The following is a 60,948-nucleotide window of genomic DNA, read 5'->3' as shown; positions in this document are numbered from 1 at the left end:
TTGTGAAGCCAAGTTAACCCAGTCAGGATCCTAGCCGGGCTATAGCATTACATCTTAGTATGCTGACTTATTCTGGGTTTACCCACGTGCCCTTTAAATAGCTGGCCTTGGACTCAGATGGTTGGTGGTACTTGGTAGCTCAACTACTGTGTCTACTGTCAATTAAAAAGAGCTGGCTTGAAAATAAGTATAAGCTCTATTCGTATCTGATGGGATAGCTGTTCCTAACAGACACCGGTAGGTCTCAATGCTGGGTTTTGGGACATTATCCAGATTTTATTTGATTGGTTAGATTGGGCAGTAGAAAGGTGGAGCAAGAGACATATGAACTGCTAATGTCTGTTTCCCCTCTTCCTGTTTCAAACTGCACAAAATATCAATTAGCGATGAAAGGAGCCTTGAGGTCAGTCCCCGCATGAGTGTCAATGAAACAATAAAGTCTTTAAGAAAGTCCTACCTTTAAGAACTTAAGAGATTTGGGTGGGGGGGAAGGGGGGATGCAAAAAGCTCCTTTCCATTCCCTAATTCAATAGGCTGCTTGTTTTAGATTCACTTTTTCTTTGCACAGTGCTGTTCTGTGGATCGGGTCACTGTGCATCAGAGGTAGGTGCCAGAGCCTGGCTAATGTCTTGTCAGCAACGCCCACTTACTCTTAGGTTAAGATCTTGCCCACAGAAATCGCTTTGACACATTTTAAAGCTCACTGTTCAGAGCAGAATAGGCACCCAGTCATTTGTCCAGTGGTCAACTCTTTGGTGGGGCACATGTCATCTCAGGGTTTTCCATGCACAACGTGTGCATGTGATTCACCTGCAGAACTCTAAGAAATACAGATGCCCTGACTCCACTCCTTAGATGGGTTCTGGTGAAAGTATTTTTTAAAAAAAGCTTCCCAGGTGATTCTGATACATCCTCTGGGTTGGTAATGTGGATAGCGAATGTTGCCCCCCATTCCACTTACTCAAGGATCAAGCCATCATCAGCCACCGGAGCCCCAGACACACACACCTCCTCTCCTGGGTGTGCCCCGAGGGGAATTCAGGATGGAGAAAAACAGGAAGACTTCTGTGCTCTGGATACTGGTCCTAGTTAGTTAAGGTGCATTTCTGAGGAATAATTTCAACGAACCCAGAACCTTGCATCTTCCCATACCTAGAAAGGCACTAAAATCATTAACTTGAGATGTCTGCTCTTTGTGATTAGCAGTGATCCTTTTATGTTCGACTACATGTTTTTTTTTTTCCCCACCAAAAAAACTCCTGTACAACCTGGCTCCTCCCTTACATTTTTGCAGCAGTTCCTCAGAGCTGAGAGGTGTCTCCCGGCAACAGTTCTCAGTGACCAGTGGCTGAGCATCTTCTCTTAGAGGGCAGAACCGCTCTGTTTTACTCACTGCTGTATCCCAAAGCTCAACTGCAGTGTTTGGCACAAAACCGACATGCAGTTCTTATTTTCTGAATCTTAAAGAGATGAGGCACCTGAGGCTCAGAGAACTTAAGATCACACAGGTGGTGGCGCTGGTCGTCTCCCTATTACATTTCGCTAGGAAAACTTCAGGTTGCTGAGCAATGGCCGAAGGTCGTTTATTGAGGCTGCGGTGAACAGTTACAAAGGTCAAAGTTTGCTCTACGCCCGCCAAGCCCAGCTTCTCAGGAGCAATTCCTGCTTTGCCTGCCTGGGGCGAGCCGCAGTCAACCCTAGACTCCGCCCCATGGGCGGGGCCAGGGGCGGTCCGCGTGTCGGGAGCCGCTGCGTCGACAGCCGCCTAGAGCTTCTGCGCCTGCGCGCGGCGCCCAGGAGCCTGGGTCGGACTCAGAAATGGCGGCCTCCATGTTCTACAGCCGGCTCTTGGCTGCCGCCACCCTTAGGAGCAACCGGTCCCGGACGGCGCTGCGGGCCGCTGCCCAGGTATTGCGGCCCAGCCCGCCCTCGCTTTGAGGGTCGGCAGGAGAAAGGGCGAGGTGGGGGACTGGCTCCTGTGGGCGAGGTGTGAGGGGATCCGGGGCCCGGCTCGGGGTCACTCCGCAGTCGGTGACATTGGGCATCAGGGGGTGCCCCGCCGGGCCGGCGGGCGGCTTGCCCGGGAGTGCTGCCCGCCAGGACTGCGAGCGGGCTCTTGTTTGCGCTTTTCTGTTCCAGGCTTAAGTTTGCGAGGAGCTCCAGCATTCTGGCGAGGGCTGCTCACCCAGTTACTGAGGGGGCGGCGGGGAGCCAGGGTGGGCTCCGTGTGGAGAGGTGGCGGCCGGACGCTTTCTCCTGCTGCTCCGGCGTCCGGCGCGGTGGGCCGAGGTTTCCGCGGCCCCTCTTTGGGGAGGGGGAAAATGCCCTTCAGATGTACTTTTGTGTCTCTTGGAAGCTGTCACACGTAGGAGTGGCTTCACAGAACCAGCCGTGCTTGCTGACTGGCCTTTTCTGGGACGAGGCCGGGAAGTTTCCCATCTCCGCCAAGTAGTGGTGTACTGTTCTGTTCAATAGCGGTAATGACATGATGTTTACCAGCTTACCAACTGGGGAAATAAGATAGTCTTTTGGGTCACTTCATTTTTGCATGGAATATAGTATAATAGACGCAGGGTGTGTGCGTGTGTGTGTGTATAAGAGACGCAGGATATGTGTGTGTGTGTTTATGATAGACGCAGGGTGTGTGTGTGTGTAAGTGTGTAAGTAACGGAGCAAGGGCTTGTGTGCCCGTGGCACAGAAAACCAAACTGTCAGGGGTTGTTTGCAGCAAAGTAAGCGTTTATTTGCAGCGCGCCAAGCAAAGGAGTGTGAGACAAGACACAAATCCACTACAACTTGGTCTTTGAGTTAGGAGTTGTTTTTAAAGGGGAAGAACAAAGAAGCTGGGATTAATCATTGGCTTGTGTAACTTCTGTGACATTTCTTAATTCTAGTTTCAGAGGGTCAGGTTGTCTCCTGTTTATGGTTCTCTGGCCAGATGGTCCATGGCTTGGGGGCCTATTAGCTCATCTTGCCCTGGAGAAACAACCTGAGTTTGTACTTTAATGATGGTATCTGCAATAGCAATTTTAGTGCATTAATGATGTTATCAACACAGCAGTTTTAGTCATCTGACTCTGGTTGATTAGTGTTCAGTTAGCACAGGATTGAAGTTGGAGGGGACAAGAAAGGGAATAAGCTTTTGGGTAGAGGGATTAATCAGTTCAGTAAGGGAACTTGGTTGTAGGAGGGCTCAGTTGGAGCATTTATTGTAGGCCAGGGACTGTGCCAAGCATTTTACATGTAAGCTCTCAGTAGGCTTTTCAGCAACACTGTAAGTCAGTCATTAATTTCCACATCATTGATGGAGAAACCTTGGCTAAGAGAACGAGTAATTTGGTCTAGGTCACCAAGCAGGTGAGGTCATAGCTGAGGCTTAATTCCAGAAGTGTCTGGCTCTAAAACCTGTGTGCTTGAATCTGCTCTATGGTTTTTCCTAGAGCATAAGAATTAATTGTTTCCAACATTGACACTGATAAACTTGTGGAAGGGCATGATTAGCTTCCTAAGTCAATTCCAGAATTTTAGGTTGTGTTCTGAAGTAACCTCAGACATGTCATAAATGAATTGATTTAGACTTTTTTTTTTCTTTTTAAAGCTATTCATACTTTCAACCTAGTGAATTCTGTGAGTTTGCTTCCTAATAGGAGAAGTGATACTTTTTTGGCCTTGAACTTCCCTCTTATGGGTCTTAAAGGGGGCTGTCTAGTTTTTAGAAAATGAGACTTTGGTGAACAAATATGTTTCCATTCTTAACATTGTTTTTATACTTTTGGAAATTTACCTTTAAAAGTCTTTATCTCTCCATATAGAGATGCCTAATATATTGTCTTAAACACCTTCTCTTCCACCCTCACATTAAGTAATATAGCTTTAGAGTTTGGAATCACCTTAGTCTAACCCCTTCCTTTTTTTTTAATTTAATTTTTGTCTTATATTGGAGTATAGTTAATTTACAGTGTTGTGTTAGATTCAGGTGTACGGCTAAGTGATTCAGTTATACATATATCCATTCTTTTTCAAACTCTCTTCCCATACAAGTTATTACAGAATATTAAGTAGAGTTCCCTGTGCTATACAGTAGGTCCTTATTGATTATCTATTTTATATATAGTAGTGTGTATATGTCAATCCCAATCTCCTAATTTATGGCTCCACCTCCCCCACCCCCCCCAACGTTTCGCCTTTGGTAACCATAAGTTTGTTTTCTGTGTCTTGTGAGTCTGTTTCTATTTTGTAAATAAGTTCATTTGTAGCAATTTTTTTTTTTTTTTAGATTCCGCATGTAAGTGATATGATATGGTATTTGTCTCTGTCTGACAGACTTCACTTAGTATGATAATCTTTAGGTCCATCCATGTTGCTGCAAATGGCATTATTTCATTCTTTTTTATGGCTGAGTAGTATTTCATTGTATATGTGTACCACATCTTCTTTATCCATTCGTCTTTCGATGGACATTTAGGTTGCTTCCACGTCTTGGCTATTGTAAATGGTGCTGCAGTGAAAATTGGGTCTAACCTCTTGCTTTTGTACATGGGGACATAGAGGTGCAGGGCCTAAGGAATCTTGTTCAAGGTCACCCACTGAGTTTAGCAAATTCTCTTAAACATTTTGTTTAGTTCTCTGACCCTTTTCTAGTTTCTCTGTATCTTTTGTCCAGTGTATATTTGGTAAAAATAGTTCAGGTTAAATAATTTAAGGTATCGTCTTGTTTGTTGTGAATCATACTCCCCAGTAACTACATTTTTCCACTTTTGACTAAGTATTATTTAAACTAGGTATGTGATTGGATAGGTGGTGGGGTAGGAATTTGGCCAGGAATTTGTGGCCTTTTGGCAGTAGGAGTCTTCTAAGTGATAATATCAGGAAAGAAAAATACTTAAATGTGGGAATCTTTGTGATTATGCAGTGATTTGTATTACCAACATAATTCACAGCTGATGATATTTCAAGTTACAACTTCTAGTGGTGCAAGGAAAGGATTATCAAAATACTTCAGATATTTAAAAAAAACTTTAAAGTGGTATAAAAAGCTATCAGCAATACCTTATGAGTACTACTAATTCTTTGTAAATAAAGATATTTGAAAATACATATAGATATCTGAAAGAAACCATAAAAATATACTTAGAGTTTTTTCTTTTTTTTTTTTTGCGGTACGCGGGCCTCTCACTGTCGTGGCCTCTCCCGTTGTGGAGCACAGGCTCCGGACGCGCAGGCTCAGCGGCCATGGCTCACGGGCCCAGCCGCTCTGCGGCATGTGGGATCTTCCCGGACTGGGGCACGAACCCGTGTCCCCTGCATCAGCAGGCGGACTCTCAACCACTGCACCACCTGGGAAGCTCTATACTTAGAGTTTTGCATCATGGATTTATCCTCAGCCTTTTTTGGAAAAATTTCAAACTGATAGGTATGTTCCAGCCAGTACATTGAACACCCATATTGCCTTCACCTGCATTTAACTTTATGCCACATTTGCTTTATCTTTAAAAAAATTATATGATATGCAGTCATATAATTTATATACATATGTATGTATGTATAAATTATATTCATTTATTTTTGCTGAACCGTTTGAAAGTAAGTTGCAGGTATCATGGCACTTCTTCACCCTTAGATGTTTCAGTGTATGTCTCTTAAGAATAAGGACATTCTCCTAAATAACCACAATATAGTTATCGTACTTAGGAAATTTAAAATTGCTGAAATACTTATATCTAGTGTATAAGTCAGATTCACATTTCCCCAGTTGTCCCCAAAGTGTCCTCTATAAATGTTAGATTTTTTTTTTTTTAACTAGGATCAGGCCTCTATGGTATTTTTTTCTGTTCTGTCCAGCTAATTAGGTGCCACTTAGTGACTGTGATTGCTCTTATATGTGTTGCAGCTGTTTATACATCTGTGAACTCTGGTTGGCCTCATTCTTTATGTGTTCCTGGTAGTGTCTGGTATATAGGCATTCAAAAATGTTTCAGTGTATGACTATTTTCGTCAAGCTTATGCTAGGTACTCCCCCTTTCCCCCTTGTTTTTATTATTTTGAGGTATAGTTTATGTACAGCAAAGTGCATAATTTATTTACAACTTCAGTGGATAGCTAGATTAATTTTTATGTCGGTGTCCATGTACATAATGGTGTAGCCACCATTCAGATCAAGATATACATACAGTGTTTTTAGCCCTCAGAAGGCACTCTCTTTACCAATACTCACCAACAGAAGGTAACCACTTATTCTGACTTCTATCACTGTATGTTAATTCTGACTGGGTCCGAACTATATAAAAAGAAATCATATAAGTATGTATTCTTGTGTCTGTCTTCTTTCCCTTAAAATTATATTTGTGAGATTAATCCATTGTTTTGTGAGCAGTAGGTTTTTTCTTTTTTGCTCTGTAGTATTCTATTATATTAATATACTACAATTTACCCATTCTTCTATTGATGGGCAATTGAGTCATTTCCATTGTTTTGTCTATATGAATAAGCCTGCTATGAGCATTCTTATATATGCCTTTTGGCAGACTAAGCACTCATTTCTGTTGAGTATATACCCAGGAATGAGATTTCACAAGGTAGATGTATACTGAAGTTTGGGAAGTTGTTGGTTTTTAATGTTAAAGTGAAACTAAATCAGGGAATTGAGCTACCCAAGAGAAATGTTATCCAGGATTTTAGCTTACCAGATGAATCAGAAATAGCTTGCTATTCTGTGTGATTGATTTGTTAGACTAGTGGTTCTCAAACTGTAGCGTGCTTAAGAATCAACTGAATAACTGTTTACAAGTGCAGATTTCTTGTGGCCCAGTCCAGAGGCTCTGATTTTGTAGATGAAAGGGGGACCCTGGAATCTGCATTTTTAGAGGCATTCCCAGGTAATTTTGATGCAGACTTTTCTCTTTAAGAATCAGACTGTTTTGTATAAGATTTCTTTGAATTCAGTTTTTATGATACTGTTTCGTATGTACAACGTTTCAGTATTCTGTATTCTGTGTGGAGATAATGGGAATGTATGGGTGGATAACACTTAAATGTGTGATTCCAGTGCAGTTTTACAAGGCTTTCATAGCACTTAATTTGTTCTACATATTGCCATATAAAGTTGATAGGATTGAGGAGTTTGAAAAAAGGGAGGGAGGTGTTTCTGTGTGTTGTTAATGATGGGCTAAGACTAGGCTCTGACTTAGTGGAGCTTTGGGACCATAGATGCTAGAGATCTTCCTGATTGCATCCTTCCTTCAATAGTTCTCATTGTTGTGGCCTTGCCACCGGTGGCTGACAGCTCTCATACTCATTTGTCTTTCATCAGTGACTTATTCAGCTGGTAGAGGGACACCTTATTTGTTTCCTACTTATTTCTTTCTGAAAAAATAATTCTTACTCAGCTCTACTGAGGGATATTTTAGTGGAGAAAACTCCTCCAGCTGTATGAAATAGCACTTCTTATTTTTTTATTTTCTATCTCCTTACTCTTATTACTACTGTTTGATGTATTTTGTTTATTGTCTGTGCCTCCTCCTCCCCCCGACACACAAATACACACTAGATTGTAAGCTTTAGGTGCAAGGGTTTTGTTGGGTTCACCTCACTATTAACAGTGTCTAGGTGCTCAGTAAGTTTTTGAATGAATGAATGTTCTATGTAGATTGAAAAAGGGAAGTTTGTAGGGCATTTCTTTCTTGGAAGCTTTCGCAGTCCAGTTGTGAAGGACATACACCTGAACTGGGTTTGTAAAGGAGACACCAGTTAAAGGAATCATTTAGAAGGAATGCATTAAAGATGATGTTGCAGATTGGTTCTCTGAGCTGTAATTTGCAGACTATTAGATGGAGAGTTTCATGGAGGAAGTTTACTAGAAAGTGATCTCTGGATCAACAACTGCGGAGAGTGAAGGAAGGAGGACTGAATAGAGGGAGTCATAGAACTGTGGTGCAGTGCACTGGGGACCTCTGCTCTTCCTATGGAAGGTCTGCAGCTAGGACGGTCCTGAATTGTCCCAAATTGGGGTGAGGTGCCAGGTCTTTCCATCCTTCCCTTAACCCTCATTGGCCAGTAATTGGCTGCAGGCTGACAGTGGGAAAGGAGGTATGACTTAAGGCAGGGAGGCTCCAGTGAGGGGACTCAGCTGAGACCTGTCAGCTGCCAACACTCCCAGCAGCTGGGCTATGAATGCCTTGGTCCCAAGGGAGGATCTGGGCAGCACACCACAATGTGCACTACAGATGAAGTAGGGGTTTGAGCTTTGAATGCACGAAAGCTTAATGCTACCAAATCATTCAGTTATCTCTAGTGTCAGGCAATTTGTTAGGTGCCGGAGGAATGGTGGAGAGAAGAAAGATGGGAAGGATTTTTGATTTGGTGGAAATAGGAGATTGGTTTTAGATCTGCGAAATTTGGCATTGAGGTAGAAATGCTCTGTAGATCATTAGAGATACGGTAGTAAAGCTCAAATAAAAGATAAGGACTGGAGGTGATGAGGAAATAGTTAAAGCTACAAGGGTAACATTTGATATTAGCTAGTAGATTAGCTCTTAGTTTTGTGTTGTAATTTACTCTGAATATTATATTTTGATGTCTTAATATAACAATTTTGTTATAGTTTTGAAGAACAGAGTACTCTAAAGTATTTTGAGAAGGTGTTTTTAACAAGAATTACTGCTAAATCACTCTCTGTATAAATATGTCCCCAATTTCTCTAGGTTCTGGGAAGTTCTGGATTGTTTAACAACCATGGACTCCAAATACAGCAGCAACAGCAAAGGAATCTCTCACTACATGAATACATGAGTATGGAATTGTTGCAAGAAGCTGGCGTCTCCATTCCCAAAGGACACGTGGCTAAGTCACCAGATGAGGCTTATGCAATTGCCAAAAAATTAGGTACTAAATTAAGAAAAACTTATGCCATCTCGACATGGGATCTTTGATAAGATATGAACTTTACTTCTGGTTTAATAACAAGTTTTGGCTTTTATTTTATATTTAAAAAATAAGTTTTATTAACGTAAAAGAGAAGGTGGAACTTATGATTTTTGGCATCCTAAAATTATTATGAGATTATTCTGCGCCCCGTAGTGCTGATAACTTAAGAATCAAAGCTTCAGGAAGCTGAAGTCCTGTTTTTTTTTTTACATCTTTATTGGAGTATAATTGCTTTACAATGGTGTGTTACTTTCTGCTTTATAACAAAGTGAATCAGTGATACATATACATATGTTCCCATATCTCTTCCCTCTTGTGTCTCCCTCCCTCCCATCCTCCCTATCCCACCCCTCCAGGCGGTCACAAAGCTCTGAGCTGATCTCCGCTATGCGGCTGCTTCCCACTAGCTATCTGCCTTACGTTTGGTAGTGCATATATGTCCATGCCTCTCTCTCGCTTTGTCACAGCTTACCCTTCCCCCTCCCCATATCCTCAAGTCCATTCTCTAGTAGGTCTGTGTCTTTATTCCTGTCTTACCCCTAGGTTCTTCATGACATTTTTTTTTCTTAAATTCCATATGTGTGTGTTAGCATACGGTATTTGTCTTTCTCTTTCTGACTTATGAAGTCCTGTTTTTAGTTACAACTATGGGGAAGAAAATTCTGGCTGTGATGATTCTTCAGGGAAATGGTGACAGAAAATCTTACCTGTTTATGCGATTGTAAAGAGAGGTCCAGTATTTCTCCTGTCTTTTTTTTTGGACATGAAAAATAGAGAGCCAGAAGGGCGAAAAAAGAAGTTGAGCATTAGAATGTAAGCTCTATAAGAGGAGGGTTTCTTTGTCTTATTTTGTTCACTGATATATCCCAACCTCTTAGAAGAGGGCCTGACACTTAGGTAATCAATAAATGTTAATATCGTTGAATGAATTAAATAGTTGCCTATGTTTATTAGATTATTTTATTGATAACAGAAACAATAGGTTTTGTTAATTTGAATTTATATTAATCTTTTAATTAAATAAATTTTGAGTTTGGAAAGTATGCTTCACTTTATATTTTTAAGGATTTAATAAGAGAACATGATAATGAGTAATGTAATAGCTATACACTGCATTTTATTCGTAGTAGTATTTAAAATCCCACCAATTTTATGTAGATTACCAAAATTAATCTCTTTTGTATGTACATTTGATTAATATGGTTTTAAATGTGCTTTGGTGGAGACTTTTATTAGTTTTTCAAGAAAGATGTGGAACATTTTAAACTGTTTAAAATTGTAAAAGTCTTCATCTCTATTTGTACTTATTTGTTTCTAGAATGGGTTTTTCTTTCAAAAGTGAGAGCATGTAGAAGATCAGAAAGTTGTCATATATTATATGATATGTTTTTGAATGAGGTAGCCTTGATTTCCTTGACTTGGAAGCATGATTTTTTTTTAAAACATCTTTATTGGAGTATAATTGCTTTACAATGTTGTGTTAGTTTCTGCTGTATAACAAAGTGAACCAGCTATATGTATACATATATCCCCATATCCCCTCCCTCTTGCGTCTCTCTCCCACCCTCCCTATCCCACCACTCTAGGTGGTCACAAAGCACTGAGCTGTTCTCCCTGTGTGATGCAGCTGCTTCCCACTAGCTATCTGTTTTACATTTGGTAGTGTAAATATGTCAAGGAAGCATGATTTTTAATTTACAGTTTTGTTTATTGTTAATCAGAGAAACAATTTTTTTTTTTAAGGACTGATGGTTTTATTTATTTAGTACAGAATCCCAGGAGTGAAACTGCTGGCTTGAAGGGCATATGCATACTTACTTACTTACTTAATTTATTTATTTAACATCTTTATTGGAGTATAATTGCTTTACAATGGTATGTTAGTTTCTGCTTTATAACAAAGTGAATCAGCTATACATATACATATGTCCCCATATCTCCTCCCTCTTGTGTCTCCCTCCCATTCTCCCTATCCCACCCCTGTAGGTGGTCACAAAGCACCGAGCTGATCCCCCTGTGCTATATGGCCACTTCCCAGTACCTATCTGTTTTACATTTGGTAGTGTATATATGTCCATGCCACTATCTCACTTCGTCCCAGCTTACCCTTCCCCCTCCCCGTGTCCTCAAGTCCATTCTCTATGTCTGTATCTTTATTCCTGTCCTGCCCCTAGGTTCTTCAGAACCATTTTTTTTTTTTAAGATTCCATATATATGTGTTAGCATATGGGATTTGTTTTTCTCTTTCTGACGTAATTCACTCTGTATGACAGTCTCTAGGTCCATCCACCTCACTACAAATAACTCAGTTTCGTTTCTTTTTATGGCTGAGTAGTATTCCATTGTATATATGTGCTACATCTTCTTTATCCATTCATCTGTCGATGGACACTTAGGTTGCTTCCATGTCCTGGCTGTTTAAGTAGTACTGCAATGAACATTGTGGTACATGACTCTTTTTGAATTATGGTTTTCTCAGGGTATATGCCCAGTAGTGGGATTGCTGGGTCGTATGGTAGTTCTGTTTTTACTTTTCTAAGGAACCTCCATACTGTTCTCCATAGTGGCTGTATCAATTTACATTCCCACCAACAGTGCAAGAGGGTTCCATTTTCTCCACACCCTCGCCAGCATTTATTGTTTGTAGATTTTTTGATGATGACCATTCTGACTGGTGTGAGTTGATACCTCATTGTAGTTTTGATTTGCATTTCTCTAGTGATTAGTGATGTTGAGCATCCTTTCATGTGTTTGTTGGCAATCTGTATATCTTCTTTGGAGAAATGTCTATTTAGGTCTTCTGCCCATTTTTGGATTGGGTTGTTTGTTTTTTTGATATTGAGCTGCATGAGCTTCTTGTAAATTTTGGAGATTAATCCTTTGTCAGTTGATTCATTTGCAAATATTTTCTCCCATTTTGAGGGTTGTCTTTTCGTCTTGTTTATGTTTTCCTTTGCTGTGTAAAAGCTTTTAAGTTTCATTAGGTCCCATTTGTTTATTTTTGTTTTCATTTCCATTACTCTAGGAGGTGGGTCAAAATGATCTTGCTGTGATTTATGTCATAGAGTGTTCTGCCTATGTTTTCCTCAAAGAGTTTTATAGCATCTGGCCTTACATTTAGGTCTTTAATCCATTTTGAGTTTATTTTTGTGTATGGTGTTAGGGAGTGTTCTAATTTCATTCTTTTACTCGTAGCTGTCAAGTTTTCCCAGCACCACTTATTGAAGAGGCTGTCTTTTCTCCATTGTATATTCTTGCCTCCTTTATCAAAGATAAGGTGACTGTGTGTGTGTGTGTGTGTGTGTGTGTGTGTGTGTGTGTGTGTGTGTGTGTGGGTTTATCTCTGGGCTTTCTATCCTGTTCCATTGATCTGTATTTCTGTTTTTGTGCCAGTACCATACTATCTTGATTACTGTAGCTTTGTATTATAGTCTGAAGTCTGGGAGCCTGATTCCTCCAGCTCTGTTTTTCTTTCTCAAGATTGCTTTGGCTATTCGGGGTCTTTTGTGTTTCCATACAAATTGTGAAATTTTTTGTTCTAGTTCTGTGAAAAATGCCATTGGTGGTTTGATAGGGATTGCATTGAATCTGTAGATTGCTTGGGTAATATAGTCATTTTCATAATGTTGATTCTTCCAATCCAAGAACATGGTATATCTCTCCATCTATTTGTATCATCTTTAATTTCTTTCATCAGTGTCTTATAGTTCTCTGCATACAGGTCTTTTGTCTCCTTAGGTAGGTTTATTCCTTGGTATTTTATTCTTTTTGTTGCAGTGGTAAATGGGAGTGTTCCTTAATTTCACTTTCACATTATTCATCATTAGTGTATAGGAATGCAAGAGATTTCTGGGCATTAATTTTGTATCCTGCTGCTTTACCAAATTCATTGATTAGCTCTAGTAGTTTTCTGGTAGCATCTTTAGGGTTCTCTATGTATGGTACCATGTCATCTGCACACAGTGACAGCTTTACTTCTCCTTTTCCGATTTGGATTCCTTTTATTTGTTTTTCTTCTTTGACTGCTGTGGCTAAAACTTCCAAAGCTATGTTGAACAATAGTTGTGGGAGTGGACAACCTTGTCTTGTTCCTGATCTTAGAGGAAATGGTTTCAGTTTTTCACCATTGAGAATGATGTTGGCTGTGGGTTTGTCATATATGGCCCTTACTATGTTGAGGTAAGTTCCCTCTCTGCCTACTTTCTGGAGGGTTTTTTTCATAAATGGGTGTTGAATTTTGTCGAAAGCTTAGAAAAACAATTCTTTTTATTCAGATTACAAGCAAGCTTCTTTTTATTCAGCAAAAGCCTTATGTAAATTCATACTACTTTTGCTGAAATTTTTGTTAATTAATGGTGTCTTGTAGTTTGAACCTGTCCATGGTAAAAGATGTACCTCATTTTAACCTTTAAAATTCTATGTATGTTAGAGGCTCTTAAGGGTCAAGACTTTAAGAAAACTCATGATTGTATTTCTGTAGTATTTCTTGCAAAGGCACTTTATTAACTACCTTCTTGAGATTCAATCTTATATATATGACCTAAATGTTAATTTCTAAAGAAGACCCAGCTAAGTAAGAAGGAAAATTTGGAAATGTAATTGAGAAAGTATAAGGTTTTCTTATCCTACCCTTCTGTCCTTAAGGATGAATTTCAGACCCTTGACTTTGTTCTTTTATTTTGTTAGTTTAATCTCTTGAGTGATGCATATTTTGTTTACCAGTTCTTTCCTTCTTAATAATGCTGAAGGCATAAACTGTTTTTCATACCACTGATTAAAGGGCCTGATTTAATGAAGTCAGTGAAAGCTAGTATTTCTTTTTTTATTTCCAAATTATTATAATTGGTTTTCTTAATTAGTTTTCCATGTTTTCTCATTTAGTCAAATTTCACTATTTTGTCAGAAAAAAATAATTTGTGTACAAACTTTTTCATAAAACGAGTAGGATTTATTCAGATGCCAGTTTCTTGATTTCTTTACTCATTGTAAAAATCTTTAATGATTTTTAGCTGTAGAAAAAGGAATAGTTAATATATATAGGATATACTGTAACTGTGAGTATTTCTGGCAAGTTCTCTGGAACCAGGACTTACAAGTAGTAAGGAGCAGGTAGGCAGCTCTGATTTTCAGCTCCTTGGAACAGAATGTATCTTGTTTATCTAGAAAGTGTGTCTTTGTCAAAGAAGGCTGCAAATGATGATTGTAGTATGGGAGTGGGATTAGTGACTAATAAGGACCTTTAAATCTAGAGGAGCAGAAATACTACTTTTTAAAAGATGTATTTCCTAGCTACTTTGAGGATGTTGAGACAGTTGTTTTTTTTTTTGTGGTGAGTCATTAATATCAGAAGATATTGATTATGGGATATAATTGCACAGGGTGTGATATGAGGTGCCCTAGAAATATACCTGGTTTTTTCCATCTAGCTAGCAATTCCCAGTGCTGACTTTGGCTAATTTTTGCTTCTCAGTTACTGCAAAATTCATAAAATGTTAATTCCCATTTATTTAAAAAGTCTTATCAAGCAATATACTAGGGCATAAATGCATTACAGGTGTGACAAACTATTGCTTGTCATTGTGGGTGGCAAGAGAAGCTGAGTTAACATGGAGACTGGGGCCACTGAACCCTATAGCTGGTAATTCCTCCCAAAATAGCTCTGACCTCTTTCCCCAGTATTCCCTACAAATTCTGTCATTTTCTCTGTGTGTCATAATGTGACAAAAGTTGGAAAACACTGTCCTGGAGGCAAGTTTCACCTGTTGTGAATAACTGAAGTTAGGGATGGAAGAATGGTTAGAAAGAAATCTAATTCCAATATTTTAAAAGACTATATGAGTCCACAAATGAAGGTTGATGAGCTGGAAGATCATGGAGAAGTTTCTGGAATGGATTATCAAAGGGATGGTTGTTACGCACAGAGAAATGAAGTAGTTATAATTTGGGGTCAGTTCTAAGAGCAGATTCCCACCTCCTTCTTGTAGTTACAAGAAAATATGATTTCAGTAAGGCATTTGGCAGAGTTCTTATGATTTCCCTATTGACTGTGGAAATACAGTTTGGATTCTAGTATAGTTAACATAGAATTTCTCTCTGGGTGAATAAACATGCAGAGGGTGTCAATTAATGAATGTCAGCCCAGAGGGAGATTTCTAATGGCATACAGTAGGACTTTGCCTTCTTTTTCCTTTTTCCAGTGTTTTATTAGATGACTGTAAATGAGGAATACTTACAACATTTGTGAATGACTAAAGCTAGGAGAGATGGTGAATATATTTTAAAGACAATCTTGGGATCCATAAACGATCTTGTCTGGCTGGAGCAAAGGGCGAAATCTAGCAAGAGTGATTTGCTCATCGTTGTATCTACAACTCCAGTGCAGTGTCTGGTATGTAGATGTAACTGTTGACTGAATTAATGGAATTGAATAAAATCTTTGTTTTAGTCAGTTGTCCTCAGATTTATCTTCTAATTCTTCTCCCTGTCTTGATAGTTGATGAGATTGTATGTCATTACTTTTTTTTGTTTTTCTTTTGTTGTGAAGGTCTTTTTTATTTTATTTTTTAAAAATTTATTTATTTATTTATTTAGGCTGTGTCAGGTCTTAGTTGAAGCACACGGACTTCTTAGTTATGGCATGTGAACTCTTAGTTGCGGCATGCATGCGGGATCTGCTTCCCTGGCCAGGGTGGACCACCAGGGAAGTCCCCGTGAAGGGCTTTTTTAGAAGGAATTTTTGAAGAATCATCTGTGCCCTTACGGAGTTTATTTTCTTAAAAAAAGAAAATTGACACTTTAGGGAAGAGCCTTCTTCTTATAAAATGTTTTTGAAAAAATAGAGATTCATTACTCTTACTTAATAGCTGAGTATGTTAAGTTCCTAGCTTAATTAATAGGAATGTTTGAATTTAGCCCAGCAGAGCACCAGTTTAACTGTTGTCCATTTTTACATTACATTTACACTGTTTGGATTATAGGTATCCTTTTTGGAGATAAATGAATATTGCTGAAGTACTAGAAAACTGACTTGACAGGTAACCAGAAACAGGTAGAATGACTAGTGGCTGCTCCTTTTAGTTCGGGCATGAACTCTCTAATTTGCCATAGTCCCTGAGACTACCTGTTGTCTTCTCAGTAAGAAAATTATTGTTACTTTTAAGGAAATTTCTAAACTTTCTCTAATCTTCATCTGATATTGGTTGTGGCACTTGGGAATGGTGGGGACTGTGGCAAATTGAAATGATGTCTTGTGTAAACAAGGCACTTGCGGTCAGTTCCATTTACAGGGCCCAGGATTTCCAGTTCTGTGTTTCTCAAGAGCAGTGGAAGATCTAGATTCATAAGAATTCTCTTGATTTCTAAATGTTCTTTTATTTATCATTCAGAAAATATTATGTGCTAGGAACCCTCCCAGGACCTTGCAAACATCAATGAACATAACAAAGATTCTGCCCTCCTGGAGTCTGTGTTTTAGTGGGGGAGCAAAACAAAAATGATAAACATGGGAAGATTATATGTTATGATTCGAAGGTGATGACTTCTATGGAAAAAAATGAGCGGGCTAAGGGGGATTGGTCATGGGTGGGCAGTTGGTAGTGTTAAGTAGGGTGATCAGGGTAAGTCTCATGGACAATTTAGACTTAAAGAAAAACTGAAAGGGAATGAGGACCTTTCCCAAACAGATACCTGGATGAAGAGTATTCAGGGAGAGAGGGAGCATCAGTGCCAAGTCCTAAAGGAATGGAGGGACATGCCCAGGAACAGGAAGATTAGAGTTGCTGGTGTGGGGTGAACAATGAAGAGGTCATGATACAAAGGGCAAGGGTGCTGGGGGATTACACAGGGCCTTGAGGCCATTGTAGGGACTGTGGCTTTAACTCTGAGTGAAGTGGGCATTCAGTGCAAGGTTTTAAGTAGAGGAGTTATATGCGCACTTTGGCTGCTGCTTTGAGAATATTCTTTTGGGGACAAGGGTAATCTAGGTGAGATGTAATGGTGGCTGGGACCAGGGCCTAAAATGGAGGTGATGAAGAGTGGTCAAGGTTCTAGATACATTTTGAAGGTGGAACCACTATGATTTCCTGACTGAATGGATGTGGAGTATGAGAAAGAGGGTTTTTTTTTAAAAAGAAACTGCCTGGACTGATTCACAGGGCTGTCTTCTGACTTAAGTGTACACTTCCAGTGTGGACACATTTATATCATTAATTTTCTAAACGTTTTGTAGTAATTGTTTGTTAACTTTTGGTCATTTCTTATTTGTTTGATCACAAGCTATTTGTTACCTCCTTGATCAGCTCTCGTTCAGCTTGGTATATGTGCGTTAGAGAGTGGCCTTTCCCCAGTAGTAGAATTCCCATCTTTAGCCTATTCAGATACACATTTATGGAGTGGTGGTTATATCCCAGGAACTGCTTTGTGCTAGGGATACAACGAATAAGACAATGTCCTTAACCCTGACCTCAAAGGTTAATTGTTTTTCATAATGTAATATTGGTGTTACACTGCTAGTATGGGCAAAATACCATGAGAAGTGACATGAGGAGGCTTTGAAATTCTGCCTGTCTCGGGAGACAGAATGCCCCTCTAAGATGTATTGCTCTGGGTCATGAAGAGTAGTACCTAGGCTTAAACAGCTAGTTTGGTAATTTTCTTCAGCATGTTAGAAAGGGGAAGAAAAGAGACAGACCAGTTTACCTGTTAAAGAAGAAAAATTCAGAGTATTTCTTAAAAAATGTTTTAAAGACTTAGAAGTGTAACATTCTAGAATCTTTTGATAAACATACCTTAACTCCTGATAGTCCTCTTACAACAGTACAGCTCAAGAATGTATATTAACAGGACTTTCTGTTAGTGGGACAATGTGAATTGGTATCAATAGTGGCACTTTCCCTGAAAGTCATGGTATAGTTCTACTCAAAGCAGCATTTATAACTCAAATTGTCATAGTGTAGTAAGTTTACATATCAATAGAGGGAAGAAATTGTTAGGAAGACATTTGACCCTCAATTTTGTACTTTTAGTACCTTGCAAAGTACTAGATATTTAAAGTATCAGGGAAAGGTAAAATTATTTTCAGTATGCTTTAAGAAATGGCTTAATATGAGTGGCTCATTTTTTTAAGTTTGTGGGTCTTTAGGTGGTGAATGTTTTAGTGTTCTAATCTAGAAAATATATATACATGGAATGCCTCCTTTTTTGACATTGTGGGTAAATGAGACTTTACTACATTTAATAACACTGCTTAATATGTATTTTTAATAACAAAATATTCTGTTTTGCATGCTGCTCCATGCTTTGTATCTAATAGAAGTGTTTTTCTTCTAGGTTCAAAAGATGTTGTGATAAAGGCACAAGTTTTAGCTGGTGGTAGAGGAAAAGGAACATTTGAAAGTGGCCTCAAAGGGGGAGTGAAGATAGTTTTCTCGTAAGTTATGTTTTACACATACAGACACCATTATTAAAGAAAACAATGTAAATTTGTAAAAGATGCCCCTTATTATTGAATTGATAAAAATACTGAGATTTAAATATTAGATGAGGTAAGATTTTGACTGTCATGTGCTTTTATTTTTCTCAGTCGGAGGAGAAAAGAGTTTGAGTTCTTTTTCTTATTTTAGTCCAGAAGAAGCAAAAGCTGTTTCCTCACAGATGATTGGGAGAAAGTTGTTTACCAAGCAAACAGGAGAAAAGGGCAGAATATGCAATCAAGTATTGGTTTGTGAGCGAAGATATCCCAGGAGAGAATACTACTTTGCTATTACAATGGAAAGGTCATTTCAAGTGAGTAATTGTAGACATGATACATTTAGGATGATCTTATTACATTCAAGTTCAAAAGTTGATTATAGGAAGGGTTAAAAAGGTATGGTCCATAATCTATTTGTATATGTCATGGGAACAATATTTTTATGTCATTTTTAAAAACCAACATGATTAATGCCATCAGACTTAATACTATAATATTGTGGTAATAAAAACTGTAGGCAAAACCATGCTGAAATAAAATCCACAGAATTTCCGAATTGTTAATTTGCTAAGAGCAGCTTAAATCATTTCTGATTCACCTTTAGATTCCATAGACTGAGAAAATAATTTCTAGCACAGTAAGGTATTCTAACCAAAGAGAAAGTCTCTGGAACCACTAAGAGAATGTGTATCCCTGGCTTCATCTTTTTCTTTTTCAACCTCTTTGTATTTTTGATAGTTTGCGGTTTGTTTCACAAGAGGATTTGATACTTGGTAAGTTCAAGGATGGCATTCAATAGGAAACAGTATGCTTCTAAGGAGCATAACCTTATTCTGCTCTGCTCTCTTTATGGAACTTAGAATGCTAGCAATGAACTTAAGGCATCACATGAAGAGAAAATTCCTTCATAGACCTAGGGCTTGGAAAGGGCATTGACAGTGATTTTATGGTGTAATTATCTGGCTTTTTGAGTGCATTGGTTAACTTTTATGAGCTGAATCTGTGTAGTAACTAGCTTGTCTTTTGAAGCAGGCTGGGTACATATTTGGTAGCCCTAGTCAGGATTTGATGTAGAACATCACTAATTACGTAATTAGTAATGTAACAAAAATTTTAAGGGGTCATGAAAATGTTTTCTTATATAAAACAGCTCTTTTAAAAATAGCTATTTTCCATATTGTGATTTTTTTTTTACAGTTCATTAAGTTTTCTTGTAATGTTTGAGTGATATTATAAAATATCTTTTGTAACTTTGAATTTTTATAAGAAAGTATTTTTTAAGGTATAACACTAGATGGTAGTAAAAACCCGCTCAGAATATAAGATTAAAGAACATTGTTTTGTTCGTAAGTGATGTCTTTACCTCTGTAGGTTTCTTTATGTGATAGAATTTAGTTTTGTAAGTTACTTTAGAAATCCCATGACAATAACCTTATATATTACAAATATTTGCAAAAATTATGTTTTTACAAATTCATTTATTTTCACTACATTTTCTTTTCCTTTTCATTGATGTTATATATCAACATCTATCATTTTGTTAGTTATTAATGTTTTTACTTTCTGTTATAGCCAGGAACAAGGTGTATGTGCCTGGACAGTTTGAGATATGAGTCCTGTAATATTGCACAGAGTAGCTCATCTTGATTAGAATAAATGTAGCAAACTGAATATGTGTTATTAAAGATATGAATATAACACAGTGAATATATTGTATTAAAGATATGTTAAAGCATTAGGAAAAATGATCAAATTTGAATTCATTTTAAGAACTTGAATTTTTGGAGAACTCTGAGTCTTATTAAGGAAAAATGTTTTTATTTCATTTGCACAAGTAATATATAGTTGTAATAATTCATGCTAAAAATTCAGTAGTACTAGTTGAACTATCTGGCCAAAGACATTATAATGTGCTTTGATGCTATCATATTAGGCCAATGTGGAGTTGGTTGGTGTTACTTCTGGGGTAAAAAGAACTATTTTGGGATTCCCTCTGGACAGGTTCTTATTAAACGACAAAAAATAAGTCGGCTATTTAAAAAGAAAAGCTCATTTTGATTGAATTAAAGTCATATGCTTAGGACTTAACTGATCTTTTTTTTTTTAATATGTGGGCTTAAAAAAAAAAACTTTATTTATTTATTTTTGGCTGCGTTGGGTCTTGGTTGCTGTATGCAGGCTTTCTCTAGTTGCAGTGAGTGGGGGCTACTCTTTGTTGCCGTGTGTGGGCTTCTCATTGCGGTGGCTTCTCTTGTTGAAGAGCATGTATGGTACACGGGCTTAGTAGTTGTGGCGCACGGGCTTAGTTGCTCTGTGGCATGTGGGATCTTCCCGGACCAGGGCTTGAACCCGTGTCCCCTGAATTGGCAGGTGGATTCTTAACAACTGCGCCACCAGGGAAGTCGAGGACTTAACTGATCTTTAAAAATTGCTTTTGTTGCTTATCTGTTTTCAGAAGATGAATCATAAACTCTGCTGGTATTCTTTGTATGTATTGCATCAGGAAGCCTGGGCAGATATGTACCATGGGGTTGACATGCCAAAAAAAAAAAATCAATTTAAATTCCTATTCTGTGTTTTGGTACTTTTTAAAAATCAGATTTCTTAACATTTTCCCAGTGCCTGTTGGGAACTTCTGGACTGAGACAAATCTGATTTAACAAATCACATTTGCTGCTTTATTTTCCTAGTAAAACATTGCAATCTGCTGTAAATGAATGGTACGTTTAACTGTGTCAGTTTTTTACTTTGCTTGGATTAAATATAAAATGTGCTGTGAGAATTCCAAATTTTATTTTCCATACTTTTCTTAAAAAGAGATACTTATTTTAAGTGGCCTCTTTGTCATATGATTTTAAATTCAAATCCATTTTAAGGCAAAACCTTTTGTAAGACCAACAAGAAAAGAGGAATTTAGGTTAAGAAAGTGAAAATAGCATTATTAATTTATTTGAAATTACAGTTCTTTGCTAGAACTTAAATTGTTGTGAAAGCTTATTACTAAGATTTAAAAGTTAAAACCAAATCATTTAAACAGAAGCACCAGTTCATTCAGCAGTCATGATCATATGCAAAACTACAGTCATTGTTTTAACTGATCTCTATTTTATTTACCTATGTAAGCTTTCTTCTGACTAATTGGCTATAAATTTTGGGGTTTCTTTCTAGTTGGTCAGGGAATTAGTACAAAGAGAATTTGTTCACTTTCTTTTATATATTTATTATTTCATATGTATTTTTTTTTAGACTTTTCTCTAACTTACAGCGAACTCTTGGAGATCTAATCATTGCTTTAGTGAGAAACGTTTTTCCCCCAGTAGTGCTGCCTTTTATGTGGCTCTTCACTTCTCTTATCAGTAGATATGAAAAGAAAAGGACAGTAAAACTAGAATAAAATGTTCAAATACTTTAAAAGTTTGTTGATTCTACCTTTTCAGTTGAATAAAATTGTATTTGGGGGTTATCTGTAGATTAATTTACTTATATTTTACTTCAATAGCATGACAGTAGATTCATTTATCTGTATTTTACTTTAATAGCATGATAGTAGTTGATAGATTCTTCTTAAATCTGAGTTTTTTCCTCTCTCTTTAGATCTCTTTAAAAGCTTATAATTTTGAATTGCCTTTCATGGGGAAAATGAAGAATACCTTTTCATTTGAAGTTTATAGAGAAAGTAAAAATTAGACTTTAATTTCAAACATTTCCCTTGACTTAAGCTTGCCATTGTTCTCTTCTTTAGTCTCATAAACGCACAACGAATTCTTCTATTAAATATTTTTTGTGTTTGTTGCGGTGAGCTCTGACACCAAGTAACCAGAATTGAGCCAGACTTCACAGGTTAAGGGCACAGTCCTCCACATGACTGCCCTCACTTCAGACATCAGCCTCAAGTTTGGGGGTCCCCAGGTCACCCTCACTTCTGACGAGCTGGCAACAAGTTTGGGAATTCCTAGTACCCCTCAGGTTTCATAATTTGCTAGAATGACTCACAGAACTTAGGAAAATACTACACTTGTGATTACAGTTTTACTATTGCCAAAGGATACAAATCAGAACCAGCAAAATGGACAGATGATGCATAGGGCAAGGTCTGGGAGAGTCCCAAGCATAAAGTTTCCATTTGCTTCAGGGATGTGTCACCCTCCTGACATATTGATATGTGACAATACACAGAATATTGGCAACCACAAAAGCCCACTGAGTTTCTAGTCGAGTTGTTTTTATTTTTTAAGTTGTGGTCAAAACATAGAATATGAAATTTACTATCTTTAACAGCTTTTATGTGTACAGTACAATAATGTTAACTTTGTGCATATTGTTTTACAACAGATCAAGGACATTTTCCATCTTGTGAAACTGAAACTCTGTATCCATTGAAAAACACCTTCCCCTTTATCCCTTCCTTCAACTCCTGGCAACCACCATTCTTTCTGTTTGTAAGATTTTGATTATTTTAGATACCTCATATCAGTGGAATCATGCAGTATTTGTCTTTTTGCGATTGGTTTATTTTGCTTATCATAATGTCCTCAAGGTTCATCTATGTTGTAGCATATGTCAAGATTTCTTTACTTTTAAAGAATGAATAATATTCCACTGTATGTGTGTACATTATTTTCTTTATCTTTCATCTGTTGGTGGACATCCAGGTTTCTTCTGTCTCTTGGCTATTATGAATAATGTTGCAGTTAACATGGGCATGGAAGTATCTATTTGAGGTTCTGTTTTCAGTTTTTTTGGATATATACCCAGAAGTACGATTGCTGGATCGTATATTGAAGTTTTTGAGGAACCTCCATACTGTTCTCTACAGTGAGTCCACTATTTTACATTTCTGCCAACAGGGTACAAGAGTTCCATTTTCTCCACTTTCTCACAAACACTATTATTATTATTGACAGAAATTATCCTGATGGGTATGAGGTTATATTGTGGTTTTGATATGCATTTCCCCAATGATTAATAATATTGAGTACCCTTTCACATGCTTGTTGGCCATTTGTATGTTGTTATGGACTGAATGTTTATGTCTCCCCCCAAATTCATATATTGAAGCCCTAACTGCCAATGTCATGGAACTGTGTAACTGGAAGAGTTTTGAGGTGCATGCTAGAAAAAGCTGAGATTGCCATGAAAGGACTTTTAAAGTTGATTCTGGTGAGGACTCAGAAAGAAAAAAGTAGAGATACAGAGAAAGCTTCCATCTTCTTAGAGATTATATAAATAATCATGAACAGAATGTTGGTAGAAGTATGGATGGTAAAGACCATTCTGGTGAGGTCTCAGAAATGAAGAACATGTCTTCAGATGATGCAAAAAAGATGATCCTTGTTGTAAAGTGGCAAAGAATTTGACTGAATTGTATTCATGTTCCAGTGTTTTGTGGAAGGTAGAACTTGGGAGTGATGATATTAAATATTTAGCTGAGGAGATTTTTTTAACAAATTTATTAATTTTAAAATTTTTGGCTGCTTTCGGTCTTCGTTGCTGTGCATGGGCTTTCTCTAGTTGCGGCGAGTGGGGGCTACTCTTCATTGCGGTGCACAGGCTTCTCATTGCGGTGGCTCCTCTTATTGCAGAGCACTGGCTCTAGGGGCGCAGGCTTCAGTAGTTGTGGTGTGCAGGCTCAGTAGTTGTGGCTCGCGGGGTCTGGAGTGTGGGCTTAGTTGCGCTGCAGCACGTGGGATCTTCCTGGACCAGGGCTCGAACCCATATCCCCTGCATTGGCAGGTGAATTCTTAACCACTGTGCCACAAGGGAAGTCCCAGCTGAGGAGATTTCTAAGCAAAGTATTGAAGGGGTGGCTTCATTTCTCCTTACTGCTTATAGTAAAACTTGAGAAGAGAGAAATGAATTGAAGAAGGAATTATTAAGCAAAAAGGAATCAGAATTTAAACGTTTGGAAAATTCTCACCCTGCCTATATTGCAAAAAACTAGAAAGCTATTTGGAATATAATTATGAAGGGTGTGGCTGAAGAACCATTTGATAAGGAGAGTAGTATGGGTGTGAACCATGAATTGTGAGAAATAAATGTCTGTTGTTTAAGCCACCCAGTCTGGTATTTTGTTATAGCATCCTAAGCTAAGATGTGTATTTCCTTTGGAGAAATGTCTGTTCAAGTCTTTTGCCGATTTTTAAATTGGGTTGTTTGGTTTTCTGGTTGAGTTGTAGTTCTTTATATATTCTGAATATTAATCTCTCACATACAGTTTGCATATATTTTCTCCCACTCTCTAGGTTGCCTTTTTGTTGATTGTTTCTTCTGCTGTGTAGAAGTTTTAAAGTTTGATATAGTCCCATTTGTATAGTTTGCTTTTGTTGCCTGTGATTTTCTCTTATTCAAGAAATTATTGCCAAATCCCATGTCATGAATCTTTTCCCCTGTGTTTTCTAGGAGTTTTACAGTTTCAGGTCTTACATTTAGGTCTTTCATCCATTTTGAGATAATTTTTGTATGTGTATAAGGTAAGGGTCTAACTTCATTATTATGCATGTGGTATCTAGTTTCCCTAATACCATTTGTTGAAGAGCCTGTCGTTTCCGCATTGTGTAGCCTTGGTACCTTTGGAAGACCATTTGACCATATATATGAGGATTTATTTCTGGGTTCTCTATTCTGTTCCATTGAGGTCTGTCTTTATGTCAGAACCATACTGTTTTGATTACTATAGCTTTGTAATATGTTTTGAAATCAGGAAGTAAGAGGCCTCCAGCTTTGTTTTTCTTTCTCAAGATATTTTGGTTATTCAGGGTCCTATGAGATTCCATGTGAATTTTAGGATTTTTTTCCCCTATTTTTGCAAAAAAATGGATAGTGGAAAAAAGATTGTATTGGGGAAAAAATACCATTAGGATTTTAATAGGGATTGCATGGAATCTGTAGATTGCTTTGCGTAGTATTGGACATTCTAATAATATTAAGTCTTCCAATCCATGAACACAGGATGTTTACTTATTTGTGTCTTCTTCAGTTTCATTCAGCGTTGTTTTGTAGTTTTTAGTGTACAAGTCTTTTGTCTCCTTGGTTAAGTTTATTCCTAACTATTTTATTCTTTTTGACTCTATTATATCAATAAATTGGATCATTGTCTTAATTTCCTTTTTAGATTGTTCATTGTCAGTGTATAGGGATGCAAGGCATATTTGTGTGTTGATTTTGTGCTGTAACTTTGCTGAACTCATTTATTCTTAGCCAGTTTTTGGGGGGATTCTTGAGAGTTTTGTATATGCATGATCATATCATCTGTGAATAGAGGTAATTTTATTTCTTCCTTTCCTATTTGGGTGCTTTCTGTTTCTTTCTCTTGTCTGGTTGCTCTAGCTAGGGCTTCCAATACTATATTGGATAAAATGGTGAGAATGGGCATCCTTGCCTTTTTCCTAATCTTAGAAGGCAAGCTTTTAGTTGTTCACCATTGAATATGATGTTGGTTGTAGGCTTTTCATGTGTGGCCTTTATTATGTTGATGTAGTCCTTCTCTTCCTAGTTTGTTGAGTGTTTTTATGAAAGGGTGTTGAATTTTTTCAAATGCTTTTTCTGCAGCAATTGAGATGGTCATGTGGTTTTTTTGACCTTGATTCTATTAATGTGGTGTGGTACACTGATTGATTTTCCTATGTTGAACCATCCTTGCATTCCAGGAATAAACCCCCTTTGATCATGATATATAATCCTTTTAATGTGTTATTGAATTTGGTAGGCTAGTATTTTGTTAAGAGTTTTTGCATCAATATTCATCAGGGGTATTGGTAAGTAGTTTTCCTGTAGTATCTTTGTCTGATGTTGTAACAGGGTAATGCTAGCCTCATGGAATGAGTTCGGCAGTGTTCCCTCCTCTTCAGTTTTCTTTTTTTTGGGAATAGTTTGAGAAAGATTCGTGGAATTCTTCAGTGAAGCCATCTCGTCCTGGGCTTTTCTTTGTCGGGAGGTTTTTGATTACTCATTCAATCTCTCTGTTACAGCTCTGTTCAGATTTTTTATTTCTCCATGGCTCAGTCTTGCTAGATTGTATGTTTCTAGGGATTTATTTCTTCTAGGTTACCCAATTTGTTGGTGTTTGATTGTTCATAGTAGTCTCTTATGGTCCTTTTCACTTCTGTGGCATCAGTTGTAATGTCTCCTCTTTCACTACTGATTTTTGTTATTTGAATCTTTTCTATTTTTCTTAGTCTAGCTAATGGTTAGTCAATTTTGTTGATCTTTTTAACAAACCAACTCTTAGTTTTGCTAATTTTTTTCTGTTTTTTAAAAAATTTTCTATTTCATATGTTTCTGCTTTAATCTTTATTATTTCCTTCCTTTTGCTAACATTGGGTTCAGTTTGTTCTTCTTTTTCTACTTCCTTGAGTTGTTAAAAAGAAAGCCATGAGTTGGGTGCTTTCCTCCAACTTTGGTGAGCTGTGTTGGCTTCTATCTATAGTATTACAAGTTCTCTGGTGCTGTCACAAGCTGCTGAGCTTTATTTTGTTCTCAGTGCCTCTCCCCCACAAGACATTCAGAGTTTGCAGGTTCGCTGTTAGCCCTCCAAGTCAGGTGAGACAGAAACCAGCTCCTTGGACAGACCCCTGAAAAGCAGAAATGTTAGATGCACATTTCACTCTTCTCTTTCCCTCCCAAGGGGGAAGCCCCACATTGGGCTATTTCTCGGATATTGAGCTGTGTTGGCTTGGGGGAGGGGCTCACTTAGATGAAATAAAATGACTTTTCTTACCCATTTCCTTGCAGTTGAACTTGCTTGGAGTACTGCAACTTCTTAACTGTTTTCTGGTTTTCTCTAATAGGCATTTGGGGTCATATATTGTTGTTGTTAAGTTAGTGTTTCTGTGGGAGAGCAAAATCTGGGGCTTTCTTTTCCACCATCTTGCTGACCCTGATGTCCAGAGTATTTTTGGGTAGTGGCAGTGGGGGTGTGCAGGGGTTATGAAGTAGGAATGGTTGACTGAATCATTGCCCACTAAGTTAAACTTAATCTCCAGGCCTCCTTCCCTCTTGGAAGTGTAGGCTGATATCATGTGGCTCAAAGCTCCAACCTTCTAATCACATCATTAGTCTTTCTGACCTGGTCAGTGCCCACCTGAGTCATCTCCTTTGTATTATCTAGGGGTCCATTGTGAGTCACCTCATTAACATAAACTCTCAGATGTAGGGGAGGGTTTAGAAGTTGCCTCCCATGCACTGGGGACAAAGGCCAGCCAAATTCTTTATTACACATGTATATTGAAATCTAGTCAGGCAGTATAAAATTTAAAAGGTACAAAGATGTACAGGGAAATACAAATCTTCCACCCATCCTTGTTCCTCAACCACCCAGTTTTTCTCCTGGAGGGCTGATACTTAAACCTTTTTTTGCCTAAATAACAGTTAACTCTCTTTAAAAAATTATAAATTCCACCACCACCACCCCCACCACCACCACCCTGCCTCCCCCACCCTGGTCCCTTTGGCTATTGCCATATTTTGAGGATTTGAAAGACTGTATTGTTCTCCAAACAGTAATGAATATAATATTATTCCTTTACATTATACCTTGAAATGAATTTGTTACTGAAACACTTAGGTACTGGGATAGAAAAGTGAAATTAGTCTTTTGAGGTTTTTTTTTTCTGGATTAAGAATAATATATTCACTGTAGAAATTTTTTTTAAAATAGTGACACATAAAATAACGAAAGTCTTATCATTTAATGTTTTATTTCTTATCTTTTTTCTGCTTGTGTGAATAGTGGGAGGGTGCATATTTAAGCACACTTTATGTTAAAAAAAACACAGTTGAGAATAGAATCTAAGGTTTTGTATCATTTTTTCCCAGATTACACTGCTGAGATCATTTTCCTTTCCAGATGCATTAAATAATCTTTAGTAGCATGGTTTTACCATTTCCTTGTTTTTGCATGTTAAGATTATTTCTGGTTTTGTGCATAAATTAGCAAATCTATTAGATAATTTTACTTTGTTTTTTCTTGATTGATTTTAGAAGACTTAAAAGTTAACTTAATTGTTTGGTATTTATCATCTTACCTTCTTATATTGCTCATGATAATAGCCAGAGCTATTCTTTCAAGGTAGGTAGCTTTCTTTTTTACTGACTTCTAGTAGGGCTAGAGCTTATAAAATCAGGACCTTTTGTTCATTAGGCTTTCCCTATTAAATATCAGTAAACTGTTTTATGATTTTTTTAATGTTCTTTAAACAATACTTTAATGTCCCTTCAGTTCTTGTGAAAAATGCATAGGTTATATTTCACATATGTATATGATTATATTAAGTTGTTTGGTATACATTTGTATCTGTTTTTAATCTTTTTCCCTCACAGGTGAGCCATTGTCTTCCTCTTCCTTTTCACTTCTTTTCCATTATTTCAATTGAACACTTGGGGGGGCATTGTGCAGGTGATGCAAGGATAAATTCTCAAGGGAATTTAAAAATAGTGGGGAGTGATAGATGTATAAGTCTGATAGTGTACACAAATAGATTTTAAGATTTTATTGACGGTTCCAAAATAAAATCTAGATATTTTGGCTGTTTCCCCTCCTGCTAGGGTCCTGTATTGATAGGAAGTTCTCAAGGTGGTGTCAACATTGAAGATGTTGCTGCTGAGACTCCTGAGGCCATAGTTAAAGAACCTATTGATATTGTAGAAGGCATCAAAAAGGAACAAGCTGTTCGGGTATGTTGTACTCCGAAACATTTCTAGCTTTTGATTGGATAATTACAACCCTTAAAGAGAATTAACTGTGTAAGTGAAGTGATTGACAAAACTTCTTAAAAATTTTTTTTGAGTGTCAAGGCATGTTAATATGTAGTTTGAAATTGCAACTTTTTAGAAGTATCTAAAGAGTTTTTCTTCATATCCTTCATAAATATTTTACTATGTATCTTTAAAAGATAAGGATTCTTTTAAAATAGCCACTATACCATTCCATTCCTAGTAAAACTAACTATAACTTCTTAATATCATCACTTACCCAGTCATTCAAATTCCCTAATTGTCTCAATTTTTTTTTTTCTTTTACAGTTTGAGTTGGGATCCACATAAGTTCTTTCATTGTGGTTGGTTAATAGGTCTCATAGGTCTTCTTCTAGTTTATAGGTTTCCTTTCCCTCACTTTCTTCATTTTCTTTCATTTTGTTGAAGAACCTGGGATAATTATACTTTATTGTTTTTCATAGTCTGGATTTTACATCCCCATGGTGGCATTTAACATGTCCTATCCCCCCTTTATTTCCTGTAAGTTGTATGGAATGGTAGGGACACTGTCTCATATATCCCTACGATAGATCAGTGGTTTTATTTTTGGGGGGTTTTATGGACGCTTTTAAGAATCTGTTTAAAGCTGTGGACTTTCTCTCAGTGTATGTACATACTCGGTAAATTTTGCCTACAGTTTCACTAGTTTTCTGTACCATCCTTCTTGTGTGCCTCTTCCTCCCATTCGATTCCCACCCCACCCAGAAAAAGCCCCCCAAAAGAAAAACTTAACCATGAAGTTTAGTATTATGGCCTGTGAGAGTTGCTTGTTAATGTTTGTAATACTGCTATTAAATTGTTTAGCTTATATATAAAAAATGAGTGACCCATCTTAAAAAGAAGTTTGAATATTAAAGTTTGAATGAAATTAACATCTCTTATTAGGAAACTGTCAAAAGAAGCTTATGGTATTGAAGTACAGTAGAGCAGGAACTTTGACTGATACAAAGATTTCCCTGCTAAAGCATGAAGAAAGTCATTTGGGCAAGTGAATGGTATAAATGTTTAAAGGGGACAGAGATTTGATTCATTAGGTAGTTATGTGAGAGTGATGACTGGAGACTTAAATTTAAATGAGAAAGAAAACACTTGATTTACAAGAATACTTGAAGGAATAATCTACTAAGATTGTACCTTTTTGAGTGATGGATGAACAGAAATAGTTCCCAGCACAGTGCTAGACAAACTAATTTCATACTGGGCTGATCAGAATTCTTTTGTAATTCTCAGGTGTTTACATTTAAAACAGTAGATTGTAACCTAGTGAAAATCTTTCTAAATGAAATGGTACTTTATTTCTCATTATTCTTTTTTTTGAAATGTTTTAACCCAAAATTACATTTCTTAGTTTGATCATCCACTTTATTTTCATTTAATTATTTGCATTTGTCTTCTTGCAAGAATCACATTCACTTTCAAAGAATTTAATATTTTCTGTTATTGAAAGTCAGATGTATTGTAGCCTTAGATAGCAATTGGAAGAGAGGAAAAAACTACTCCATAGGTTTCCTGATCAGCTGCAACAGTTAGGATAAGAAAAGAGACATGTGGCTTCTATACCAGTGGTTCAGAATTGCTTATACAACTTTAAAATATTATGGAGTTTTGGTCCACTATAGAACTTGTGAACCACAACTTCTGGGTTGAGACCTTGGTGTATGCATTTTTAAAAAAGCTCTTCAGGGCTTCCCTGAAGAGCACAGTGGATAAGAATCTGCCTGCCAATGCAGGGGATACAGTTTCGATCCCTGGCCCGGGAAGATCCCACATGCCACAGAACAACTAAGCCCATGCGCCACAACTACTGAAGCCCGCGTGCCTAGAGCCCGTGCTCCGCAACAAGAGAAGCCACCGCAATGAGAAGCCCGTGCACCGCAACGAAGAGTAGCCCCTGCTCGCCACAACTAGAGAAAGCCCATGTGCAGCAACGGAGACCCAACGCAGGCAAAAATAAATAAATAAATATTGAAAGGGGAAAAAAAGCTCTTCAGGTATATTTAGGGAGGAATCTCTGCTCAAGACTGTAAACTTTTCTACTAGATTAGAAGCTTAAGTACCTGTATATCTTTTGAATCTAGCATATATTAGGTGTTCAGTAGATTTTTGAATGAATGGGATAATACTTGTTTGACTGGATGTGTCTTCATTGCTTGGTAGACACTCTTCATAAATTACCTAAAATGTAAAATAGGGTGAGTTAATATTTTGGCCATTGGACCATTTGCATTATCAGTCTGCCTTTTATATGTAGTTTTAATAAAATATAAGTCTCTATTTTCAGTTTAGGTTGGCCATAAGGCTTAGTGGTAGTATGGAGGCTATGGAATAACACAGGAACAGGAATTGAGGCGAATGACAAGTCATTTGACCTCTCTGAATCTCTTTCTTTTTTTTTTTTTTGCGGTACGTGGGCCTCTCACTCTTGTGGCCCCTCCCATTGTGGAGCAAAGGCTCCGGACGCGCAGGCTCAGCGACCATGGCTCATGGGCCCAGCCGCTCTGCTGCATGTGGGATCTTCCCGGACCGGGGCACGAACCCGTGTCCCCTGCATCGGCAGGCAGACTCTCAGCCACTGCGCCACCAGGGAAGCCCTGAATCTCTTTCTTTGTAAAATGGGCATACTACCTGCTTTGTGAGGATTTTGAATAAAAACTTTTGTTTAACCATTTAGTGATAGTAGATGCTATTTTAGTGATTAATGTTTGACCATAAATGAGTCATGTTTATTATTTAAATGATAAACTACAAGGTTTTTTATTTGTAATAATTTAATGTTGACTGGATGTATACAGCATTCCTATAATAAAGAGACAAATTAATTTCAGCTTGCACAGAAGATGGGATTTCCAGCCAATATTGTGGATTCTGCAGCAGAAAACATGATCAAGCTTTACAACCTTTTTCTGAAATATGATGCAACCATGGTAGAAATAAATCCAATGGTAGAGGATTCAGACGGAGCTGGTAAAGTATCTTTTATCAAACCTTGATTGTCTGTTTATCCACTTATCATATTCTTCACTGAGGAAGTTGAACTCATAAGGAAGTGAACTCATTTCTATGTAGAAGCTTATTTTATAATGAAAAGAGTGAATGTGAACAAATATTAAAGAGACCCTTTAAAACAAACACCTTAAATATATATTTACGTACACACAGAGGGGTTAAAGCTGCACTGTATGGCAGCTACCAGTCACATGTGGCAGTTAAAATTAATTGAAATGATATAAGATTAAAATATTTCTCAGTTGCACTAGTTACATTTCAAGTGCTCTGTAGCCCCATGTATTGGACTGCTTTGTATTGGACAGCACACATAAAGAACAATTTCATCATTGCAGAAATTTCTGTTGGGCAGTGATGGATTAGAGTATCCACTACAGTAGTGAATAAATAGTTGTAGTTTTGGGGAATTAGCCATTTTAGTCTCCGCAGGTTTCAAACTTTAGAGACACCATGATTGTTATTGTACAAAGTGTGTATTCTGACGCTAGAGTCATTTAATATTAGGGAAGTAAGATTAGCTTGTCACTTTGACAGCTTTTCTTTTACGTATGTTTAAAAGGGAAATCAGGTTTTGAATTATCATGCCTTCCATGTATAGTTTTTCTAAAAATATAAGTTGCTTTATTGTAGCCTAAATTTTTCTTGATATTTTACATTAATTGCTTCTGTTGCTGTAATTTGTTTGATTTTGTTTCAAGTCTCTGGACATTTCTAATCTTCTTAAGCATTTGTAGATCTCTTTCACTTTTATACTTCTAATTAGTTATATTCATTATTATAGAAGTCAATTTTTAGCTGGTCATTTATATGGTTGTATAAAGAAAAATGAGTAAATTTTCTTGTGATTGTAGAGGTAGTTTATAAAACTAAAAATAATTAAATTTTTTTAAAGAGTGAGGGCTGATGCACATTTTAAAAATGCAATGTCCAGTGAAGGAGAATTATCTGTATGAAGCCGATATTTTTTTTTAAGGGAGGCAGTTCTTACCTATTTATTCTTTTAGATTGGCATTACTTAATCCTTTGTGGGTCAAGGACAAATTTTAAGAAATGCAATGAAAATTGCATGAAAGTGAGTAACCCTCACCAAGGAGTCTGCACCAGTGTTCCCATGTGTGCATGTGCATATGCACTGTTTTTCATGCAGTTTAGGGGTTCTCAAACTCCTTGAAGCCTTTGGTCCTGCATTTGGTACTTGGATGTCAAATTACTAACTCCTATTGCTAGGCAACCTTTAGAATCCTTTTGTCAGGTTTCAAAACCGATCATTCTGGAATTTTTTTTTTTTTTTTTTTTGCTGTACGCGGCGCGGGCCTGTCACTGTTGTGGCCTCTCCCGTTACGGAGCACAGGCTCCGGACGCGCAGGCTCAGCGGCCATGGCTCACAGGCCCAGCCGCTCCGCAGCATGTGGGATCTTCCTGGACCGGGGCATGAACCTGTGTCCCCTGCATCAGCAGGTGGACTCTCAACCACTGCGCCACCAGGGAAGCCCCATACTGAAATTTTATTGGAATTGTATTCATCCTACAAATTGTTGGGGAAAAATTAACATCTTCCTAGTAATCAGTTTTTCCAACTAGAAATACCTATTTTTCCATTTATGTAAGTCTTGATTTATACTTTTTTAAATAAGACTTATTTTCTTTGGGTAGGTATTATATTTCTTTTTAGATTTATTTGTAGAAGTATATTTTTGTTGCTATTATGATTGGGATCTTTTCTGCCATTGTATTTTCTTACTGTTTATTGCGGTATACAGAGACTGTTGATTTTGTTCTTCATTTGAAGATTTTAATTCTATTGTTGTATTTGTTTTCTAAGTATTCTAAGTATACTTTGGTTTCCTATAGTAAAGTTTATTTAAAAAAATATGTTCCCTCTATTTAACGAAAACATAGCAAATACTATATGCTAGGCACTATTGTAAGAACTTTTCAGATATGGACCCCTATAGTTCATTAAATGTTTATAGCAGTTCTGTGAGGTAGATACTATTACTATCCTTATTTTATAGGTTAGGAAACTGAGTTACCAAGAGGTTAAGTGACTTGCCCAGGGACACATGGCTAGTGGTAGAACTGGGCCGTGAATCTAAACAGTCAACTGCAGAATTTGTGCTCTTACATATGACACAGTTGTATGACAGGGATATTTTGGGTAGAGAGTAGTATATCAGCATTATTGGAGTAGGAAGAGATTAGCAATAAGGTATATCTTTTAGGTTAGGAAGCTGTAGCAGTAGTCCAAGCAGGAGGTAACAAAGGCAGTGGGAATGGAAAAGAGAAGGCTTTATTTTACAGATGAGTTCAAGCTCAGGCTCTGTTAGCAGATCTACATTTCTCACAGTACTTTCTTTATATATTTTGAATGGAGGCTTTAGACCAATGCAGACTATGTAGTTATAAACATATGCAGATTGATATGTTTTATTTATAAGGTTCATACTGAGTTTCAAAAGTAATATTTTTAAAAATAGAAAATATAGATATTTGTCTCCTTTTGGTACGAGGTTACCATATGACAAGATAGAATATACATTTGGGAAAATTATCATAGTATTCCTTAAAATAGTAGTTTAAGGATATTTTGAATGACTAAATTTGGAGTTATTTCCTTTGTGCACAGTTTTTTTGGAACATATATGCTGCATAGAATGAAGTATACGTCTTAATTTGTACCGGTTTACTTGTTTGAATAATTGTAAGAAGAAAGCTTATAGACTCTAGACTTATTTTCCTAGTAATGCTCTGAAAACATAGGGTAATATAAAATGTATATATATATATATATATATATATATTTGAATACAATTGCTTAAATAGCTTATCATACCATTGCCATCATTGGGGTTTCTGAGAGATCTTCCAGTGATTACTGATCTTCCCTGACAGAGTTCTAACTAAAATGGATCCAACAACTAAATTATACCATTAGACAGACTTAATAAATCTATTCAAATATGAGGCTTTAACAGGGCAGGCCTTTCAGGGATAGACTGTGCCTTGGGAATAGCAGTTGGAAATGGTTGCTCGCTGTGGGAAGCTTACTCCCAAGAGGAAGAAGGATTGAGCAGAATTATGCATGCCTAGTTTTATAATATCTAGATTAACTAGACAGATAATTTGCGTCCTTTCCTCTGGGAAGAATTAAGTAGAGACAGTGAGAGACAGATCTTATACTAAGTGAATGTGAAAGGAAGCATCAGGAGTGGGGAAGATTTGATCCCGCCGCCTCCCCCCCAAACATTCCTTAGTATTTTCTTTACCCACTGAGCTCAACCATCAAGCCTGTGATCTATCAGGGTGGATGTGGAGCTCTTGAGGGCGGAGAGGTTAGCTGTCTGTTTGGGTAATCTTGTTCTGACTTTGAGGCTGCCTTTCCAATCCCAGCCATTGTTCCTTTGGCTATCATATGGGAGCATCTATAGGTAGTTTGGATTTTTACCCCCAGAAATTTCTAAAATGGGTCAAAATAGTACACCAGTATCAGCTTTAAGAAAGTGTTATGCTCAATTCTGAAAATTTATTCTTTTCTGTTTCTGACACCACATTATGTTCAGTCAGGTTGTCTATCGGAATTTCAAAAGTTCATCAGTGAGATTAGATTATGGCATTAAAATACTCTGAAATACTCTAATAGTAGATTACATAAAGACACAGCTGGATTTAAAGTCCAAATGTGATAAAAGTCCAGAGGACCTAGAGAACTGAAGTCCCAAGTTACATTCTCTTATCTGAGTTAGAAGTTCAAAGAAATGAATGTTCTTTCTAATTTTGTAAATATTTTGGTTGAATGAGAGGTTATGAATTCTAGATAGTTTTAAAATTCTTTTAGCCATGGCAGTTTGGACTGTCTGTCACAGGAATGGGTAGAGTTTCTTTGTGATCTCAGAAGTTATATTATTTGAATTTCAGATCTCTTATGTGCCTGAATTCTAAAAGTGTACAAAAGGTTAATAATACATATAAGTTTATCACAGCTTTGACCCTCAATTACCAAATTTGGAGAAACCCCTCCCCCCAAACTCAAGCCATTCCCACTGCCAGGGACAGTGATCTCAGGCACAATAATATTCTCAGAACCATGTACTTCGTTTTATCAAGGGTCGTGGCAGAAACTCAGTGAAAGCTGAATGAAAGAGAATGGACTGATATTAGTCTCCCCAGGATGCCAGTTGTCTTGATTATCTTACCTATGGACCTGAAATCAGTTGAGAGAAATCTCCAAGTAAGGAATTAATTTTGGCCTGGTGCATTTGTGACTTCTAGGGGGGAAGAAACCCAAAATGTACATTTCTTAAAAGTTTTTCCTCTTTTGAACACTTATGAATTGAGTATGGGCTCTGTTTACTGATATTACACATACCCTTGCTGTTAGCAGAGTTGTCAGTGGCTGGTTCTACTGACTGTTGCAGAGCTCAGGTCTAGGAAATATGCTTCCTAGGTATTTCACCCCAAGTATGTTTTTATTGGAGAATCACCATCACCTGAGTGAACCTGTCTTTATCTTCTTGAGTCTATATACTTTAGAGGCCTACTAAGGATTAATGCCTTTACTATGTGTTCCTCATTGTTTTTTGAATGGCATGTTAATTTTATTAATTTAATAGATATACGGTTGACTCTTGAACGGCACTAATTTGAACCATGAGGGTCCACTTATAAGCAGATTTTTTTTTTTTCAATAAGTATGTACTACAGTACTACATAATCTGTGGTTGGTTGAATCTTTGGATGCAAAACTGCAGGTATGGAGGGCCAACTGTAAAGTTATATGCAGATTGTTTTGCTAACATATCTTGAGCACTTTTTGCATTTACTAAAGCATTCTTCTAAAACATTTTAATATTTGTAAAATTTGTCATATATAGATATGCCACAATTTATAACTATAAATTTATAAATGATTATCAAAATACAAGGGATCTGAAGGATCACAATCCAAGAAACATACATATTATCATTCACCAGTGATTTCAGATATTGTACTTTTTAGTTCCAAATTTTCAATATGGTTCCTTTCATAGTTTTATTTTCTGCTGAGATTACTTATGTGGTGCTTTATTATGACCATATTTTCCCTTAAATCATTAAACATGTTTAAAATAGCTATTTCACAGTCCTCTGATACTTTAAAATTTGAGTCATCTTGAGTTTGGTTTCTTTTGACTGCTTTGTCTCTTTACTTTTGGTTACATTTTCCTGTTTCTTCACAGATCTAGTAATTTCTAGTTGTATACTAGACATTTTGGGAGACTGAATTCTGTCAGCTTCCTCTGAAAGAATGTTGGTTTTTGTTGTTAATAGTTAATTTGGCTGACTCTAAACTTTGTCTCTTGTTTTGTGCAACAGCTGAAACTGCTCAGTTCTTTTAGCCTCTATCTGTTCAGTAATAAGGAGAAAGTTGTAGTTACATTGGAGCAAGGAAGGGATAGAATACATACTGAAAGCTAAAGTCAGAGAATTAACCTGCATAAGGGCCATTTTGGTAGAGTGCTGGAGGTAAAAGCCTGATTAGAGTGGATTTAAGAGAGAATGGCAGGAGAAAAACTTGTACTGGTATAGGGAGTTTTTTAAGCAGGGCTTGGCAGATGTAGTCTCAGTTACTGCTATTTCTCTACTTGTTCTTCTCCTTCTTCCTTTACCCTTTCTTTCTTCTTTCTTCTTCATAACATGTTAAAAATATAAAACCCTTTGTAGGCTCACAGGCCATAAAAAACCCAGCACAGGCTGAATCTGGCCCATAGGCCATAGTTTGCTGACCCCAGGTTTAAAGAGACAACTCTTTCCGTGAGTTATGTTGCATAGAAAGAGGAGAGTAAGGGGGTGGGGGGAGGTAGGGAGTAAAGAGTTTTTTCTTTCTTTTTATTGAGGTGGGGGAAAGAACAGCATTTTTACAAGTCAGTTTGATTTAGCCAATAGAAAAGTGGGGTGGGGTGGAATTTACAGTGCAAGAAAGACAGAATTAGCAGAACAATCCCCTTGAGTTGAGACCCTGGGCCCAAGCAAAGGAGTTAGCTAGGAGCATGGACAGTTAATTCTTGGTAATTAAAAAGAAAATTAAATGCTTTTGAGGGTTTTTTTCCCCTTCTTTATCTGTTGCTTAGGATAGGTGTAGAACCAGTAACTTTGATGGGGCAGTTTTAATTTTCACGTATTCTTTTTCAAGAAACAGTTTGAATTAATTGTGAAGATAAATTGAAATACTTTCAGTAAGTAACAAAATGTGTTTTTCTTCTGAAGTCAAAAATATTTGATTACTGTATAGTTTATTGTGTCTATCTTGAAATTAACATCACTTTATTTTTTTCCTTCAAAGTGCTATGTATGGATGCAAAGATCAATTTTGATTCTAATTCAGCTTATCGCCAGAAGAAAATCTTTGACCTACAGGACTGGACCCAGGAAGATGAAAGGGACAAAGATGCAGCTAAGGCAGATCTCAACTACATTGGCCTAGATGGAAATATAGGCTGTCTAGGTACCACCTGTTTTTATGTTAAGAGTTGGATTGGCTAAGCTTAATTTATTTTCTTTGTTTGTTGCTTATACAAATCATTTTCCCTTCTTGATAGTAAATGGTGCTGGTTTGGCAATGGCCACAATGGATATAATAAAGCTTCATGGAGGGACTCCAGCCAACTTTCTTGATGTTGGTGGTGGTGCCACAGTCCATCAAGTAACAGAAGCATTTAAACTTATCACTTCAGATAAAAAGGTAGGGGCAGAACTTATGTTTTAGAATTTGAATGGAGAGAAGTAACTTGATTAATTAGTAAATGTGGTCATTATAGTAGTTGAGTGTTAAAGTTCAAAAGTCCTCAATAGTTTGGAAAAATTTGCTGAAATCAATAAAATAAAAGTTAGCAAGAAAAAAATAAACTTTCCCATTGTGATTTAGAAAACAAGGTGAAGAAATACTGGATGGTATTAGATAATACTATAAACGGTAATGATTTGGCATGAGAACCCATTACTATAGAAAAAATTTTGGAGCTGTTAGTTGACTAAAAAAGCCAGAAATCTGGAAAGTCTGTAAAGCTAAAAAGAAAATAAAAATCATCTTTAATTCTATCCAGACATAGCTTTTGTTACTATTGATTTGATTTATTTTCTTTAAGACTTGTTAATGCTTATGTATTTCACACATACACTCATACACATTGCATATGTATCATTCTAGAAACAGCTTTATTAAGACATAATTCATGGGGCTTCCCTGGTGGCGCAGTGGTTAAGAATCTGCCTGCCAATGCAGGGGGCACGGGTTCAAGCCCTTATCCGGGAAGATCCCACGTGCTGCGGAGCAACCAAGCCCATGTGCCACAACTACTGAGCCTGTGCTCTAGAGCCCGCACGCCACAACTACTGAGCCCATGTGCCACAACTACTGAAGCCTGTGCACCTAGAGCCCATGCTCTGCAACAAGAGAAGCCACCGCAAGGAGAAGCCTGTGCACCACAAGGAAGAGTAGCCCCCGCTCACCGCAACTAGAGAAAGCCCACATGCAGCAACGAAGACCCAGTGCAGCCAAAAATAAATGAGTAAAATAAATAAAACCAAAAAAAACCCCAAAAACCTGGCTTCCAAAAAAGAAAAAAGATATAATTCACATGCCATATATTTCACCCATTCATATATATATCTTTCAATACACACATTTTGAGTCTTTTTTTGCTAACATCTCTTGAGCACTTTTTGTGTAAAGTATTATTCTAAAACACTCATTGTAATGTTTGCATAATCTGTCATATTATAGATATGCTATAATTTATAATTACGAATTTATAAATGATTATCAGAATACAAGAGATGTGAAGCATTGTGATCCAAGAAACAGACATATTATCATTCATCAGATATTTTTTTTAAGGAATAGATCTACTGTGTGACCAATGTGGGTTTTTTTTTTTTTTTTTTTTTTTTTTTTGCGGTACGTGGGCCTCTCACCGCTGTGGCCCCTCCCGCCGCGGAGCACAGGCTCCGGACACGCAGGCCCAGCAGCCACGGCCCACGGGCCCAGCCACTCCACGGCATGTGGGATCCTCCCGGACTGGGACACGAACCTGCGTCCCCTGCATCGGCAGGTGGACCCTCAACTACTGCGCCACCAGGGAAGCCCCAATGTGGGTTTTTTAAGGCTTATGGAAATAAGATAATGGCCTTCATGTAACTAGTCTTACTGAATTTAGACTGAGAATTTGTCATTGGTAGGGATCAAGATACCTTGAACTGTGTTGAGAATTGAATGAGTTGGGCAAGGGGAAGGAAATGTGCAGAGGCATGGGGTCCAGAGAGGGCCACTGTGTTCATGGATTGGTAAGATGCTTATGCATAAAGATATAGCATTATTGGGATGAATGATAAGAAGTAATGTTGGCAAATTGAGACCCAAGTTGTGAAGATCCCTGTATCTATAGCTAAGGAGTTCTGAATTTAATACTTCTACCTCAGCACATTTACAAATACATATATCAACTCCTTACCTTTCTGTTTTTTTATTTTTAAAAAAGAAGGTAATTCTGCTAGTAAAGGGTGAAATGGGGAATAGGGAGACACTGGCAGGAGAGATGAATTTGGTTATTATACCTGCTTGTTGGGAAGGATGAAGAGGTCCATAACAAAGGCAGTGTCAGTAAGAATAAAGCAATGAAACCTACACTGCTGAGATAGAATCCTTAAGTTCATTTTTTTCCTTTTTGGGCGTGGCATGGTGAGGGATTGGTTAGGACTTCTGGCTGCAGAGAATCATTGGTTGGTGATATCTTTTGTGCTGTCAGAGGCAAAGTAAAGAAATTTGGTATTTTTGAATGAATGTGTTAAGTTTGCCCTGTGGTAATTATACCTGGTAGATAGTTGTAAAGATATTCTTCCTATAATGGTCAGATGTGTATTTGAGAGTCCTCAGTATATTGAGAAAAGTTGAAGTGTTAGGCGTTGGTGATATGACTCATGCAAGTGATTTGAGGAAACCAAGAATGGAACCTGGCTCCTCCCACCCAGTGCTGAAGGATTGAATAAGGAAGGAAGACCCAATAAAAGAGGGAGAGAACAAACTGACAGAGATGGTTGCAGATCAGGAGAGAGTGGTGACATCAAAGGCCAGGGTGAAGAGTTCTGGGAAGTAAGGGAATGGGCAGTAGTGTTAGATGCTGAAAGAGAGGAGAGGGGGACAGAGGCCAGGCTGCAGTGGGTTGAGTTGTGATTGGGAATTGAGGGTGTGGAGTCATACAGGAGAGTTACTCTTTCGGCGGTGGGGTCTGAGGAGGCACAGAAGGACGTAGTGCTCTCAGTTGAGTGGAGATCGGCTTGAGAAGAGCTGTGCAGCATATGCGTGTTTGTGTAGAAGACCAAGAAGATGGGTTATTTCTAGCTGGAGAAGAGATTTGAAGATAAAGAAGAGAGTGAATATAGCTAAAGGAGTGGAGACCTGGAGGAGACACAGTACGGTAATTAGTGATGAGGTTAGTTTTGGAGAGGAGGTTACTCCTTAAGGTATTACTGGAAAAGGAAGATCATATGCTAGAAGTTAGAGAGTTTGAAGTGGGATAGGAGGCTCATGAAGAAAGTTGAAAGGTATGAGTCAAACTATTGCTGATACTGCTCTTCAGGTTATGCTCATGTTTCACAGGTTTGGTGTTTGGTTTTGTTTTTTCCCACTCTTTTGCTTTTCTTGAAGTTGGAATGGATAAACTAATAGGCTGGAATCATGCATTATTTGAATGGGGACGCAGGTAGACTGGGTATGAGAGAGGAGTGGCTATGAGGAAACTGAGTGTGCCCACGACAGTGTCATTGATTTGCTCAGCTGTGGCTTCTAGGCTCTATAGTGAAGCACGCCAGATTGGGGGAGAGCTGATAGACTGGTTGGTTAGGAAGGGGTTGAGGGACTAGAGACTTTAAAAGATTGAATTTGATAGAGTTAGAGATGAAAGGCGTTAAGTGGAAGGAGAGGAGGTTGAGCAAGAGTGGGATTTAGACATTTGATATTGTAGAGACATTCATTCTGGTCAGGTCAAGGATTTGTCCTTGGTAGTAATCAGTTGATATGGACTGGAGGTAAAAGTGACATGGTAGAGCTCCAGTCACTTTGAGGCTCAAGTGCTAGATGATGCCTGTGGCGCGTACTGTAGCTATCCCAAATGCGGCGGGAGGGGGTGAGATGGGAGGGTGCCAGAGTCCACTGTGAATTCTATTCCATTATGAATTCTAGACCTTTATTTCTTGAAGTATAGAAATAATAGTGGTAAAGATAGGGAATGCTTAGTATAACTCAGTGTGTCTCAACTTTTTTCCTGTCATGGCATTCACAGAAAGTAACATTTCAGTGGGGCATGGGAGGTACATGGGGAAGGTTGCTTGTTGTCAGAGGCCACTGGCTCAAGGTGCTAGCCGTCCCAGAACCTTCCTAATTGCTCTAAGGCAGCGGTCCCCAATCTTTTTGCCACCAGGGACCAGTTTCGTGGAAGACCGTTCTTCCACGGACGGGGTGGGGGTGGGGGATGGTTCAGGTGGTAATGCGAGCAATGGGGAGCGGTGGGAAGCGATGGGGAGCTGTGGGGAGCGATGGGGAGCGGTGGGGGAGCAATGGGGAGCGGCAGATGAAGCTTCGCTCCCTCACCCACTGCTCACCTCTTGCTGTGCGGCCCAGTTCCTAAGAGGCCATGGACCGCTACCGGTCCGTGGCCCGGGGCTTGGGGACCCCTGCTCTAAGGGGTGAGGGGAACAATATCTTGGTGTGTCTATAACCCATTTCTATCTCACTGGTTGAGAAGTTCTAGTGTAGCTGAATAAACTAAGCCTCTTTTTAAAAAACAAATAAGGTTTTTTCTAAAGGATAGAAGAACAGCGATTCAGACTATCGGTGTGATGATGAAAGAATGCCAACCCAAATAGGCCCTGAGGTTTGGATGTGATGTGTAGCCAGGAGTGTCCATACAGATGTTGAGTAATTTTGAGGGCCTGGTTTGTGTGAAAAGTTGGTAGAGTTGATGGGGAAAAATGAAGAGATGATAGTTAATGAGGACTAAATTGGAGATCTTGCATATGATGTTGTCTTACAACATGGTCTGGGTTAGTAATGTTGGTAATGACTATGCTTAATAGGAAACAAGTAAATGGAATCAGGAGGTCTTGTTAATATGTGACAGGAGAGAAGAGACTGTGAGCCAGGTGTTGAAATTACCCAAGGAGGGGAAATAAGTTTTGCTAGGTGGTGGACTGCACACACTTCAGTGATGAGAGCTGCATGCAGAGAGTATGGCTGTTTGGTCTGAAAATGTTCCCATGAAATTAACTTTTATCATAAGGCACAGATACTAGTGTTTTCTTGGGAAGGAAGGAAAAGCAGTCATTCCTTTAATATTTTAATCTAAAACATTTTATTGGCAGGTACTGTCTATTCTGGTCAACATCTTCGGAGGAATCATGCGGTGTGATGTTATTGCACAGGGTATAGTCATGGCAGTAAAGGATTTGGAAATTAAAATACCTATTGTGGTACGGTTACAAGGTAAGTGTAAAAGGATCTTGCAGTTGTTCTGTGAACTCTCATTGCTTAAAAGTTCATAATTCCAAGGGGTTTGGTTCATTTAGTTTTAAATTTAGTTTTAAATAGCTGTATTTTTTTTTAACATCTTTATTGGAGTATAACTGCTTTACGATGGTGTGTCAGTTTCTGCTCTATCACGGAGTGAATCATCTATACAAATACATATATCCCCATATCCCCTCCTTCTTGCATCTCCCTCCCACCCTCCCAATCCCACCCCTCTAGGTGGTCACAAAGCACCGAGCTGATCTCCCTGTGCTATGTGGCTGCTTCCCACTAGCTATCTTTTATACATTTGGTAATGTATATATGTCCATGCCACCCTCTCACTTTGTCCCAATAGCTATATTTTTAAAATGAGAGTATAGTAGGGAATTTTTAAAACGTGGGTTAAAAAATTCTAACATTGGAGCAAAATTGTTCATAGTTTTGCTTGCTATAAGTTGATACATTATTTATTTGTTGTATGTATCTTGAATTCTGACTTGTCTGAATTACCATTAATGTGATAAGGCAAAGTATTTCACAAGGTAACTCCAGGTTTTTATAGTATTTGGTTTAGAAGCATTTGTATTAAATGACCAAAGTTAGTTGAAATTTCATATTTGTAAATGTATATTGTGACAAACATTTTAAATGATTTTGTGTAGGTATTTAAAATGTCTATATTTGCATAAATCATTTCCAGGTACACGAGTTGATGATGCTAAGGCACTGATAGCGGACAGTGGACTTAAAATTCTTGCTTGTGATGACTTGGATGAAGCTGCTAAAATGGTAAACAGGTTATGTTGATCTGAGGATAAATTTGCAGTGTATGAAAGATTTATAAACATTTAGATTCTAAAATGAACCAGCTAATATTGCTAATAATGAGTGTTTCAGCTAAACACTAGGAGTATTGAACCCCATATACCTATCACCCATCTTAAACAATTACCAGTTCATGCTCAGTCTTGTCTCATCTTATTCTTACCTACTTCCTTCCCTGCCCATGATTATTTTGAAGCAAATCCCAGACATTATATTATTTCATACTTATCATCATGTATCTGTAAAAGATAAAGGTATTGATGATATAAAGGGATTATTATTGCTTGTTTCAGATGGGATAGTGGTATTATGTTTATGTTTTATAAAAAAAGAATTGAGTCAGTGTTGAAATTTCCCTGATTCTCTTAAATATTTTTTGCCTAGGTTCTTTGTTAGAATTAGGATCAAAATAAGTCTATGCTTGCAGTTGGTTAATATATCACTAAATTTCTTTTTATAGATTCTCCCTTGCCTCTTTTTTTATTCTTAACTTTATTTGTTGAAAAAACCAGGCTGATGGTCTTGTAGTGTTTCCTGTAGTCTGGATTTTAATTATTGTATTCATGGGGTGTCATTTAACATGTTCCTCTGCTCCTCTATTTCCTGTGAACTGGTAGTTCAATCTATAGGTTTGATCATATATGTATTTGATTTTGAAGAGTGGGGAGCAAGAATATTTTATGGTTGATTTTGTGTAATTCCATAAGGAGGTATATAAATGTCAGGTAACTTCTCTTTTTGTAATACTAGCAGTCATTGACATTCATAACTTAGATCCAATATTTTGTTTATGCAAAGTGGTGATTTTCTAACTCTGTGATTATTTATTATATGGCATACTTATAAAAAGCGAAACTTTCTTGTATCAACTATTTGTTGGCATGAAGTACATTTTTCATAGAAAAAGCAGGATACTTACTTAATTCTTTGGTTTTATTGATCAGTTTTCAAAATAATGGGTTTGTTCCATTATGGCCTACTAAAGTGACCCAGGCTTTTTTGTTTCTTAGTTTTTGTTTTTAGGCGTGTGTGTTGTGTGTTGCATGCACGCATGTATGCACATGCTATTTTGAACTCATGGATTTAAATATATTTGATGTGGTTCAGTCCATTTTAGTTATTTTTATTGATGCATAGATTGTCTCATCTTTGGTCAGTGGGAACCTCTTCAAGTTGACTCCTGAGTCCTTCCTACATGCCCTGTGATATGCTTTCTGATATGATGAGATTTTTCCGGCTCATCTTTACATTTCTTGTTGCAGACCTGGAATCAGCCAGATGGTGTTTAGACAGCACAATTTAAGCTTTAAGGGTGCTTACAACTATTGGGTTGTTCATTGTTTCTAGATATTTTTAAGTGGCAAATCTAGGAAAATATGTATTTTTTAAAGAGATAAATACATGAGTACATAACTTCCAATATTTCCAATGCAAATCCAAGGTACAGTTTTTTTTTCTTATCTGATATCTGTTTCTCTTTTTTCCCATTCTGTAGTAACATAAATATTCCTTTGCTTTGTCCCTCAATACAGACATGACAGTTTTAGAATAATAATACCAACAATATGACTACTGAAAGTAGTTCAAGACTTGTATGTGCAGTTCTTTTTGTCCTTTGAAGTATTTCCCATAATTTGCTGGATTTTAAAATTCACATGAAACGGTTCTCTGTTTTATCCCACCTTTGATGCATGGTTAGCTTCATTTATTTATTTTAAAGGAATTGCTTAAAATTTTTTTTGTTATAATATTTCCAAAGTCAAACTGTAAAACAAGGTATTCTTAGAGAATCTAGCCTTTATACCTATTCCTGTTTGTTCCTTCCCCATAGGTAACCAGTTTTTTGGTTTTCTTAGGATTTTTTTGTTCGTCTTTTCACTTTTTTAAAAACACAAGCAAATAATTTATGTGTATACATATAGATGTATGTATACATATATCTCTCCACTTTCCCACATTATATGATGGTAACATGTATTTTACCTCATTTCTTTTACCTTACACTATATCTTGGTGCACACTCCCTAGTAGATACAGAGATGTTTTTAAATGAGAACTTCTGATTCTTTCCCACCTATGTTTATAGACATTTCACAGAATACTCTTTGGGGCTACATGGTTTAATCAGTAACTAGGCTTTTGAGATTTGCTTTGTTAATGTGATATCTTTTCATAAGCATAATAAAGGTCTTATTTCCTTCTTTAGGACATACTTTGGGAAAAAACTTAGCTAGTAAATAAAATTCAACTGCACTTTAGAGACAGAGGAATTTACACTCAGTCTTGAGTTTAAATTAAGATTTTGAGCAAGGGAATGAGAAAGTGTTTCAGAAAGCCTGTTTTGACTTTGAGATGTGGAGTCAATTGTTGATGGGAAGAGTGAGGGACAGTAGGAGTCTGGCTACTGTAATAATTAGATGTGAGGTGAAGGTAATGGATAGGTTAGAACTTTTCTCTGAAAACATGCTTGTTTGCAGTGAGAGCCTGAATTAAGAAAAGCTTTGTGGACATGGAGAGAAGGGAGAAGAATCAATAGGAGCTTGATCAAATAGACCATGAAAGATAAAAGTGAACAGTTGATTTTCGTTGTGTCTGTAGTCCTTTTCTACTGAGTAGGAGGTTATGGAAGTCATGACAATATTAATAATATGAATATTAGCAACTGCTACCATTTATAATTTGTTGTGCATGCAATGCTAAGCCTTTTTTTTCTTCACGTATTATCTTATTTAATACAAGTTGGGTGAAATAATCTCCATTTTTATAGGTGAAGAAACAGAGGCTAGAGAAATTAACTTATTCAGGATCATGTATCGTAAGCATCAGAGTGGGATCTGAACTCAAGGTGTCTAACTTTAAAACCTTCTCTTAACTACCCTGCTGGGGAGGAGAGAAGCTAAATCTGTTGTTTGGTTTTAGATATGTTTAATTTGTATATGTTGTATGGTACCAGCTGGATATCCCCAGACAGATTATAGAGAGAGCATTGGAATTCAGCTTGATAATTGTTAACTTACTGACAGAAAGTAAAATACTAACTCCTAAACCCAAGCTCCTATCCCAACATTGTAAGTTAAGATTATTTACATTTCTTAAAAGATTTATTTATTTATTTATGGCCGCACTGTGAGGCTTGCGGGATTTTAGTTCCCCAACTGGAGATTAAACTGGGGCCTGGCAGTGAAAGCGCCGAGTCCTAACCACTGGACCACTAGGGAATCGCTTTTATTTAGATGTGCTTTGCGTTCTGTAGTATCCAGCTAAGACAGTCACTGTTTCTATCTTTAAAGATAAAGGCAGAAGATCTAAATAGACATTTCTCCAAAGAAGACATACAGATGGCCAACAGGCACATGAAAAAATGCTCAACATCACTAATTATTAGAGAAATGCAAATAAAAACTACAGTGAGTTATCACCTCACACTGGTCAGAATGGCCAGTCTGTATTTTAGTCTACAAATAACAAATGCTGGAGAGGGTGTGGAGAGAAGGGAACCCTCCTACACTGTTGGTGGGAATGTAAATTGGTGCAGCCACTATGGAGAACAGTATGGCGGTTCCTCAAAAAACTAAAAACAGAACTACCATATGATCCAGCAATCCCAGTCCTGGGCATATATCTGGAGAAAACCATAATTGGAAAAGATACATGCACCCCTATGGTCATAGCAGCATTATTTACAATAGCCAAGACATGGAAGCAGCCTAAATGTCTATCAACAGATGAGTGGATAAAGAAGATGTAGTATATATATGCAATTGAATACTACTCAGCCATAAAAAAGAATGAAATAATGCCATTTGCAACAACATGGATGGACCTAGAGATCATCATTCTAAGTGAAGTAAGTCAGAAAGAGAAAGACAAATACCATATGATATCACTTATATGTGGAATCTAAAATATGACACAAATGAACTTATTTACAAAACAGAAACAGACTCACAGACGTAGAAAACAAACTTAGGGTTACCAAAGGGGAAAGGGAGTTGGGGAGGGATAAATTAGGAGTTTGGGATTAACAGATACAAACTACTATATATAAAAAAATAACCAACAAGGACCTACTGTATAGCACAGGGAACTATATTCAATATCTATAAGGGAAAAGAATCTATATATAAAAGTGAATATATATATATATAAATAAAATACAGAATCACTTTGCTGTACACCTGAAACTAACACAACTTGTAAATCAACTATAATTTTAAACAAAGGAAAAAAATATAGATAAAATTTAGGCAATGATGAAGAGATATATACATATATCAGATATGTATCAATTTAATACCTCTGATATTATATATATGAATAAAATCCAGTGTGGGTTATGGTGTGGGTTGTGAACAGTGTTAAATTTGACTATCCTTCAAGAGTGGCAAATGCTTATAAGACTGTGAAGTGATTTATAACAATGTCAGAATAGCCCAGATATTTTAAATGAAAAAGACTGAACATGCAATTAATTTTACATTGACCAATCGTTCTGATTCTGTGTTTTTATGAAAATAGAGACAAAGCTTGTTTTTTTCCTTTCAGGTTGTAAAGCTCTCTGAGATAGTGACCTTAGCCAAGCAAGCCCAGGTGGATGTGAAATTTCAGTTGCCAATCTGATTTGAGAACCCAGTGGTTGGCTGAAGATGTTAAATGTGTTATAATTGTTAAAAATACTGAGTTCTGTATTATTATTGTTCCTTTTCTCTTTAGTGTGTGAAGATTGTAATTACCGTCTAGGCACAAAAACTTTTAAAAGCATTTGGTCTGCATTTAATTCTGTACAGAATGGGCTGTTTGTATAAAGTATGTGTAATGCAGTTATCTAGTTTGTTTTGTTGCAGCTTTCTTTCTCAGTTTTACAGAATGTCACTTGCAATATGCCAGTTTATTATTGTTGGGTACAGCATTCTTCATTGATAAGAGTCTTATGAATGAAATAAATATGAAGACAAAGCTTTATTCTTTAGTGTCAGAAATGTATTATATCTAATAACTAGTTTCATTAGTAGAGCAGTGTATTAAAACAATGTTTATATAAGAAGTGTCTATCTTCAACACCAAATACCTAACTAAATATATCAGTCACTATTTATAAACAGACCTTTCAAACACTCCCCAGAATATTCTTTTAAGTATTTCAGGAAAGTAACTTGTGAATTATTTGAGCATTGTTTTAATCATTACAGAACATTGATATCTGCAAGTCCTCATGATCTTGTGGTATTGAGAAAAACCTGTAGGTTTGTATCATGTAAGGATATATTTACTAAGGACTTGGCAGACAAAATTAACAATGTCAATTTAAATTAATAAAAAATCTCCCAATGTGATTTGCATTAATGTTTTTTTTTCTTTCTTAAGTAAACACAGTGAAGGTGATGTGTTTATCATTGCACTAAACACCTCTCAGGAACTGATTTGTAGATCATGTACTGGGGCATGATATTACATATTATAAAGTGATCTACAGATATTTCAGTTGAATTCTACTGTTTACGTGTGTGCCATCTGGTACCTTCTCGAAAAAGTCCACATTGTCTTTTGTGTCCCAATTTGTGTATGTGTGTGTGTGTGTGTGTATGTATATATGTACATGTCCATCTTTTCTTCATTGCATATAACAGTTGATATTTAACTATTAACAATGTTCAGACCATGTGATAATAACAGTGTAAGTACCATGGAAGGAAATACCAGCCAAGCAGTAGACTATGTATGTAAACATACTGGTGAATTTGAGAACTTATACCTATTTCTTAAAACGTGATCTCTCTCTCTCTCCCGCTCTCTCCCTCCCTCCCTCTCTCTCTCTCTCAACACACACACACACACACACACACACACACACACACACACACAATGAGAGGCCGCATAGCATAATTGATTATGAGCGCAGAATTTGAAAGTGAATCTGCTTTGAATCTTGGCTCCACTACTTACTAACTATATAAGTTGGGCAAGTTTCTAAATTTCACTGTACCTCAGTTTCCTCAAGCTCCTTTCTCATCTTCACTAGAATTATTTAGAGGGGAGAGGGAGACAGAGGCAAAGAGAGAGAGGGAGGGAAATTATATAGAGAACACATGAAATATATATATATTGAAACCAACTATATGTATATCATATGATTATATATTGGTCTGTCTTCCCTGCCTATACATTAAAAGACTAAATCAGAGCCATTAAACCATTTAAAATTGTGATAAAGTTATAATTAAAAGTCCAAGTCTTTACCTTTTAATTAAAAAAAAAATCATTCCAAAGAATGCCAGCCAGTGATTAGCTCAGAAGATATTGGCATTTGTATTGGTTGGGTCTAGTCAGGAATTAAAGACAATGCTTGGTATTTCAGAGAGGATGTAATGCCAGTGTTCTAGTTATCCGTGCATAATACATTATCCCCAAATTTAGTGATTTTCAAACAACAAAATTTTAATCTCATCATTTCTGTGTGTCAGAAAAATGGAAGCAGTTCAGCTGGGTGGTAGTTCTGGTGATGCAGTTATTTGCAGGTTTGAGTACTACTCCCAAGATGGCCCCACACATCGCTGTTAACCTCAGTTTCTCCCTGTGTCCGCCTATCCTCGGGGCTGATTGAGTGTCCTTGTGATAGGGCAGTTGGCTCCCTCCAGAGCAAGTGATCCAAGGGAACAAGAAGGAAGCTACAATTCCTTCTGTGTTCTAATCTCAGATACTTGTGTTCTCCTCTCGTTCTCATTTCTGCCACACTCTATTAGAAATGAATCACTAAGTCCAGGCCCCAAGAAGAGGGGAATTCAGCTCCATTCTTTTTTTTTTTTTAATATCTTTATTGGAATATAATTGCTTTACAATGGTGTGTTAGTTTCTGCTTTATAACAGGGTGAATCAGCTATACATATATCCCCATATGTCTTCCCTCATGGGTCTCCCTCCCGTCCACCCGCCCTATCCCACCCCTCTAGGTGGTCACAAAGCACCGAGTTGATCTCCCTGTGCTATGCAGATGCTTCCCGCTAGCTATCGCTTTTACATTTGGTAGTGTATATATGTCCATGCCACTCTCTCACTTTGTCCCAGCTTACCCTACCCCCTCCCCTTGTCCTCAAGTCCATTCTATAGTAGATCTGTGTCTTTCTTCCCATCCTGTCTCTAGGTTCTTCATGACCATTTTTCTTTTTTTTTTAGATTCCATATATATGTGTTAGCATACGGTATTTGTTTTTCTCTTTTTGACTTACTTCACTCTGTATGACAGACTCTAGGTCCATCCACCTCACTACAAATAACTCAATTACGTTTCTTTTTATGGCTGTGTAATATTCCATTGTATATAGGGGCCACATCTTCTTTATTCATTCATCTGTCGATGGACACTTAGGTTGCTTCCATGTCCTAGCTATTGTAAATAGAGCTGCAGTGAACATTGCGGTACATGACTCTTTCTGAATTACGGTTTTCTCAGGGTATATGCCCAGTATATATTTTTAAGGAACCTCCATACTGTTCTCCATAGTGGCTGTATCAATTTACATTCCCAGCAACAGTGCAAGAGGGTTCCCTTTTCTTTACACCCTCTCCAGCATTTATTATTTGTAGATTTTTTGATGATGGCCATTCTGAATAGTGTGAGGTGATATTGTAGATTTGATATGCATTTCTCTAATGATAGTGATGTTGAGCATCCTTTCATGTGTGTGTTAGCAATCTGTATCTTCTTTGGAGAAATGTCTCTTTAGGTCTTCTGCCCATTTTTGGATTGGGTTGTTTATTTTTTTTGATATTGAGCTACATGAGCTGCTTGTAACTTTTGGAGATTAATCCTTTGTCAGTTGCTTCATTTGCAAATATTATCTCCCATTCTGAGGGTTGTCTTTTCATCCTGTTTATGTTTTCCTTTGCTGTGCAAAAACTTTTAAGTTTCATTAGGTCCCATTTGTTTATTTTTGTTTTCATTTCCATTTCTCTAGGAGGTGGGTCAAAAAGGATATTGCTGTGATTTATGTCATGGACTGTTCTGCCTATGTTTTCCTCTAAGTGTTTTATAGTGTCTGGCTTTACATTTAGGTCTTTAATCCATTTTGAGTTTATTTCTGTGTATGGTATTACGGAGTGTTCTAATTTCATTCTTTTAAATGTAGCTGTCCAGTTTTCCCAGCAACATTTATTAAAGAGGCTGTCTTTTCTCCATTGTATATTCTTGCCTCCTTTATCAAAGATAAGGTGACCATATATGCATGGGTTTATCTCTGGGCTTTCTATTCTGTTCCATTGATCTATATTTCTGTTTCTGTGCCAGTACCATACTGTCTTGTTACTGTAGCTTTGTAGTATAGTCTGAAGTCAGGGAGCCTGATTCCTCCAGCTCCGTTTTTCTTTCTCAAGATTGCTTTGGCTATTCGGGGTCTTTTGTGTTTCCATACAAATTGTAAACTTTTTTGTTTTAGTTCTGTGAAAAATGCCATTGGTAATTTGATAGAGATTGCATTGAATCTGTAGATTGCTTGGGTAGTATAGTCATTTTCACAATGTTGATTCTTCTAATCCAAGAACATGGTGTATCCCTCCATCTATTTGTATCACCTTTAATTTCTTTCATCAGTGTCTTATAGTCCTCTGCATACAGGTCTTTTGTCTCCTTAGGTAGGTTTATTCCTAGGTATTTTATTCTTTTTCTTGCAATGGTAAATGGGAGGGTTTCCTTAATTTCACTTTCACATTATTCATCATTAGTGTATAGGAATGCAAGAGATTTCTGTGCATTAATGTTGTGTTCTGCTGCTTTACCAAATTCATTGATGAGCTCTAGTAGTTTTCTGGTAGCATCTTTAGGATTCTCTATGTATAGTATAGTATCATGTCATCTGCAAACAGTGACAGCTTTACTTCTTCTTTTATTTCTTTTTCTTCTCTGATCGCTGTGGCTAAAACTTCCAAAACAGTGTTTAATAATAGTGGTGAGAGTGGGCAACCTTGTCTTGTTCCTGATCTTAGAGGAAGTGGTTTCAGTTTTTCACCATTGAGGACGATGTTGGCTGTGGGTTTGTCGTATATGGCCTTTATTATGTTGAGATAAGTTCCCTCTATGCCTACTTTCTGGAGGGTTTTTATCATAAATGGGTGTTGAATTTTGTCGAAAGCTTTTTCTGCATCTATTGAGATCATATGGTTTTTATTCTTCATTTTGTTAGTATGGTGTATCACATTGATTGATTTGTGTATATTGAAGAATCCTTGCATTCCTGGGATAAACCCCACTTGATCATGGTGTATGATCCTTTTAATGTGCTGTTGGATTCTGTTTGCTAGTATTTTGTTGAGGATTTTTGCATCTATGTTCATCAGTGATATTGGCCTGTAGTTTTCTTTCTTTGTGACATCTTAGTCTGGTTTTGGCCTCAGAGTGATGGTGGCCTCGTAGAATGAGTTTGGGAGTGTTCCTCCCTCTGCTATATTTTGGAAGAGTTTGAGAAGAATAGGTGTTAGCTCTTCTCTAAATGTTAGATAGAACTCACCTGTGAAGCCATCTGGTCCTGGGCTTTTGTTTGTTGGAAGGTTTTTAATCACAGTGTCAATTTCAGTGCTTGTGATTGGTCTGTTTATATTTTCTGTTTCTTCCTGGTTCAGTTTTGGAAGGTTGTACTTTTCTAAGAATGTGTCCATTTCTTCCAGGTTGCCCATTTGATTGGCATATAGTTGCTTGTAGTAATCTCTCATGATCCTTTGTATTCCTGTAGTGTCAGTTGTTACTTCTCCTTTTTCATTTCTAGTTCTATTGATTTGAGTCTTCTCCCTTTTTTTCTTGATGAGTCTGGCTAATGGTTTATCAATTTAGTTTATCTTCTCAACGAACCAGCTTTTAGTTTTATTGATCTTTGCAATTGTTTCCTTCATTTCTTTTTCATTTATTTCTGATCTGATCTTTATGATTTCTTTCCTTCTGCTAACTTTGGGGGTTTTTTGTTCTTCTTTCTCTAATTGCTTTAGGTGTAAGGTTAGATTGTTTATTTGAGATATTTCTTGTTTCTTAAGGTAGGATTGTATTGCTGTAAACTTCCCTCTTAGAACTGCTCTTGCTGCATCCCGTAGGTTTTTGGTCATCGTGTTTTCATTGTCATTTGTTTCTAGGTATTTTTTGATTTCCTCTTTGATTTCTTCAGTGATCTCTTGGTTATTAAGTAGTGTATTGTTTAGCTTCCATGTGTTTGTAGTTTTTACAGACGTTTTCCTGTAATTGAAGTATAGTCTTATAGCGCTGTGGTCGGAAAAGATACTTGATACGATTTCAGTTTTCTTAAATGTATCAAGGCTTGATTTGTGACCCAAGATATGATCTATCCTGGAGAATGTTCCATGAGCACTTGAGAGGAAAGTGTATTCTGCTGTTTTTGGATGGAATGTCCTATAAATATCAATTAAGTCCATCTTGTTTAATGTATCATTTAAAGCTTGTGTTTCCTTATTTATTTTCATTTTGGATGATCTGTCCGTTGGTGAAAGTGGGGTGTTAAAGTCCCCTACTATGAATGTGTTACTGTCGATTTCCCCTTTTATGGCTGTTAGCATTTGCCTTATGTATTGATGTGCTCTTATGTTGGGTGCATAAATATTTACAATTGTTATATCTTCTTCTTGGATTGATCCCTTGATCATTATGTAGTGTCCTTCTTTGTCTCTTGTAATAGTCTTTGTTTTAAAGTCTGTTTTGTCTGATATGAGAATTGCTACTCCAGCTTTCTTTTGATTTCCATTTGCATGGAATATCTTTTTCTATCCCCTCACTTTCAGTCTGTATGTGTCCCTATGTCTCAAGTGGGTCTCTTGTAGACAGCATATGTACGGGTCATTTTTTTGTATCCATTCAGCCAGTCTGTGTCTTTTGGTTGGAGTATTTAATGCATTTATATTTAAGGTAATTATCGATATGGATGTTCCTGTTACAATTTTCTTAATTGTTTTGGGTTTGTTATTGTAGGTGTTTCCCTTCTCTTGGGTTTCCTGCTAGAGGAGTTACTTTAGCATTTGTTGTAAAGCTGGTTTGGTGGTGCTGAATTCTCTTAGCTTTTGCTTGTCTGTAAAGGTTTTAATTTCTCCATTGAATCTGAATGAGATCATTGCTGGGTAATCTTTTTTTTTTTTTTTTTTTTTTTTTTTGCGGTACGCGGGCCTCTCACTGTTGTGGCCTTTCCCGTTGTGGAGCACAGGCTCCAGACGCACAGGCTCAGTGGCCATGTCTCACGGGCCCAGCCGCTCTGTGACATGTGGGATCTTCCTGGACTGGGGCATGAACCCATGTCCCCTGCATCGGCAGGCGGACTCTCAACCACTGTGCCACCAGGGAAGCCCAGGTAGAGTAATCTTGGTTGTAGGTTTTTCCATTTCATCACTTTAAATATGTCCTGCCACTCACTTCTGGCTTGCAGAGTTTCTGTTGAAAGATCAGCTGTTAACCTTATGGGGATTCCCTTGTATGTTATTTGTTGTTTTTTCCTTGATGCTTGTAATATTTTTTCTCTGTATTTAATTTTTGATAGTTTGATTAATATGTGTCTTGGCGTGTTTCTCCTTGGATTTATCCCATATGGGACTCTGCACTTCCTGGAGTTGATTGACTATTTCCTTTCCCATATTAGGGAAGTTTTCAACTATAATCTCTTCAAGTATTTTCTCAGTCCCTTTCTTTGCCTCTTCTTCATCTGGGACCCCTATAATTCGAATGTTGGTGCGTTTAATGTTGTCCCAGTGGTCTCTGAGACTGTCAAGTCTTTTCATTGTTGTTTCTTTATTCTGCTCTGTGGTAGATATTTCCACTACTTTAACTTCCAGGTCACTTCTCCATTCCTCTGCCTCAGTTATTCTGCTATTGAATCCTCCTAGAGAATTTTTCATTTCATTTATTGTGTTGTTTATCATTGTTTGTTTTCTCTTTAGTTCTTCTAAGTCCTTGTTAAACGTTTCTTGTATTTTCTCTGTTCTATTTCCAAGATTTTGGATCATCTTTACTATCTTATTCTGAATTCTTTTTCAGGTAGACTGCCTATTTCCTCTTCATTTGTTTGATCTTGTGGGTGTTTACCTTGCTCCTTCATCTGTTGTGTGTTTCTCTGTCTTCTCGTTTTGCTTAACTTACTGTGTTTGGGGTCTGCTTTGCGCATGCTGCAGGTTCGTAGTTCCTGTTGTTTTTGGTGTCTGCCCCCAATGGCTAAGATTGGTTCAGTGGGTTGTGTAGGCTTCCTGGTGGAGGGGACTAGTGCCTTTGTTCTGGTGGATGAAGCTGGATCTTGTCTTTCTGGTGGGTAGGACCACGTCTGGTGGTGTGTTTTGGGGTGTCCGTGACCTTACTATGATTTTAGGCAGCCTCTCTGCCAATGGGTGGGGTTGTGTTCCTGTCTTGCTAGTTGTTTGGCATAGGGTGTCCAGCACTGTAGCTTGCTGCTTGTTGAGCGGAGCTGGGTCTTGGCGTTGAGATGGAGATCTCTGGGAGAGTTTCGCTGTTTGTTATTACGTGGAGCTGCGAGCTTTCTGGTGGACCAGTGTCCTGAACTCGGCTCTCCCACCTCAGAGGCCAGGCCTGATGCCTGGCTGGAGCACCAAGACCCTGTCATCCACACAGCTCAGAATAAAAGGGAGAAAAAATAAAATAAAAAATAAATAATAATTATTAAGAAAAAAAAATTTAAAAAGTAATAAAGAAAGAAGAGAGCAACCACACCTAAAAAGAAATCCACCAATGATAACAAGCGCTAAAAGGTATACTAAAAGAAAGAAAAAAAAATAGAACCCTAGGAAAATGGTAAAAGCAAAGCTATACAGACAAATCACACACAGAAGCATACACATACACACAAAAAGAGAAAAAGGGAAATATATATGTATATCGTTGCTCCTAAGGTCCACCTCCTCAATTTGGGATGATTTGTTGTCTATTCAGGTATTCCACAGATGCAGGGTACATCCAGTTGATTGTGGAGATTTAATCCGCCGCTCCTGAGGCTGCTGGGAGAAATTTCCCTTTTCTCTTCTTTGTTCGCAGAGCTCCCGGGGTTCAGCTTTGGATTTGTCCCCGCCTCTGCGTATACGTTGCCGGGGGGCGTCTGTTTTTTGCTCAGACAGGACGGGGTTACAGCAGCAGCTGCTTCGGGGGCTCTGGCTCACTCTGGCCGGGGGGAGGGGGGGGTACAGATGCGGGGCGAGCTTGCGGTGGCAGAGGCGGCGTGACGTTGCACCAGCCTGAGGTGCGCCATGCGTTCTCCCGGAGGAGTTGACCCTGGATCCCGGGACTGTGGCAGTGGCGGGCTGCACAGGCTTCCCGGAAAGGAGGTGTGGATAGTGACCTGTGCTCGCACACAGGCTTCTTGGTGGCGGCAGCAGCAGCCTTAGCATCTCATGCCGGTCTCTGGGGTCCACGCTGATAGCCGCGGCTCGCGCCTGTCTCTGGAGCTCCTTCAAGCAGCGCTCTTAATCCCCTCTCCTCAGGCACCAGGAAACAGAGGCAAGAAAAAGTCTCTTGCCTCTTCGGCAGCTCGACCTTTTCCTGGACTTCCTCCCGGCTAGCTGTGGTGCACTAGCCCCCTTCAGGCTGTGTTCACGCCGCCAACACCAGTCCTCTGCCTGCGCTCCGCCCGCTCCGACCGAAGCCCTCCGCTCCCAGCCCCGCCCGCCCCGGCGGGTGAGCAGACAAGCCTCTCGGGCTGGTGAGTGCCGGTCGGCCCTGATCCTCTGTGCGGAAATCTCTCCACTTTGCCCCCCGCACCCCTGTGGCTGTGCTCTCCTCTGCGGCTCCGAAGCTTCCCCCTCCGCCACCCACAGTCCCCGCCCGTGAAGGGGCTTCCTAGTGGGTGGAAACCTTTCCTCCTCCACAGCTCCCTCCCACTGGTGCACGTCCCGTCCTTATTCTTTTGTCTCTGTTTTTTCTTTTTTCTTTTGCCCTACCCAGGTACGTGGGGAGTTTCTTGCCTTTTGGGAGGTCTGAGGTCTTCTGCCAGCGTTCAGTAGGTGTTCTGTAGGGGTTGTTCCACATGTAGATGTATTTCTGATGTATTTATGGGGAGGAAGGTGATCTCCACGTCTTATTCTTCCGCCATCTTGAAGCTCCTCCCAGCTGTATTCTTGAAGGGGGAAGTATCAGGGCGTTTATTGACATATTTTAGAACCATCACAACTCCTGCTGGGTGCTGAAAGCAAACAGTGCATGATGAGTTCACTCAGAGATTAGTAGCTGCTAGGACTGAGGTAGTAATGAGAATCTAGGAGCTTGGAAGAGTTCTGATGCTCAGACCACTGAGAGGGAGAGGGCCGTGGCTGCTGATGTTCAAACCCTGCTTTAACTGGTGGACCCGGAGCGATTGATAGTATCAGTTACTGCTGAGAAGTCAGGTAACGGGACAAAAACTATCTAGTGGAATTGAAACAGGCTACAACTAATCTTGGTAAGAATGATTATAATGTAATGGTGGGGGAGGAAGTCTGTTCTGTGGAGAAGGAAGAGTTGAAACAACTGGCTGGTGGCTACTTATACACCCTTCTACCTCATCCCCCCAAGCACGCATAGAGACACACCTCAGCCATATCGTGGGTTTGGTTCTAGAAGACTGCAATAAAGCAAATATCCAATAAAGGGAGTCACAAACGTTTTGGTTTCCCAGTGCGTATAAAAGTTATGCTCATACTATACTGTCGTCTATTAAGTGTGCAATGGCATTGTATCTAAAAAAACAACATACATACCTTCGTTAAAATGTCTTTATTGCTAAAAAATGCAAACCGTCTTCTGAGCCTTCAGTGAGTCACATCAGTGACATCAAAGATCACTGATCACAACAGATCACCATAACAAATCAAATAAAAATGAAGAAGTTTGAAATATTGCAAGAATTCCAAAATGTGACACAGAGACACTAAGTTAGCAAATGCTGTTGGAAAAATGGCACCGATAGGCAGGGATGCCACAAACTTTCAACTTGTAAAACGCAGCATCTGTGAAGCACAATAAAGTCAAGTGTAGTAAAACGCAGTGTGCCTGTATACCCATGAATATTCTTTATACCGTCTTGATGCTTCCTTCCCTACAGCTCTACCTGCTTCATGGGGAGAAACCTACTTCAACACTTAAATTCTCTAAGTTACAATTGAGTAGATACATATAAACGTCTCCAGTTTCTACATAGAGTATAACCAACTTTGACTATTATATCAACTTTATAGCTACAGAACCTAGGACAGTAAGCCCAATAGATACTGGTGCTTTGTAGCAGATGGGATTAAAAAACCGACACATGTTAAGGGAGAAAACAAGCAAAAACCAAAAAAGAGAAACGACACTCACAACCCCACCAGGACATTGAAGCTATTTACATTTTACTGAGTTGTTTCTGCCTGGCAAAGAATTCTATTTAGAGAAGTTAAAAGATCACGGGCGTAAATGTTAGCAGGCTGTGGGTCAGGTGTGCAGGGCTGTAATTAGAATCATGCTCTTTGGTCATGTTGAAACGTAAAGGGTGAGAAAAACCTGTGGAAAAATCAATTTTCAGATTTATGTAATTTATCATGTGGTGATAACCTGAAATGAGATTTAGAGGTTTGCAATCTAAAATGAAAGATAAGAGGTTGGTAAATCAATTTTTGTTTAAAGTTTGATTTAAAATGAAGCGGTGAACGTGAAGGGATAAAATAATAATGATGTGAAAGTTGGTGTGTAAGCGACAGCCTGGTGAGGAGAAAACTGAGCAATGAAGGCCTCTCTGTGATGATGCAGAAGAGACTGGCGATAGAGCTGACTGTCCTTGAGCGCCAGGATTTGACCTACTGTCGGAATGTTCTTGGATCGAGGCTTTGGCAGTCTTTGTTCTTTTCAAAAAGCCGGCTTTGTCAGCATCTTTTTCTGCTCTGAAGAAATTGAAGGGCTTTGTTATTCATAACTTTGCCTCATAAGGAGGTAAGATCGTGGACAACGTTTTGTTTCTTCACACATAACCAGCTTCTTTCCATTTCTCGTTTCTTTCAATTGTGTGTGTACTTTGCTGTTTTCCTGTGTATTGCCTCCCTTTCAGCTTTAGTCAGGGGGAGCCACCGCCACTTGTCTTCCTTCACTTGACAATCCCACTGATGGTGCAGTCAGCAGCGAACTCTACTCAGTAAGCAGCCATCCTGGAAAAATGAGACTGGAAGGGCCTACCTTGCCGGGGTCAGGTCGGTCAGCTTCCTGTGGGAGTTTGATGTGTCCTCCACGGTCACTTCCACTGTTTGTCATTCCATCATTATTGTTCATTCCTTTCATTTAGCCTTTAGGTTCCCCACCAGAAGAACAAGTATGTGAGGACTCCTGGACTTCACCTTGCCCTGTCTGTGGTTGGCAGAATAACGCCCCCTTCACAGATGTCCACATCTGTGGTTCCAATCCCTGCAACCTGTGCCTATGTTACATTACATGGCAAAGGACTTTGCAGGTGTGATT

At 38.0% G+C, this 60,948-nt stretch overlaps 1 protein-coding gene across 2 annotated transcripts; it reads left to right on the top strand.

Annotated features, from left to right (window-relative positions):
* The first annotated feature begins 1,759 nt into the window (after positions 1 to 1,759).
* SUCLA2 (succinate-CoA ligase ADP-forming beta subunit) lies at positions 1,760 to 49,846 on the top strand. Of its 2 annotated transcripts, none has more exons than XM_029210445.1 (11): positions 1,760 to 1,908; positions 8,700 to 8,880; positions 18,250 to 18,349; positions 18,543 to 18,705; positions 28,934 to 29,062; positions 31,969 to 32,107; positions 38,469 to 38,630; positions 38,725 to 38,867; positions 43,541 to 43,661; positions 44,389 to 44,477; positions 49,059 to 49,846. In XM_029210445.1, exons 1-11 carry the CDS (start codon positions 1,819 to 1,821, stop codon positions 49,131 to 49,133), a joined length of 1,392 nt encoding a protein of 463 aa, XP_029066278.1. In that variant the 5' UTR covers positions 1,760 to 1,818; the 3' UTR covers positions 49,134 to 49,846. The 2 variants fall into 2 exon arrangements, with proteins under 2 accessions (XP_029066278.1, XP_029066279.1); XM_029210446.1 differs by lacking the exon at positions 1,760 to 1,908 and adding an exon at positions 5,393 to 5,413.
* Positions 49,847 to 60,948: the final 11,102 nt, after the last annotated feature.

This window comes from Monodon monoceros, unplaced genomic scaffold (assembly GCF_005190385.1).
Source record: "Monodon monoceros isolate NGI ecotype Baffin Bay Population unplaced genomic scaffold, NGI_Narwhal_1 Super_Scaffold_8, whole genome shotgun sequence".
Classification (NCBI taxonomy): domain Eukaryota; kingdom Metazoa; phylum Chordata; class Mammalia; order Artiodactyla; family Monodontidae; genus Monodon; species Monodon monoceros.
This window is presented reverse-complemented; position numbering and strand designations above follow the sequence as displayed.

Coding starts and splice junctions, on each gene's coding strand:
- SUCLA2 (XM_029210445.1), top strand. CDS start 1,819: ATGGCGGCCTCCATGTTCTACAGCCGGCTCTTGGCTGCCGCCACCCTT. Junction 8,881..18,249: donor TGCAATTGCCAAAAAATTAG/GTACTAAATTAA, acceptor TTTTTCTTCTAG/GTTCAAAAGATGTTGTGATA. Junction 38,631..38,724: donor TGGAAATATAGGCTGTCTAG/GTACCACCTGTT, acceptor CCTTCTTGATAG/TAAATGGTGCTGGTTTGGCA.